Source organism: Phoxinus phoxinus (assembly GCF_949152265.1).
Source record: "Phoxinus phoxinus genome assembly, chromosome: 11".
Classification (NCBI taxonomy): domain Eukaryota; kingdom Metazoa; phylum Chordata; class Actinopteri; order Cypriniformes; family Leuciscidae; genus Phoxinus; species Phoxinus phoxinus.
In genome coordinates, this window is record NC_136886.1 from 12468054 (window position 1) to 12540142 (window position 72089).

The following is a 72089-nucleotide window of genomic DNA, read 5'->3' on the forward strand; positions in this document are numbered from 1 at the left end:
GAAATAAACTGTGTTTTTCAGGTCTAACAGTAGCCTAGTTTTCAGAGACAGAAATTCAATAAAGTAATCAAATGTAAAATAACACTGGTCTTCACTGTATAAATTAAATATAGATTAATCCTCAAAGTTACAAATGTTATTCAGACAAGAGCAGACAAGAGTCTTTTGTTGTTGTATTAACTTTAATGACACAGACAGCAGCATATTAGGCCACTATATTAGGGATCATAGTCATCTGTGGACATCTGTGGACATTTTCTTTGTCATCTGTTTATGTTCAGTTAACCAATGTTTACAAGGATACTCGCCAAGACGGGCATTTTTTTGTCATAACTTTGTGTGAAGTTGTCCGTTCAAATGCCAGAAGACGTGAAAGAGAGCTCAGTTTAGCAGTTGTTGTGTAGCTGTCTGGGTGCACACTCGGATTTTTGTGCACAGATATCTCCAAGTGTGGGTATCTGGAAGCTTGTTTCCATCGCAGAATAACACAATTTGAAATATAATTGCAACTTTTTATCACAAAATTGTGAGTTTACAACTTTATAACTCGCAATTATATATATATATATATATATATAACACACAAAACAAAACAAAAACGAAAGCACTCTAGTTGTCGCATTTTTTTTACCCTATTAGCACAAAAGCATCTGGAAAAGTTCTCTTTCAGACTAATTGTCTAAAGAAGAGAAATAGGCTACTCCACACTCAGTTGGCGTAAATATCAATATCATAGCATCATCCCAAGAGGTAACATAAGCGCATTCAGCCCGAACAACTTGTAGTCTACTATATTTAACAAGAACAAAGAGCACTGCCAGTTTAATAAAATTTGACCGTGCCAAATGAAAACACTCAAGATTAGGCTACACATTCAGTAGGCTACACAGTCTTTGTTCAGGGGGACAGTCCGGGGACATTCATAATAGAAAATAATAAAATAAATTCTTAAGCTTAACTTGGTCTGCGAGGATGACAGTTACAGTTCTACAGTCATTTCGGTAAATGTTAAATCAAAGATTCTAAAGCTAGTCGTTCAATATAGCATATAATGCACTGTGTCACTTGCCCTCAAGTGGAATTTATTTGTATTGCAATCACAAGTTGAACCTAAAATTAATCTCAGAGGTTTTAAGCCTAATGCCTACAAATGGGACTTGAGTTTTACAATGTCCCAATTTATATGTTTCATTACCCTCTGACTGCTAAAAATCTGACTGCTTTCTATATACTTACAGACACTTTATTTTCTGAGAATATAATGTAATTAAGAAATCTTTGATTTTTGGTGTTTAGTTTAGTTTATTTGTTTAGCACATGTTTAGTACAAGTACAAAACTATACAAGGAGGGAAGGAAGCCACTCTAGGCTTGTACAGAGTTCCACTCCTACTCATATTAATTCATGAGACATGCAGCAGACTAAACACTCAAAAAAACAAAAATAAAAACAAACAACAAACGAAACAAAGCAAAAGCATAAACAGAAGAAATAATAATACAAAAATCATAAAAAAACAACAATACAAAACAAAACACAATGCAATAACATAAAAGATGATCAATCCAGATAATAATGCAGAAAAAGCAGCAATATCTAGAAAGGACTACGTGTTGTTACCTTAGTGTTTTAAAAAGTGGTCCTTAAAACAATTTCTTCTCCAGTTATACTGTTCATAAAAAGTCACATCTTTACATCATGTCATTTCAGATTACAAATAAATAAGAACATTTTCGATTGCATGTGACCCAGACCGTGACTTTTATTTTTGCCGACTTTTGTTTTGAAAGCATGGCGTCACGCAGTGGACCAGGAACTACTTTCCACTCCTCCAGCAGCAATTGACACTGGTGGTGATCGCCTGCTTGCTATGCCCTTGTTAGCCACGCAGCTAACCTGAGTGCCACATTTGGAAAGATGAATTGAATTTTATATCGGAAAGAGATCTGATAGACCCCTATATATTCCGTTATTGCCAATAGCAGGATGTTACGAGCCGGAAGTGTAGTTACCTGGTAAGTAGAGTAACGTTAGCTCTTTTGCAGATACAGAATTTAACGCAGATACAGACTGGAAACCAGGTGATTGGATATATAAATAAAAATGTCTAATCCCATATGTGATATAAATACACTAATTTATTATTTTAAAGGTCGATTGACTGTAAAGATTCGCCCTTAATGACTAATGTCACTGGGTATCGTTTCCTAAATGACACTGACAGGCTAACGTTACACTAACGTTACTTCACTAAATAGACACCACCCGAACACTGACACACTTTTCACGTGTTTAGATAAATGACATAAATTATCAACAACAATTCTACATGTATATCATAACAATATACTTAAAATATAGCTAACAGTACTAATTGCTGTCTAATTATGCATATTTACTCTTACATATTTTAAAGCACTAAGTTAGCCGTTGGACAGCTGCTATAGGAACCACCAATATCTTCTGAGTTTTTATTTTGCGTTCTTGCTTGAAAATGTATTTTAGTCACTTAAAAGGTAACATTTTCAGGCATTTGTTGGTCTATTAACACAGCTGTCAAATTTGGCACTTTATATCTTATACAGTGATGTGGTTTTACATGCTGCGTGTGTCTGACAGAAAGCTGGAGACCCTGCCAATATTTAGGCTAGATTAAAATAGATTGATATTTTCCATTAAAAGTTTATTTCTTAGATTTATTAACAAAAACCCTAAAGTTAGGCAATTACAACTATAAATTGGCACACTGCTTGAACCAATAGTGTTTTGTTTACCATTTTTAACCCATTGTAACTCTAGCTTCCAAGTCATTCTCATAGTTTCAAAACATACTTTTTTTTTTTTTAGCTTTGCAAGACCTAAAATTTGTTACAGCTGTCAAATTCAGCACTTTATATCATATACTATTTTGTGGTTTTGCATGCAGCGTATGTCTAACATTTTCACTATTTAAATAGCTTTTTAACAATAATTATGTTAAACACACTCATACACCCTAAAAACCCTAATGTTACTCCATAACAACTATAAATTGACACACTTTTGATAGTAAACTTTTGCATTGCGCCAGTTCTATCAGCTGGCCCATTACTTTGATACTTGCTCCGGGCCATCGAGCCAATCGTACTCTTGAGCCCTGCATTTGAACAATATAGCCTAATCTATATTATTACATATATTGTTATTAGGGATGCACCGATATGAACATTTAGGCAGATGCCGATACCGATAATTCTTTATATTTGAAAGCCGATAACCGAGATATTGGCCGATAAATCTAAATCCAACTTTTTATAGTATTTTTGAAAGCCTGATTACAAAATCAAAAGTCTCACCATTAAAAGCCATGTCCCAAGCACACAATTATAATGTTCTCATTATAATTTTATGTAGCCTATATGACAGACTTGCGCTGCACATGTTGCACAGCTTAAGGAATTAGTCCATTATTTATCGGCTTTATATCGGCCATTTTTTTTAATTGAGCCGATAACATTAAAAATGAACATATATCGGCCGATACTGATATGGTGGCCGATATATCGTACATCCCTAATTGTTCTAATCTGGAAAATAAGAGACTCAGAAGAGTATAAATGTGTCAGAATGATCACAGTGTCTCTCTCTCCACAGCATTGCCTGCAAGAATCTGCTTCCCTCCAGAATGGGGGTAAAGTTCAGAGTTCCGTTGCAGAAACTGCACCCATTCTCTCGTGCCATCCATCACCGCTTCTCTGCTAACAACAATCCACAAAGACCACCTCACTGCTCAGCGGCGCGCCATTACACGTCTCTCTCCAGGCTCCCCATGCGTCCTCCCAAATCCCGGTCAGGAGGACACGGCTATCAACAGCACCGGACATTCTGGGTCGCCCGACTTGCTGCCAAACTGCTGAAACTGAGGTACATCTTGCTGGGCTCAGCAGTTGGAGGTGGATATACAGCGAAAAAGGTACGCTTAACTATTTGGTTGTGTTGAGCCAATTGAAATGACTGACCTCAAAGTCATTTTACTTGCACATGCAGAGTCTGAATTTAAATCTGAATTTGAATGAACACTGGGTGTGCTGTTTGTCCTATTTCAAACAAGATGCAGATATTTGGTTTTCAATGCCATGTCACTGCCACTAGCAATTCCAACCATGTTTAAAAAAAAACAAACAGATTAAGCATGTGACTTGTAGATTTATAGTATCAGCCATCCTATCAGTTATCAACAAACATACTATTGGCTGTTGCAATCAGGCTAAATGTTTATTAGTGAACTAATAGTCAATAAATTCTGTCTGTTCTGTTTTTTTTACAGACTTATGATGAATGGAAGGAAATGCTTCCTGATATGAGCCAATACACATGGGTTGTGCCAGACTTCATTTGGGAGCTGAGTGAAAATATTGATTTAGGTAAGTCATATTTTGATCTAACAATATGATTATGCTAGGGATTCACCGATAGGAAATTTGGGCTGATACAATAACCAATTATTCTTTATATTTGAAAGCCGATAACCGATATATTGGCAGATAAATCTAAATCCATATTTTGCTATATTTTTTTTGAGAGCCTGATTGCCAAAATAAAAGGCTTACCATTAAAAGCACTTAAATCAAACATAAAGTATAGTAGACTAGTTTGAACAAGTGTAAGATTCCTTAAATTTTAAAATGAATTTTACACTCTGATAGCCAAATTCATTTATCAAAAAACAAACAAAAAAACAATTGCTTCACAATTAAATAAAAATATGCCTAAATAATACAAACAAGTTATTAGACCACAAGTACAAATAATAAAAAGTCATGTAGCCTCCTCATGGACAATAATGAAATTATTTTAATTAAACCATAACGTTGATGAAATTAATATGAGAAAAATAAATGTTATATCTTTTTTTAATAATGCATCAATGTTCTTGCAAAAAAAAAAATCTAAAATTAATATTACTTTTTTAAAATAATAGCATTGCTGTTTGAGCTGTGTGTGCTAAGGCTAGTCGAGAACGATAACATTAAAATGAACATATATCGGCCCATACTGATATGGTGGCTGATGTGTCACGCATCTCTAGCATATGCTGTTGTAATTATTTTGTGTTTTTAGGGCAAGTGGACTGGATACATTTGGTTGGGTTTCTAATGATGTCATTTCTTTGCCCCCGAATAAAGACAAGCTCGCCAGGGCTTTGCCTGAACTAGAAGAGATAGCTAAACTACTACCGGATATGGACAAGATCGGAGAGAACTTCACTTTCCTGAAGAGCCTCCTCTCCAGCGGTAAGCGATGTCTTTCACACACACCTCATGATGTCACCTTAATATGACACAAACTGAATAAAGAGGAACAACAGATAATTTTTCTAAAAAAATGAACACTTTTATTCAGCAAGGATGCCATAAATTGATCAAAAGTGACAATGAAACAGTTTTCAAGATTCATAATCTCAAGAAATGTTCATATTTCATATATATATGCAATCAGCATATTAGAATAAATTCTGATGGATCATGTGACACATGAGAAATGGTTAGCTTCGCCGTCGTAGTTTACAGAAATGTTTATGAATGTCAATTTATGTGAATATGTTTGAATGTTAAGATCTTTAAAACTTTAAGGTGCAACATCTAACCATGAGGTCCATGTGGTTTGTCTCTGTGATTTTTGCCAACTAAATGGATCAGTTTATTCTTAGACACTGCTTTGCTTATAATAATTTTTCATATATATGTAATCAGTTTCTTCCTAATGGTAATATGATGTTGAGGCATTTTAAGATTTTTCACATAAGTCTGGGTCATTTATTTGCTTAACATGTTTTCCAGTGTGCTGGACACTGCTTATCCGCTAGAATCCCAATCCAATGTGTAATGGAATGAGCGCTCCATGCTTTTTCTACAGCCTTTATTTTATTTTCATTTCATTTGTTCCTCTTGTTCCTCCCTTCTCCTCTCCCTCCCTCCACGTTCTTCACAGGTTTGGGTAGTGAAGTCAATGGAGCTTCTGGTCTGCGTCTGTTATTAGGTGTGTAAATGCCTCACTTAGCGTGCCTCGATTCCTCCTGATCTGCTGCACTGATGTAAAATGGATTTAAGTTGATGGTGGGGTGTGCGCCTCTAAGGATGGACCAGCAAAACAGGGAACAATCTTTAAAATATTCCTATAATCTAGAAATCGCTTTATTGTCTGTACAGAGCTACAGCTTCTTTATGTGACAGAAGCTTAATATTATTAAGCTTAAAAGATAAAGTAAGCTTCCTGTTGCTGTTGCGTTACAGTGTTGCATTGTCTTTCAAAAGTCTGGGGTTGGCCATGTTTTTTCGAATGTTTTCGAAATAACTGTTTTCTATTTCAATATATTTAAAAATGTAATTTATTCCTGTGATGCAAAGCTCTATTTTCTGCAGCGATTACTCCAGTCTTCAGTGTCACATGAACAGAAAATTCAAAGAAACAGCATTTATTTCAAATATAATTTTTTTGTAAAAATAAAGGACTATACTGTCACTTTTCCTCAATTTAATGCATCTTTGCTGAACCAGTGTATTAAGTTCTTAAATAAAAAAAACAACAACTAACTGACCCCAAACTTTTTAACGCTAGTGTATATTTAGTCTAAACTGGATCACAAAGACTCAAGTGTTATTTAGTTTGTTTGACTTTTTATAATAGACCCTTAGCTGAGATCTTTTAACTGGATGCTACAGCGTTCAGTTAACAGGTCACTCACAGTCAGTTTCAGATGCATTTACAGTTACAGTAGAGATGCAGTTAATGACACTAACAGGTTCTGTGAATGTGGATTTCTCCGATTTTAATTGTCTTGCCACTTGGTCCCTTGACTTCACCTTCTCCTCTCTAATGATTTTGTGAGCCCTTCCCTGTGTTTGCCACTTTCTCTTTTTCCATCGATATTACTAACTTATTCTGTATGTGTGAAGGTCTTACAGCTCAAGAGTTTTGAAAAGTACATTGACTGAATATCTAATCTGAATTCTTGCTATCTTAGAGAGGGAACGATTGTTTTGAACCTCATTTTTATATAATGTTCATATTCCTGGTCATGTTTTCTATAGCATATTGCACATATTTTCTCATACAGTGTATATTCTCATTACTACACTCACCACAATCTTAAAATAATATGCTCTGTTATGTAGTCTTAAAGTGTGCCTTGATAATTTATGAACTATTTCTCACACATTTTTTCACTGTTTACTTTTCAAACCTTTGAGTCTCTTTTGGGATATGGTGACTTGATGTAATTGCTTTAAACAACAAGCAAATATATGCTTTCGCATGCTAATTTTTGTTGTCACATGACAGTTATTCTTTCTAAATGTCGAAAAAGGGGAATAATAATTAGTATCTGTATGTTGTATTTATTTTTTCTAGAAACCACAGGTGATTCAGCCCTGAGAGCACCAGATATCCCACCAACATCTGCAGCCACGTCTGACGGCAGTGATAAACAGTTCAAGAAGGTAAATGTCTCTCTTTTCACTGCATAAATGATGTTAACTTTCAAATGGCTTTTCTGAATGCTAAAGCTTGACCATAATATTAGGATGGCTCTTTTCATCATTTAGTATATCCAGCCATTATAATAATTAAAGCAGCTTAAGTTTTTTTATTTGCATTTTCCTGCCAAGCTGTGTTGCTTGGGCTTTTTTCCAGCTTTAACTGAGTTGCCAGTTGCTTTGCTATTGTTTTGACTATTTACTATAAGGGGCAACCACCATTGGTTGATGGCTATCCTGATGTTTTGTAGTCCTGGTAAATATAGACACTGTTTCAGTAGCTTGTGGCAGGCAACTTGCTAATGCTGAAGTTAAGTTTCTCTTTTATCAACTCTTTCCCCGTCATTGCGGAGTTAATCTCGTCTTTTATGAGAAAACGCTTCCCTGCCATTGACAGGATCTTACTGCTTTCCTTGTAGTCGCTGTTGTAAGGTAGGGGGCGCTGTTAAGCATCTCCTGAACTAGGCTAGTACTGTCTCTCCAGATCAAAACACAGGCAAAGAAGAAGCAGAATCGAGCGATCTCATATGTTAGCTGATGCATATGAAAAATAATGTGATGATCAACAATAAACAGCTTATAAATCAAAACGGCCTAATGTTACAGAATTAAATATGTCGACCCACGAAGTACTATATTGTGAAGCTTTGGACTCAGTCTACTCCATCTATGTTTTGATCACCGTACTGAATCTGATCCAGATGTAGTCTTTGACAAAAATGTGATTTTTCTCAGCTTTTTGCTCAAAATGTAGCTTTTTTTTAATGAAACTTACCCACATTCAAGTGTTGATAAAAAAGGAATGCATGAAATTCGCATACAATGGATTGTTTTTGTTTAAAAGCAGAGGGTCTGTTCTTATTTTTTATATATTGCATGTTCAGATTATTCTGGGGGCCATGTCATTTTTGTGAAAATGAACAAAAACGCTGGAAAGAGTTAAGCTGCCCCATTAATCAACTAATTAAAATTGTTGTTTGTGAGCAATCTGCACTTTACTCTTGATATTTTTCCTCTTTTGGACACCACATTATTTGAATGAATTGTCTCTCAGTGTACAGATGTCTCTTTTTTTTTTTTGCAAATGTTTTTGAGATATCTTTTGTCATTTTTAGCTTCATGCAAGTCAACACTTCTTAATTTTAGATGTTCTAAAATCTTCTTTTTCCAAGGTGTTTTAAAGGTCAGATCCAGTTGCATAACCTATATATGCAAATCCAAAGGGTTCACATATCATTTGTCCTGCAACTGTATTTAAACCCTTATCCCAGGAGATTGATGATTCATTTATGTCATTCTCAGCTTATTGTCTGTCTAAAAGCTTCCCTCACCTTAACTCCATGTTTGTCTGCCATGGTCATTTTGTGCTCTCTGAGAAAAACTCTCTGGTGCGTTCTCCAAGAGCAAAGATTTACTACTTGATATGCTAATGTTTAATGTCAGTGTTCTGTTTTTCATTTTCTTTGTTTCATCACTCATGAATCACTCTTTGTCTACTGTGGAAAACGATGTACTTTTTAGTTGATCTTAGATTAACACAGAAGTTTTTCATATTAGCATTCCTAAAAGAGCATATATCCCATAACATGTCTTAACAGACAAGGTTGTAGCAGTTATATTGGAAGTCTAAGCATATTTACACTATCATTTAGTTTGGGGTGAATACTTTATAAGTTTATACTCTTATTCATCAAGGATGCATTAAATTAATAAAAAGTGACTACATTTATAATGTTACATTTTCCCCCCCAATTAAATTCAGTTCTTTTCAAATTTATTTTCATCAAAGAAAAAATGCTTCATTGTTTCCACAAAAATATTTAACAGCACAACTGTTTTCAACATTGATAATAATAAGAAATATTTTTTTTAGCACCAAATCCGCATATTAGAATAATTTCTGAAGGACCATGTAACACTTAAGACTAAAGTAATGGCTGCTGAAACAGTGATTTGGATTTGGAATAATATTTAACTATATTACCGTTTTACGATATTTTTTGATCAAATACATGCAGCCTTGGTGAGCAAAAACATTAAAAAAATGTTACCTACCCCAAATTGTTGAATGGAAGTAAGTGTGCGTAAGACGAAATTATACAATAATTGAATTAGCCTAATACATATATTCGGAAGCAGCGGTGTTTGAAAGATGTGTCGTAAATATTTGCTCGCTTCAGCTTCAGGCTTTGCACTGTTCTGCTACTCAATCACTTATTCCTCAAATGCTTGCTTTGCCTTGTAGCACTAGTTTTACATGAAATTAGTTCATCTATTAAAACTTAGATGTGCCCTTACTGCAATTATAGCAGCTTGACAACATTGACTGTGAGTGCAGGTCTTGAATGTGACTCAACATTATTACTAGTGCGAATAAATGTTCTCTTTTTAATATCCTCTGATGTTCGCAGTTCAGCTTTTCCCCTCCCGTTTGCTGAGAGACCTTTATGGTCAGTTCTTATGCTCTTGAAGATTTTAGGTTCGCCATAACCGAGTTCAAAACTACTATTTGATCAAGACCAGTGAGGCGGACCATTACCCAAAGGCTCTGCCATGTCCTCCTATTGATTGTAAGCAGGTTGATTGACTGCCCCTCTCTGTCACTGTGCCGTCCCTCAGCAGGGGCTGCTCAGCGAGCTCATTCTCATTCAGCAGCAGATCCAGCAGCATGAGGAGGAGATGCGGCGGGCGGCAGCCAATAATGCTCCGCCTCCGCCGCTTGAACCCAGTCCCAGCCCGGCCCCGAACCCCAGCCCCTCGCAGTCCAAACGCAAGGTGAAGGTCCACTCCCCCACCACCCCTCTGACGCCGTGGCTCTCATGCCAGTCTTTGACTGCCCCACGCCATTCGATTTTAGTTACGTTGTGCTTTTGAAAGGATATATTGAATTTCTGACACTCAAAAATACATATTTCTCTAGTTCTTATTAGCTGACTATAATGAAGATGTTTATATTTGTAATATAGCTAGCAGAATGGTGGAGGTATTCACGACTGGTGTGAGAGAACTACAGCTTTAATATACTTAAGTTACAAGCCAAATAAGTAGCTTGCTCCACCCATCCAGGCGCCTGTTGGAAATATGTCCTAAGCGAGAATTTAGCTTAATACGCTTTTGTATTTTGATTTAATCTTAGCGTCTGTTTGGTTACCGTACATGCTCTTCCCACCTAAATGCTGATTTCACTGTGATCTTATTCCATCTCATAGTTTATATAGTGGGGTTTAAAGTCTTAGACCACTAGATCAAACTTTTTATTTTATTTAATAAATAAGTTTTCATTACAAAATTTAGGGGATACTATAGTTGGGTTAAGTTGTCACATAGCCTGTCTCTCTTTAAACATACAATTAAAAAACTGACTTTAATTAGAATAACTTAAAAAAATTATGTCCTCTAAAAATTAAATGTCAATGTTACGTGTTTTATCATTATTTAGATTTAGCTGAATAGCCTATAATAGTTGTTTATGGATTCTATTGTGACAACTTACCCCATACAGTGCAGCAAAATGCCTTTCTATTTTAGAATGTTCCAAAGAGCATTTTGTGATCTTCAATGGAAAGAAATCTGACATTTTTGTACAAATATTTTCACATGATCAGTCACAAATTTGCTAATTTTATTAGTGACCTTGAAATAGAGCAGAATCTTTATGTATATAATATTTCTCATTCAATTAATGCTATACTGTTTCTTGGTTTATAATTTTAGCTACAACTTAAAAAAAAGAAACATTTATTTCCAAGATTAAATAAACTTTATTTTTTAAATCTCAGATTTTCAGTGTGGTCCCAGACTTTTGAACCCCATGGCTTATGCCATAGACATTGATTTCTAACTATCAAAGTGACTTTAAAAACGTTATACTTAAAAAATAAAATAAAAATACAGTGAAATGTTTTAACGTTTCATTCAAGTAGCTTTCATAAGACCCCTATTCTAAACAAATTGTTATTGTGAAAGTAAAAAAAACTTGCAGTCCATCTAATACTAGCAGTATAAAGTCAGTTTTGTATATTTTCATAATTTTTGCGATAGCCCAAACTCGATCCATTCTGCCTCGCTCATGAAAAACCCATTTATTTACACAGTCCCACGTGTACAGTTTATATTCACTGCATGGAGTGGTGTGCCGTCCTGCCACATGGAGTGCAGTGCACTTTGCTTCAGCTGTTGGCCAGCAACATTAACCTCTGCCTAACACCAGAAACAGTTACATAGTCTGTCTGCTCATAGGCAAAAGACATGTTATTTAGCAGAAAACAAACAAAAAAACATTTTAAATCACACACCCTTGTATTTTACCTAGACGTGTGTTTGTGTTTGATGTTTACCTTTGTGTCCTTTCCTTTGTGTCCAATCATTCACTGCTTTTCTGTGATTTGCCCTGTAGTTTGTGGTGTGTGTGCTCAACAATTGCATTGCAGGTGCGGGCCAATAAATGATTTAAGAAGCACTTTTGATGCGTTGATTTATAATCTATGCATTCTTCACCAATCGTTTGTTTGTTTGTGTGTGTGTGTGTGTGGTGACTTGTGTAAAGAATAAATGATTGATTAAATGCTTGGAAGTGTAATTTCTTGTCTTTGCATTAACTTGCCTTTCCTCTGCTGGGATACTCGCTGGAATTGAATGCATGAGATGTGGATTGTTTGTGCAATGACTCTTACAGGGGGATATTAGGAAGATGATCAGCTGTCCTGAAAAGAAATAACATGATCATAGTCTGCTACATTGTTTCTTGTGCTTACAGTCATCTGATAAAGAAAGAGTTGATCAGCTTCAGGAAGAACTTCTTCGAACTCAGGTATTAACTGTTAAATGTCATTGATTTTAAGCCATGGTTTTGAGTTGTTAATTTTTAAGTTGTTCATAATCATTTTATACTCAATTTCTCTCATGTTTGTATAGATGAAGTACCAACGGATGCTGGAGCGTCTGGAAAAGGAGAATAAGGAGCTTAGGAAAGTCGTATTGCAGAAAGATGACAAGGGGATTCACCAAAGAAAAGTCAAGGTCAGATTTCAACAGTCTTTTTTGTATCGGTGAACACAAAGAAATCGCTGGGTTTCGTTGAAGCATTTATCCTGTTCTTGATCCTGTGCAGAAGTCTTTGATTGATATGTACTCTGAAGTCCTGGACATTCTCTCGGATTATGATTCCAACTACAATACTCAAGATCACCTGCCAAGGGTCAGTGTTATTCTTATTTATTCTTCTTTTAGAATGTCAAATATTTACTCAAAACTAGTGACTAGTAACTATTTTGAAAATCGATTAATTTGTAGATGAATCTTTAATTAATTGGGTATTCTTTCCATCCAAAAATGTATATAGAATGTATGCTGCATTTAGTGCTAAATGGTTTAAAATATAAAGATTACAATATAAAGTCAGAATTTTTTTTTGTTTTTTTGCTGGTAAAAGTTATAATTCTCTGTAAAAGTCACATTCCCTCCTCTGAACAGAACATATTACTGCAATCTGATTATTTCCCTGTAATATGGCCTCATAAAACACCTTCTCTTCTTTAGGTGGTAGTGGTTGGAGACCAGAGTTCAGGAAAGACTAGTGTGTTGGAAATGATAGCTCAAGCTAGAATCTTCCCCAGAGGCTCTGGAGAAATGATGACCAGGTCTCCTGTCAAGGTGCATTCAATTAATTCACTTCCTAACTTCTCCTGACCTCTGATTTGATGCTAAAAAAAATAGCATCTAATATTATCAATGTTGAAAACAGTTGTGCTGCTTCATATTAGTGATGCGTTTACCTGACTTGTTTTATTCTGAAGGTGACATTGAGTGAAGGCCCTCACCATGTAGCAATGTTCAAAGACAGCACTCGTGAGTTTGACCTCGGGAAAGAGGAGGATGTAAGTATCTTAAAATGATGTTGTACAAGTTTGTGAGCCTCTATATTTGTCTGTCAGGTCACTGAGATGAGGTCCTTTTCTTTTCTAGCTTGCTGCATTGAGGCACGAGATTGAACTCCGGATGAGGAAGAGTGTGAAGGAAGGTCAGACAGTCAGCCCTGAGGTGAGACCCTTGTTCCTTCAGTCCTTTGTGAAAACATTTACACTTCAATCTGCCTAAATGATTTAATATTCATCATTCATGTGTTTTCTATTTTGTCTCAGACCATTTCTTTAAGTGTAAAGGGCCCAGGAATCCAGAGAATGGTGCTTGTTGATTTGCCGGGGGTTATCAGTGTAAGTTTTGTGTACATTTCCATACAGTTTTACTCATCGCACATAATATAAGCTTATATATCTATGCAGAACATGTTACACGACTTGATTAAAATGATGTCATTGACTGTTTCATTTGTGTACAGACTGTGACAACCGGCATGGCTGCTGACACAAAGGAAACCATTTTTAGCATGAGTAAAGCCTACATGCAGAATCCAAATGCCATCATCCTATGCATTCAGGGTGAGTTTTCACTCTTTCATTAAAATATGTGTACCATCACTGTTTCTAGCCAACAACACTATTCATATTTCTCTGTCTCTTGTTTTATTTCTCTCTTTCAGATGGCTCGGTAGACGCAGAGCGTAGTATAGTCACCGATCTTGTCAGTCAGATGGACCCTCAGGGCAAAAGGACCATCTTTGTTCTTACCAAGGTTGACCTGGCAGAAAAGAATCTTGCTAGTCCGAACAGAGTAAGACCTTTAGATATTTCACTACACGAAACTCCCAATACTAAGTGCTACCTGCTGTATTAGCCACTAGAGGGCGCTCCTTTTTATCCTCTGACACTAAGAAGGAAATATTAAATACTGTTATGGGCAGGTGATGGCATTCATGGGAATGTTTTACACTTCATATACAAGATTAAAAAATGTTGTTACTTGCCTCAAATTATTCATTTTCTCTATTTGTAGATCCAGCAAATTGTTGAAGGCAGATTATTCCCAATGAAGGCATTAGGCTACTTTGCAGTAGTAACCGGCAAAGGTAAAAAACAATGTAGATCTTTCTCATTTGCATTTTGCTGGATTTAGATGTCATTCAAACCCGTGATTGTTTTGTAGGCAGTACTAATGAGAGCATAGACTCCATCAAAGACTACGAGGAGGACTTCTTTCAGAACTCAAGACTGCTGAGGTAGGACTCAAATGCATTTTTCTACGTTACCTTTTCTATAATCTAGTCACATGTTTTTGATTGGACAGTCTTTAACCAAACTGCTATAGGGATGGGATGTTGAAAGCTCATCAGGTGACCACAAAGAACCTGAGTCTTGCTGTGTCAGACTGCTTCTGGAAGATGGTGAGAGAGTCAGTGGAACAACAAGCAGATGCCTTTAAAGGTAAGATGGAAAAGAAATACAAAATGTGCAGATTGGTGCGTCCCCAGGACCAGGATTGAAAATCACTGTTCTGAAGCCACATGATAGCATTCTGTGAAGAACAGACTGAAAGAATGTTTTTTTTTTTTTTTTCCAGAAACATTTTTATTCACCCTCTCTCGGTCATTTAATTTTTGTATTCACTATCCTTTTAGGACAGTGGTTCACAACCAGGGAGCCGGGGAGCATTAGTGGGGCCTTATTGAACTTACAAGGAGGCCTAAAGATCACTTGAAATAATTTAAAACAACAACAAAAAACAAACATTAAAATAATCTGAAATTATTACAAATTATAAATAATAAATATAAAAACACGGCAAAAAAGGTAAAAAATATCAGATTTTCTAGACTTGGAAAAGTCATGTAAATTAATACAATCTTTTGAACTATTTTAACGTTTTTATAGTTAATAAACATTTTCTTGTTCAATCAGGTAGAAATTGTGAGTAATTAAAAAATCCTTATTCTTAATATATATACCCTTTTCTCCTTTCTGAGTTCTGAGAAGCAGGTTGGGTTTCTATTTGCTCCAATAGCAAAAGAAAAAATCCCTGATATCATTTCTAATGATTTTTCAAAAGGGGAAAAAATATTGAGAGCTCGATTACGGTTGTCGGAAGAGAAAGGTGTCAAATGTGCCGTCACTCCCTGTGTTACAAACACCCTCACAACAGGTTTTATGAAATGTAATTCCAAGCTAATGTAACAAAGTGTAGTATTACATATGCACACAATTTAAAAAAAATCAAACCATAATATAGAATTGCTAGATTTACGATGTTAATAATTAGAAACGCTTCATCAAAGTCTATGAAAAAAGGTCCATCCTTACTCGGTATATCAAAAATAACAAAAAAGTCATGGTTCCTCTGATTATTCTTATGGACAATGGGGAGCCTTGAATTCAGAAAGGTTTATGCCATCTGAAAACCATGAAATAAAAAAGGCACATGGACTGTGCTTTTAAGTCTTTAGTTTGATTATTGCTGTTTTTATCCCTTAATAAGATGTTGATTTTCAAGGGCATTTTGAGAAGAGTACACATCAGCTCTCAGGAGACCCAGTAAATAAACCTTAATAGAATCCAAACCAACAGCTCGACAGCCACTTAACTCTGAAACGCACCTCAGCAGAGCTGTTTCCCCAGTCCTGTGCGTGCTGATTCCCGTCACACTTCTCCTCAGCTCAGACGTTCTGCACAGGGCACGCTGTAGACCTCCACGCTGCCAATTAACAGGCCACCCCTGCTAACGCTCTACCTCTAGATTTATTACCTGACCCGGGACGCTCCTCAAACCTTTGTGTGGGCTATCGATCTCCACAGCTGCACCAGGGCCGGCCCGATAACCAGAGCAATTAGCGTCATCTCCATTGTGTGAGCGAGACGTCCGGCCCGTGTGTGTGCTGGGGACGCGGGGTCCCAGGGGAACGTGGGGTTGCTGATACAGTGCACGCCTGGCTCCAGGTGCATTGATCACGAGCACAGCGCAGGCTATCTGGTGTCCCTGTTCGGGGAACGAGACCGAGATGGGAAGTGTCTGAAGAATAGGGCTGTTGTCACTGAAAAGTTTGTCAAAGTTCACTCTATTATTTTAGGTGGCTAAGTGAACTTTGAACACATTGTTTTATAGAAAATCTATGTTTTTAGTATGACATCAATAGCCAACTTACTAATTTTTAAACCTACTGTACATCTGACCTACTTGCTACAGTCATATAAACTGAAATGGAAATGTTATGAATTTTGTGACACTTTTTACTGCATGTTAGAGGTACTGAGGTTTCACTGTTGTGACCTTATGTAAGACACTGTCCATACAATTATACCATGGATAGTCCAGCCAAAAATGTAAATGTCAAAATGTTCCAAACCTGTTTGAATATCTTCTATGTAACAGAAGAACACATTTTGAAGAATTTCAATACAGTTTTGGTTTACATCGACTTCTATTGTAAGGACAAAAAATACAATGAAAGTCAATGGGAATCTTCTTTTGTGTTACGCAGAAGAAAGTCATACAGGTTTGGAAAGAGTGAATAAATGATGACAGATCTGTCATTTTTGGGTGGACTATCCCTAATTTTAAAAACATAAAAAATGGCTTAATACTTATAACACTTCAGATTTGTTTCCTTTACAAATCTATAGATATTAATGAAAATTATCTAAATTGAGCTTTTCTTTCCTTGTTGACCAGCATCTCGATTTAACTTGGAGACTGAGTGGAAGAACAACTATCCTCGCTTACGAGAGCTTGACAGGGTAAGAATCAGCTCCTGGCTGATCTAGACTAGATCTTTAAGTCTTGGACGCCTTGTTAAGTGTATTTTAATTTAAGTATGGCATATAATCAATAAAACATTATTGAATATTAGTAATATAAATATGTTGTAGTAGAAAGAAGTGGAAATAAGTACTTACAATACTGTAATGTACTGTAAAAGCTCCTTAATACGCATATGTGATATGACCATAGCTCAAGTTTATGTTTTATACTGTGTATGTCATGCTCTTTATTCATAGAATGAACTTTATGAGAAGGCTAAAAATGAGATCTTGGATGAGGTGATCAGCTTGAGTCAAGTTACACCTAAACACTGGTGAGCACTTCTCTTTTCATTAACTATAAAATGAATTGTAGGACTTTGAAATCGCTTAAAAAATGTCAACAAATTAATAATGCATGCTGTGTGGATGGCTTCTTACTAATTTTGTTCTGCCTACTCCGTAATTGACTGTTCGCAAAGGCCCGACCCCCTTAGTTACTGTCGCTATGTCCGACAAGCTACGCCGCTTTCACGTCACACCATGTTCTCACGCAGTGAAAAATACATTGCAGAGCAGAGAGGACACTGACAACACGCTGACAGACAGGACAGACCAGGTTACTTTTCAGTTACTTTTGATATTAAACATATTAAACAAAGTCTCATCTTTCAAATTTGGTCATTTTTTAAAAGAAATGTAAACGATAAATACCGTTTTGTGGCTCTTTAATGTGTCGTGACAGATCGCTGTAGAGCATCAGTTAAAGCTGCTCGTGAACCGATCATTTCTTCCTTCTAGTTAATTCATAGCATCAAATAAACATGAATGAACATAAGGAATGTTGTTTTAACCGCGGAAAGACGTCAGTACACTCCGTTTTTCAAGTTCAAATTCTACCATGTCAATCTACTAAATCTCCTGACTGCTTTATCAGACAAATGGCGGATGGCCGTTTGGATTTACAAAAACACGAAGTTGGTACTTCCAACTTAAATTTCTTCTGTAGTAGTGTGTTCGTCCGTCCGTTCGTTCATTCATTCATTCACTCATTAGTTGTGTTCGACTTTAAGCAGCGCTGTGCAGACTGATCAGTATTTGACATCATAGGAGAGTGAGAGCGCTTTGAAAGCATACAGAGCCCTCTGCTCTCGCTATGAGATCGATCTGCGCAGCACTGCTTCAAGTTGAACACTCATTTGTTTCTTTCATTAATTTCATAAAATTGTATTCATTATTATTTTATGATATTTTATTCTATTAAATTCATTATTTGCTAAACATACCTTTTGATATCACACATCAAAGGTCAAAAACCATGGATAATATTAAACATGTTGTATTGTGTTAGTAGCATATATTCTGTCCATCAGCAAAACCACAACAAATGAGGAATACTCATTCTTTGACTCATTGTTGGCTGACTGACTTTAAACTCAGCTTCTCCATCTAATGGCTTCAGGGCTGACTATACCATCAGAATGCAGAGCTGCAAGCTGTACCTGGAGTTATGATCCCAAAACCCAGAGGAGCAAGCTAAATGAAATAGATCAGATGTTTGTAGGCGGCCCAGTGTGCTCCATCAGGCTCTCAAATCAATGGCATGATGAATAGCTGGAGGGTGGCTTCTCTGGGCAGCGCTAGTTTGGTGTTATTGAAGATGTGTGTATATTGATGTGCCGCGATAGAACAAAGCAAACAGGAAGCTATGAAATATGGTGCCTTTTATGATAAATGAGCTTGACCGTCACCCTCAGAATATTCTCATCTTTTGTCTTAATGTCAAGTCCTATATTTTCCATATGACTGTTTAGAAGAAGTACATTTTTGATGTTATTTGTATTTGATAGTTGAAGGGACTGAAAACAGCAAAATTAGCATCGTTAATTCTGCTCTTGGTCTCGAATTCATAGCAGTTTGGTCATGTACAAACATTTTGTCTTTGTAGGGAGTCCATCTTACAGAAAAAGCTTTGGGAAAGGGTCTCAACACACGTTATTGAGAACATCTACCTGCCTGCCGCCCAGACCATGAACTCGGGCACTTTCAACACCACTGTAGACATTAAACTCAAGCAGTGGACTGATAAACAACTTCCTCATAAAGCACTAGAGGTAATCATCGCTGGTGAAACACTGGTATTTCATTTGTGCTGAATGCTGATATTTAGTAGTTACATTTCCAAAATCAGGTAAAAAAAGACTTTTGCGAAATGTTGAAATTCTGTTTGGTTACAAAGATGTTTTGTTTTTTTTACATACCCTTTGCTCTCTTCTAAATTGTATATGATATTATATTACCATTCAAAAGTTTGGGATCTGTAAGAGCTTTTTACATTTTTAAATTTTTTTTTTTTATATATATATATTTTTTGTTATTAAAGAAAAAATTACGCCATATGACTGATAAAAAATGACTGCATTTATTTGATCAAAATGACAGTAAAACAGTAATATTATCAAATATTAGATTAAAATAACTGTTTTCTATTTTGTTATATGTTAAAATGTTATTTATTTATTTGGTGGCAAATCAGAGTTTTCAGTAGCTATTCTAGTCTTCAGAAATCAATAGTATTTTTGAAATACAATTTTTCTTTTTGCAGCACTCGAAAAATCTTTACTGTCACTTTTGAGCAATTTAATGCTGGATAAAAGTATTAATTTAAAAAACAGCAACAAGTTTTTACTGACCCCAAACTATACTGTGCTGTATAACACCATGTGAAAATAAAATTTCACTCGTCCAGTTTTTAAATCTCTTCACTTTTCTTTCATACTCAGGTTGCTTGGGAAACGTTGCAGGAGGAGTTTGCCCGTTTCATGGCAGAATACAAAGGGAAAGATCAGGATGACATCTTTGATAAGCTTAAGGAAGCTGTCAAAGATGAGAGCATCAAACGACACAAGTGGAATGAAAGAGCCATGGACAGCTTGGTAAATATATCATGCACAATACCAGAAACACCATAAATTCAATATAGAATTTATAACCGGAAATAATGTTATTTTGCTAGTGCAGCACACAAGGGTTTCTTAAGTCCTGTTGGTAAATGTTAAACATGTATGTGCGCTACAGAGAGTGATTCAACACAACGCTTTGGAGGATCGTTCTATCACAGACAAGCCCCAGTGGGACAATGCTATTCAGTTCATGGAGGAAACGCTACAGTCTCGTCTTAAAGACAGTAAGCATATCTAATAAACCCCCTCATAAACACATATCTTGTCTCTCTGTGTATGGAGTGTGTGACTCATCTTCCTGTGTTGCAGCTGAGTCAGTAATAGCAGATATGGTGGGGCCAGACTGGAAGCAGAGGTGGATGAGCTGGAAAAATCGATCACCAGAGCAGGTTGGACAGACAAAACGACATATTTGTCCACAGTCTTTATTTATTTATTTATATATATATAGTTTTTATGATCATGGAGCCATAATTAAGTGTCACTGTATTTGTAGGTACTAGTGAAAAGAGTCAACATAATTTTCTTTCCTAATTGTAGCACATTCGCAATGAAACCAAAAACGAGCTAGAGCGTCTGTTGAAGCTGCATGAAGATCACACAGCTTACCTGGCCAATGATGAGGTCACTACAGTACGCAAAAACCTGGAGGGCCGAGGAGTGGAGGTGGACCCTGTACTGGTCAGTGAGACCCTGAGTGAAAATATGTAGCATTACAATCTGCACATCTGATTTTATGCCTTTTTTTTATACTAATGTGTATATAACTGATTTCTCTCTGTAGATCAAGGACACATGGCACCAGCTCTATCGACGCCACTTCCTGCAAAAGGCATTATCACATTGTAACCTCTGCCGACGAGGTTTCTACTATTACCAGAGACACTTTGTAGACTCTGAGGTAGAGAAGATGCCTTTTTTAGTCATATTTAAAAGTTTTTTTTGAGAATTAAATGTTTAATGAGATTAAATGTATGCTCTTTTTTTTTAGAGAGAAATTAAATTGATAGAACAAGATTAAGCATTTTAAAGTGCAAAAGTAAAATAAATAAGTAAATAAATGTAATGCATTTAATTAATCTCAATTGTATAACCACCATTGGTGTCTGTGTTCAGTACTCCAAAATTATGAAAGTTATTAACCAGGAATTTATTTAAAAAGGAAAACCTGAAGATATTCATTATCCATGACAAAACAAAAGTAATTTGCACTCTTTGGATAACTGAGCTGAATTATCATCAAAGCATTTTTCTCTCTCTTTCGACCAAAGACTGAAATGTTTCGGTGTTTCCTTACTTTATATACAGTACACAGTTTCTGTAAAATAGCTGTTTTTGTCTTCGTTTGTGTTAAACGGTTATATTTAGCTAATACTTTCTCGTATTTCTCTGTGTTCCAGCTTGAGTGCAATGATGTAGTTCTGTTCTGGAGGATCCAGAGGATGTTGGCCATCACAGGCAATACTCTACGACAACAGCTCACTAACACCGAAGGTAAGCTTTCCTGCAATGTCTTCAGTTTTGGTTGTCTCTCATTACTAATTAAACGGGCTTCAGTGAGAGGGTCCGAGGGAACAGTGACAGACTACTCGTAGCATTTCCATTCCATGTTCAAACAACACAAGCATTTGTGTGTGTGTTTGTGTGCAGTGCGGCGCTTGGAGAAGAACGTTAAAGAAGTATTAGAGGACTTTGGAGAGGACAACGAGAAGAAAGTCCAGCTGATCACAGGCAGGAGGGTTCAGTTGGCGGAAGACCTCAGTAAGTTTATTCTCGTACTTTGCCTTCATTCAGTGTGTGAAACATCAGCAAGACAGGTCGACCACCAGAGGGCAGTGTTGTTTTGCACTTAAGAGCCCATTCATATGCTCTATGTGGGTAATAATCCATTTATCAAATTTTACTCCAGCATTAAATTTCCATTTTTCGTAGTCCATTTATAAAATTGATGAATATAAATTTTTTTCATGAATACTTTTGATGTTTATAAATCCTCTTTTTTTTCTTTCTTCCAATGCAACAACAGTTCAGTTGATTGACCCCCCCCCCCCCATTTTATTTTTTAAAAACTAACCTAATTTTTTTTTTATTGTAATACTCAGTCAGAATAGTTACCTATTATACCCCCCACCCCCATCTGTTTCTAAGCATTTCCTCCCACATTTGAATTCTAAAAGTTTTTTTTTTTAAGGGCCAAAACCATTTGTATTTCAGTGTCAGGTGTCTATGGTTGGAATTCCACTGTTTTCAATCCTTTTTGCGTTGTACCTTCTACCTCATTTTAAATTATATTAGTTCAGAAAAGGGTACGGATATCTTTCCACACACTCTTCTCTCACACTCCCTCATTTATTTTCCTGTTCCTTCCTCTGTTGAGGCTTGAACCCTTAATTGCCCTTCACAGTGTGAGAGACAGTGTGAGAGAGCTCCTGGCTGCACACTGCCTGCTGTCTGTCATGTCTTCAGCCCTGGTTACTGTTAAACACTCTGTTGATTAAAGCAGCAATTTGTGGAGGCACGACTGACATGCTCAGACTTGATCTCGCGCAGACACACGACTAGCACACACGTAAATCCCAGTGCTGTCATTACTGTGATAACAGAGAGTGAGGTAATGGCCCTGCCGCACAGGTTACTGTGTGCTTAGACACAATGGTCAGACTGCCCATACAGTGTCTTGAGTCATAAAGAGCCACTCTGCCTTCTCTATGAAGTATGTCTTTGTGTATCTAAGAGGCCTCTCTAAATGTTTAGTGGGCACTGTCTCTTTTGACCAGGTTGACTTGCTTAAGTGTCTTTGCAGTGGCCAGGAAAAAGCATGATGGCAGTGATTTTTATCCCATAACTCAACAAATATCTTCCAAGAATATTTTTAGCAGTCATTAAAGCTCTTTTAATGTTTTATATATTCTGCCTGTTTTAAGAGACTAAGTCTTAAGGACACAGTCTTTTAGGACAGAGATGGACCATATTAACCAGCAAGAGCGCTCAATCTGCTTTTGTATCTGCCCGAATATAAAGACCAGGATGGTTTTTTTTGGTCCCGTAAGCATGTGCTCTAGTCCTAGATGTCTGACCCTCCACTGTTTAAGCCCGATGCTTGGCGTTGGGTAACCCTTAGAGTGGATTCTTGTGCTGTAAAGCATGACGTTGCCTGGTGGATAACCAGCACTTAGGGAAAACACAAGCATGACCTCCCAAGAAGTGGCTGTTATGCTAATAAAAGCAAGTCTGGGCATGCATGCATGCATCAGTGCCCTAGCTGTTGCCACTGCACAAAACACATGGTCACTCTATTAAGGTGCAGTCAGTCTTTATGAAAGAGAGAGATGGCTGTAGTGACAGGTCTTGGATTGTTAATAATGGTTGCCATGATATGAAAAACAATGGCTGCGTTTAGTAAAAAGTAACAATTAGGGCTGCCATATGAGATAAATTCAATGTTTAATGGCGTAAATGGCGTTAGCATATTTACATAACTTTTTCACTTTGAAAATGCTTCAATTTTTTTTGAGACTTCAAAGCCGATAGCCTCGTGGTCGGCACACACATGTAGCGTAATTGCACTTCGGGCGACAATTGCGCTTTAAAAAATGCATTACATCACATTTTAAAGGAACAGATTTTGATATTATTGATTTTCAACAATTATGCTAAAAAAGATGATCAAATGTTTAATCTATTGACAGAACTAGTAACAATATAATTGAATATTGCTGATTAATAGACACATTCAGCATTCATCTGACTTAAATTCAAAACATACAATTTTGTTTATTAATAAAGCAGAAACTGTTTCTTATTATAAATAATTTCAGACCCAGCTGTTTTCATCCTGTCGTCATTGTGGTGCGTTTTGTTTTAAGTTTTAAGTGTAAAAAGGCTTTTCTATTTGGCACAAGTTTACAGGAATCATAATGGCTTGATCATGTGCAGTGTCATATTATATTCAGTTTTTCCATTTTCTTTCACCGTATATATTGTCATTTTTTGTGTACATGGGTTAAATCAAAAGCATGTTTGTATAGTTTTCAGGCCAGAGGTTTGCCAATGTGTGTTAAGTATAAACATACTACATTGTCTGTTCTGTGTATACACAATTTATGCAGTATGTTGTTTTTGTAAGTGCATTAGTTTTGCCACCCTTTTTGATCCAGTTTTGTGGTTTCTGCCACATCCTGAAGGGATATGCAAAGAACATGAGTTTGGACAGAATCCTGGCTATTTCCAATGCCTTTTCAAATAGGAGGGAGGAATTTGTGGGCCTGTCTGGCCTTGCCGCCTTTCCTGCGTGAGGTGGCATCATGTTCCCAGGGTTCCTGGAGCTTTTGATGTATTTTGATGTGCTGTCTCGGTTTCCTCTCGTAGAGAACAAACAATCGTATTTTGACCGCACTCACCTCCTAAATTCTTAAATCATTTAAACAACAGCGAGCTTTTCAATCTGGCCTGGTTTCAGCACCATTATGCTACTCTCAGAGGATCTCAAATTAATATGATAACAACTGATCGAATTTTTTTTAAAAGTGATTTTTCTTTTTCTTTTGCCAGTTATCATCTTGCAAGCTGAATCAAACAAAAAAAATAAAATAAAGGTTTTTCATTGCCATGTATGTTTCCATGAAGAACTCTTAACATGTACCCTTAACCTTTCCATTGCACAAAAGGTTCTTTATCAGTGGAAAAAGGTTCTTTAGATTGTTAGAATCTTTTAAGAACTGTTCACTGAAAGGTTTTTGGGTAATCCCAAAATGCATCTTCTATGGCTATGCTGTGAAAAAAAACATTTTGGAACCAGGGGCCAAACCTTGGGCAAAAAAATCCAAACATTTAATAACCCATAGCATACTCTCTCAGTTGGTTCTTGCTAAAGTTCCATCCACTTTGAAGTATCACTTTCTGACCAGCAGTTTTGACAAGCATCTCTTAGGTGTTTGACTTCTGGAGTGCTTCTTGAGATTTTGTACAAATCAGTGAAGCCCATTACTCATTACGAAGCACTCTGAGCGTTGTGCTTCAGTTCACTTTGATGACGCTCTGCTAGATCCAATCTTAGACTGTATTGAGTTCACAAAATTGGACCTTTATGCCATTGATATATTTCTGGATGGTGATTTTTAGAAGGTGGAAAAGTGGGGGATTTATTTTGGGTATACTGTATGTCTCCAAGCCACATCTATCCCACGTCGCCCACCTTACAAGACCTGACAGGAAAAGATTCCAGAATCCAGTAGCAGGCGGGAGGGGGTTAGGAAGCAGGGGGATTTCAAGCTCCATGCTCTTTAAATCACCTATGAGCTGTTGTTACACGCTCCCTGTCTTGCTCCCTGTTTGCCTTCTTTTTTTCCCCCCTTTTTTTTTTTTAGACGGATTGGAAAAACTGACATCCCCCTTCATAAAGCGAGAGATGTATTGATGGGCTCATGGAACCTGGGGCTGGGCCAGGGGTTGAGTCCGGCTCACACGAGGCCATGAGGGGCTATTACTCCCACAGGTGCAGGGAGCTGAGCTGCTGACCCTGGCCTCACCTGTCTGCCTGTTTGAAGATGAGGAGCTGGGGGAGGACAGGGGCACTTCCCTTAACAAAGAGAAAAAATTTAGCCCCTGGGGCAAAGTCTGGTGTTAAGAGCGATTTGCCCTTACTTGCAGGCAGGCAGGCAGAGAGCTGCTCTGGTTTCACACTTGGGGATTGAGCATGTGTGAGTGAGAGAGTGGGAATGCGTGGGATTAGATGTGCAAGATGGCTGCATTCAGGCTTGTTACTGTGGTGGCTGCCGCCTTTGGGTGATGTGTCGTGTGCGCGCGCAGTGCCAAGGCAGCTGTATGGCACTGTGCCTTTCGCTGGAGCTCTGCCCACATCGCTAATATGCAACTGCAGGCACGTCAGGCGACGGCTTTATGAGTCTTTGATTTACCTAATAGACTCAATTCAATTACAGGAATCCAGGCGTGCGGGGCTCCCTCTCTTGTCAGCCCGTATGGCAGCCGTATACTTGGCTCTTAGTTGCCGTTTAATTTTTTTTGAATGGTGGAAAATTGATGTGTAAACAGGGAGAGTAATTATTTTTTAAGTACTTTCTAGGCTTTTTAAGGACCTTCAAAATTTGTCTTTGAGACATGGCAACTGAAGTGTGGATGTTTTTTTTCCCACTATCAGAACATTACTCTCACTTTTTATGGGGTGATAGGACATTATTGTAAAGAGGAGGGAGGAGGGGAAAGCAGGACAAAAATAGTCTGGGCTCAAACTTGCAACCCTGCAGCAGTACTACAAGTCTACTGGCATGTGAAAGTAAACGCGGTTGTAAAAGTTTTTTTTTTTTTAATTCTTTGAATCCATTACTTTTTTTGTTTTGTTTTTGGTATCCATTACTTAATTAGTACATCATTTAATTATTATTGTCAGTCCATCCCTAATTGGAGGTTACATTTTCTCCACAGTTTCACCTCCTGCAAGGATTATACAGAAGTTAAACCAGATCAGTGTTATGCAGGTCCTTAAGAAACGTTGTTACGTTCAGTCTCCCCCTCATCAACTTTGCATCATTTTGTCTCTCTCATGAAAGGATGACATGGAAACCTGTTTAAGTGCTCAATGAAAACCGCTTCTCTGTTTCCTCCTAGCGTTGTGATGTACTGTTGCTGCCCCTGAGCTCTGTATACACAGGGTTTAACTGTGTTTGCATGAGGCGTTAGGTCACCACAGAAGCTGGTGTACCACCTCTTTACAGTGCCTTTCACTCTCACTCTCTTTGCCCTCTATCTAATCATTCCCTTGACTGTATGTTCTTGCCTTTTATTGGATTATCTAGAGCTGGAAATATGAAACATATTGCCCATATGGTGCAACTCAGGTGTAAACTGTTGATCCTGTGAGTGTTATCATCTGTTCGTGATTTTGCCCTGGTAGCTAGATTATAGAGCTTTTTATCTGTGAGTGTTGAGAATGTTAAGAACCAAGTGTTATTTTAGTGATATCGATATACACAGATCTTGTTAATATTTTGAATTTAAGTTTATTTTTATATTTTCTGTTTTCATTTAAAGTTTTTGTAAAAAAAAAACGTTTTGTTTATTAGTTTTTTCCATCTTTTTTTAAATGTCAGAAAATGTCCATATAGTTTTTATTACTTTTAGTTGATTTAGTTCGAGTTATTTTAGCACTTCAGCTTAGACTAAACAAAAATGAGAAATGTTGCCTTTGCAACTAGCTAAAGTTTTTTTTTATATATCTATATATTTTATATTTTATTTTATTTCAAGTAATGTTTTTTCTAATGGCTTAAGTTTTAGTTAACAATGTGAAAATAAGAAATTGTTTGGTCCCCATTAACCTGTTTTTTGTTTCTTATAAGCACATTTTTTACTTTTTAAAATATTTTTAAATATGGGGTTATGAATTGAGAAATCGAATTTACCTTGATCTTTTGACATATAAAAGGTCATTGTATTATAAAAAATCTCCTGTACATTTCTGAAATCTAAACTCCCTTGTTAGTCCAAAAAGAGCTTTTATTGAAACCAAGTTCAGAAAATTACTCGTTTCAGATTTTGTTACATTATTACGTCAGAGTGCACCGAAAGACCGCCTCTGCAGAAGAACGCCTACTTCTACATCATTGCCTCTTTAGCCCCGCCCACTGATTCGCGTATGTCATGTAGTAATAAATATGAAACTGATGCAAAGACAGGATTAATCTAGCAACATAATGATATAGATGCCTCTGAGGATTACAAGACGTTTTGAAGTGCCAAGTTGTTCTGCCAAAAATTCATTCGCAATCCATGCCCCCCCCCCCCAACGAGTTGCTTTTCCCCCTACTTCCCTCCCATCCCCACTGAACGTGAGCGAATTAGCCCCTCTTAAAACTATTATAACTTAAACTTTATTTGCCATATCCGAGGCTTATAAAGCATATACGCATAAATGTTTCACATTGTTGGCAAATGTTTTAACAAGATATTTTTGAACATCAGAAGTTTTCAAAACAATTCCACACTTGTAATGGCGGGGACGTTGAAAAATATTTTAATATGCCAAACTGGGTAACACTTTACTTGCATAAGACTGACATGGCACCTTCATAATCATGACATGACACATGTCATTAATATGAAGGAGGATTTATGCATGTTTATGACAACTGTCATTAAGTGTCATTCGCTCAATTATGACATTTTCTAATGCAAATATGACATTGTTTGAGATGTCTTTGTTATTACAACTTGACATAAACCAATACATCATAACCTGTCAGTTTCTTGGTAATGACAACTTGACATTACAAAGACAACACAAGTTGTCATAAACATGTCATAACATATTAATTATCAAACTTAAGAAACCATTTAGATTTACGGGTTAACATTACGTGGTTGGTTTTGCCATTGGCTGTCATGAGGCCATTATAACTGTGTCATAAATATTTTTCTTGACCTCAACTACAGAGGTACAAATTGAGTTTGTCATTAAAATGTTATAATGGCCTCATGACAACCAATGCCAAAACCAACCACCTGACAGTTTAATGTAATGTTAACCCATAAAGCCAAGTGGTCTATTAAGTTTGATAATTAATCTGCTATGTCATGTTTATGACAGGATGTGTTGTTTTAGTAATGTCAAGTTGTTATGACAAAGACACTGACAGGTTATGATGTATTGGTTTATGTCAAGTTGTCATAAAGACATCTCAAACAATGTCATATTTGCATTAGAAAATATCATAATTGAGCGAATGACTCTTAATGACAGTTGTCATAAACATGCATAAAACCTCCTTCATATTATGAAGGTGTCATGTCAGTCTTATGCACACCCCTTCAAGTAAAGTGTTACCCAATCATAGCAGTGGGCGTTTACTTCCAAGTCTTGAATGTGGAACACCTATCAAAGCAGAGTTCTTGGAGACAGAGGGTCAAAAACATATATAAAATACTAAGCTTATTTCTTCTAAATTAGGATGTTTTTATTTAAAAAAATGGATTGCATTATAAGTGGACCTCAGAGAATATATATATATATATATATATATATATATATATATATATATATATATATATATATATATATATATATAAATAAAAAAAACACCGGTCATGACGCCTTAATTTTTTTAATATTCAATTTATATGAATTACATTTTACAATTCTTTACATATTGTAATAAACAAATAAATTTCAGGTTTTTTTTAAAGAAAAATAATCGTCATAAGTTTAATAAGTTACTCCATATAGGACACTTGATGTTCTTTTCCAAGCCGGATTGGGCATGTGGTGGTCTCTTCAACTGGAAACCATTGAGTCATCCTTGCTGTTGAACCCTGTATTGACCTTATAACTTGTTTTTATTGATTTATGCAAATGATTGTTCGCTTCACTAAAGACATGTCCAGAAACTGATTCAACCAATGAACTTGTATTGAAAACAGAACCGCACGCTTTGGGATGTCATGCATCAATTTCTCAAGAACTATATGCACTTGCCTTTCATGTGTGGCCAGCTTCTATGTTTTTCCTCCTCTCACTCCCGCCTCTTCTTTCTCACACGCTCCCACCATATTCCCCGCACCCCGTCGCTCTGATGTGAAAAGCATATTTTTGGCCTGCCCCTCTAGTGACAGAAAGACGATTATGCCTTTCTTTCAGGCTGAGAGGAAACCGCTCCCATCTCTAAAACAGCAGGAGCGAGCCCCTCTTCCCCCCGAAGCTGGCTTGTAGCCCCAGTCTTCCCATGCAAGCCGATAATGGGCCGCCCACTCCCACCAACATATCCCCGTCACCCAACCCAAGTGCTCTCAGAGGTCCTGCTCTCCACATATAAATCTCTCAACACTCGTCGTCCCAGTGAAGGAAGTATTTTCCCACTTCTCTCTTTTACCGTCACCCTACCTCTGAACCTGGGGAAGCGGAAGTTAAATGAGTGGGAAATGGGCCGACGATCTTGCATTTCCATTTCTCCATTCGTCCCATCACAAAAAGGACCTCTGGGGCTGGCAGGATCGAGTCCCGTTGTCAGTCGGTCTCCTGCAAGGCTGTTCTCAAAGCCTCTGCACACCACAATATACATCTATCTGTCAGATAGTATGTTATGAGGTAATAGGAAAACCATACATTTCCTTCCTCGCTGAGGAAAAACAGAGCACTTGTTGCAATGCCTCACCTTCTGGACGAGTCACGATGACACTGCATGACATAGTGCAGCTCCTTTATCATGTCTTTTCTCAATGAATAGTTAAAAGAACGGATTTACTGAAGCTATAATTTTAGTCCCCGGCATCACTTTAATATATTCTGCAAACCGCGGCAACCGAGTGTGTTTTTCTCTTTTAAATCCAGAGTCCTAATATTTAACCCTTAAACTAGAGCACAACATCCATCAGAAAATATGTTGTCCAACCTAATGATCCATTAAATCAGGACCTGATGAAAGGCCTCTGGATTTCTGCACACACATTAGCCAGTTAATATGACTAATATTCAGACAGATCGGGTTCCAGTTAAAGAGATGGTTACCCGAAATTTAAAACAATTTACTCTCCCTCAGTGTTGTTCCAAACCTGTAGGACTTTCTTTCTTTGGAACACAACATTTTATATTTTGATTGTTTTTGGCTTTAAAATTAAAGTCAATGGGGTCCAAAAAACACACAACAACAAAAAACACAGACATTTTGTAGAATGTCTTTTTTTTGTTCCAAAGAAGAAAAGTGAACTATACCTTTTAGATGCCCATCAGTGGTGCAAATAATTAGGGGTGGGATGGAAACGCACTGTGACCACCTGCAGTTGTGAGTGAAGGGTCAAAGTTGGAACTTTATGCTGACTGACATGCAGTTATGAGATTGTTCTTTCCAGCGAGGGTAACTTTTGGTCTCAAATACTCGTAGAGGGACCATCTATTGTCCAGTTGACTGTTTTCTGGCTGTTCCACGTCTTGACTTGCCCCTGTCTTACCTGTGCCAAAGCCCTGTAATTAAATGCTTATTGGAGGCCAGGCTAGAGGGAGGCTGTGAAGGGTAGGTGAGGAGTTCAGCATACACCTGGGTTGACACAAGGCTGTCTGCACAGCCCTTATAAGCAAGAGTCTCACGCAGCCTAAGGGGAAAGTGAAGTCAAAACTCCCATTAGATGCACCATCAGATGTTGTTCAAAGTTACTGCCTGTTGGGTGTGTTGAAATGAATGCTACAAAAGTTCTTTGTGGTCTGTAGTGGTTCATTTCCTATAGTCATGCAACGACATCCGCAATACATTTGACTTCAATATAGGGATTGGGAATAATTATTTTTTTAATGTTATGGACAATCATTTATTTTTTGGTTTAGAATGACTAGGTGTGTAAATGATGACGAAATGTTCATTTTTGGGAGTACTATCCCTTAATATATCCACAATATCAACCAATTTGGATGAAATTATATTTCCACTGTAGTCACAGTATCACATTGTGATAATTAGCATAGCTCTATAGTATATAGCCTAAAATGTAATTCTAATAAGTGGATCTAAAGGTACTGTAGAAAGACCGTAAAGATGTAATTCTTCTCTCCAAATATGAAAAAGCCATGTAACATTTGTTTGTCAAGAATGTAATTTTTAGCCAGTCATGTCAAGGAAAGTTCTGGGAAATCAGCCTACTAGTGACTTATTAGTTGCCTCTGCATTTTATGCTGTGATGGGGAAAGTGTTTTAACTTCAAGAAATTACGCACTTCATTTAACTGGCTGTTAGATTTCACACACTCAAATAAGCCAGTTATCTGAGGTAAGCTGGAAGCTACCCTCATGTTGAACCCTGAGGTTCTCCACAGCAGAGCTCCGGCAGCAGTTCCTCTCCTCCTTGTGACCATATGTTTTATAACTTGGAGAGCTGATTTGTGGGACTGCTGTTTCACTGCTGTTTTGTGACACCCCAAAATTAACATTCTGTCATCATTTACTCACCTACATACAACCAAATACACAAGTTGTTTTTAACCCTATTGACTTTCATTGCATGTATTAAAAAAAATGGTTCTTCAAAATATATTATTTTGTGTTCTGCAAAGAAAGCCATTCAGGTTTGGCACAACATTTTAGGGTGATCTATCAATTTAAGGACCTCTCTGGTTTTCTGTTTGCTGCTTGAGAAGCTTTTTTTCGTCACAGGTTCACACGTGATGTGACATTGATTTTCCGTAGACCGTCTTCAGCAGTTTTGTTTCCGGGAAGGCATGGTGGGAAACGTGAGCTGCTGAAAAGGCTGTTGCCACATTTTCATTTCTTTGCCATTTTCCCCATTAATGGTCGTGCTACTTGATGGCAAATAGCGAAGGCCACCATTTATATCAAAAGGGATTGAGTTTCTCTTCAGCTCCATCTCCTTGGCGGTATCCCGTGCCCTGACTCTCGCTTTTTTCCACGTCCTTCTGTTCTCCACGGCCACACTGTTTCACAGTCTAATTACAGGTCAATTAAGGGCTTTCTCCAGCCTTCTGCCGCTCCGGCCCAGGAGGCTTAGAGGCCCGCAAGAGTGGGAGTGAAAGAGATATCATTTCATGTGGAGATCAGGCGAGAGCCCCTTTCAAAGAAGGGATTGAGGAGGAATCCTGAAAGGGAGAAAGCCACCACACACCTCCTAAAAAAGGAGGCTGCTGGGACAGGGGCCAAAGGATTATGGGAATATTCATGACCAGATAAAGAGAGAAGACCTATGAATGGATGTGTCCAAAAGCTCATCTCTTAGGTAAACAGGGGTCTAAATGGAGTTTGGACCTGTTCTCGGACTCACAGAAGCAGGGGAAGGAGCAGCTCTCTCTCCGGCTTCACATTTCCGAGGCACTGAAAAGACCGGTCTTGTTTTGGCCTTTTCTTAGCCGTCATTCTGCGTTCCTCCGTGTGGAACAAACAGATGGTGACCAGAAATAAATATCTGTTTCTCACAGTCTTTTCAGACACTTTAAGCCCATATACACACAAGTTCACATCATTCTTAGCTGTTCATTCTTCTTTAAAACTTTATTGGCTGTAAACGTACACGTTTTCGATTTGACAGTTTCCATAGACTTGCGGTTTCACCCCCACACATCCTCTTGATTCATTCCATGCCCAATCTTTTAGAGTCTCTATTTGTGTGCTACAAAGTAGTCTTGGTGTATTATAAATGAAACAAGCCACAAATTCAAAACTTTTAGTATTCAACATCGTATAAATACTAGGGATGCACAAAATATCGGGCCGAAAAAATCTGGGTTTTATGTTTTTGTTGTAACTTTTTTTATCTCTATTAGCAGATTTTGTGTATCTATCTGCCAATATCTGGATATTTAATTGTTTCCACTTATTTCAAGATTTAGATTACTTTTCCTTTAAGCCCCGTAAGAGTAATCTTTGCTGTAATCGCTTGAGTAGCGCTGTCCCTTTAAGAGCACGTTGCTGGGAGAGGCTGTGCATGATCGCAGAGCTGTGCATATTTGTAAATAATGTTTTTTTTAAATAATGATCTGTACTTTTTTATAATGTAATGCCAAAGTTAATTTGTAGTATGTAAACAATTTTTTTAATTTTTTTAATAATATTTTTACTTTTGTAATTCAACCATATTTTCCATTTTTGGAATCTATTTTCCAGTGTCATGCAATTAGATCAGGTATCATCAAAACTGTTCAGATTGAATATTATTTTATGACAAAAATCTGTTCCTGCTGTTGTCCTGCATTCTTCAGAAAAGAACACGGGTGGCTTGAGTTTCATCTCCACACCTGCTGTGTCACCAGGCCCTTTACAAAACGTAATGCCTGTTATATTTTCTAACCTTAACCATTACTCTATGTCCCTAGGCACAAAAAAGATACTCAAAAGTCTAAGTCATGAGATTGCGTATACGTGTTCAGAAGGTGCTGGAGGGTCATGTTTCCATGCTTCAGGATATTTGTGAAAGTTTGTGTGTTTGTACGTGTGAGCGCACGTGTGCGGTTTTGTGCGGATCATAGTATTGCATTTCAGACCTTAGAGATGTCAGATGTCCACAAAGGATGTCTTATTTCTTTCATCCTACACCTCTGAGGAGAATGGGGAATCCCCACACCACAAATACTCCTAAAACGGCTGCACGAGCCTCGGATGACAGTATTTTGTTACGGCCACAAACTTGTAGCCCAGTGTCCACTTTAAAGACCAGTTAACCTGATGTCATATGAGACCATAGATTGTTTGTTCCCACACTATTAGGCCACAAATGGTCTTGCATAAATATCTAACATGCATAACGGCTCTGCTCTAAAACCTAGTGAGCTGCCTCGCTGCCAACTGGTCATTAAACCTCGTAAATGACTGATTTGGAAGTCACTTATGAGGTTTTCAACGCTTGAGTTCAATGTATGTGACGCAAGATTTAACGAGCATTAAATGTTACACTTTATTTGGTAACACTTAATTTTAAGGTGACATAGTTATACTACTACTATACATTTACACACCTAGTACATGTACTTACTATAGCAATAACAGTAAATTATGCATAATTACAAGTAACTAACCCTAACCCTAAACCAAACCCTAACTGTAACTCTACAGCAAGTACATGTTGTTAATTCATATTACTCAGTGTATATGTTTGAGTAAGTATACAATGTAACTACGTCACCTTAACATAGTGTAACCCTTTATTTTAAGGTGTCCTCGTTACAGTGTAATTATACATTTAAGTATTGAACAATATTAAATAGCAATATAGGGTTAGGATTAGAGATGAAACGGTATGAAGATTTCATATCACTATTATAGTGACCAGAATTATCACAATTTATCAATATCAGGTTTTTGTTAAAACGAGATGAAAATGTTCAAAAAGAACTAATACACACACTGAAAATATTTGATTTTAAACAAAGTTTATTATTTGAAAATAAACAACAAATAAAATTATTAACTCTATGCACTTATTTTTAGCATAAACATTAAAACTGCAGTATGTACCGTTTTTGTGTTCAGAATTTATCAAATGCATATAATGAGTGAGTATATCACAGAATCCATTTTTTTGTTTTTGTCTTATCTTGAATCACTATGGTACACCTATAATAAGTGTTTATATTCTGACTATTTTAGACAGTCGGGTCGAACCGCTGCGGAGTAGCCCAGGACATGCGTGAATCACAGTTAGACATAAACAGAGAAAAGTAGCTCCAGCTACCAATTTTTTTTGTTTGTTTTTTTACTTTTCATGAATGAAAGTCTTTTATGTTTATATTTATTGCATCATCAACCATCTTGGAATGAATTAATTTGTTTATGAAAGAGACGGCATACAATTAATTTGAATGGATCACACTAAACCTTAAGAAATGTAAAGGTCACATTTTGCAAAAAAAAAAAGAGAGAAAATTCATATTTTGTGTATAGAACATGGAGCCCAATTTTTTTTTGCATTGTGCTATTCCCCCCCATTATATTTGTTTTCTTTTAACTTTTGGGCTAAATTGTGAGACCTTAACACCTCTTTGTGAGATTTACCCATGCAGGAACCAAAATTCTAAATGAGAATGAAATTGAATTTCATATTTTATAGGACATTATCTTGCATCATCTTCATTACCTTTGCCCCTTTCTTTCGCATAGTTAAAAGTTGTCACCTATTCCCACTCCTCCTCCATGACTCCCTGAATGGGACAGGCTTTGAAGTAGCATGTGGAGGTGAGGAGGTGCAATAGAACACCACCTCTTCATCATCTGCTCCTCAACCGCACGCACCTTTGAGTGCTGAACTGTCAGTGGCCACCATCTGCTGTTTGGGCGACAGTGAATATACCCACAGTGGCACTTGACACGACTTGATACTTTATCTGCAAGAAAACCTGCGAAACATTCTTATGCATACGAGTCCACTTGAAAGTGCGACTCTGTGATGATGTGGCCAGTTTAGGGTTTTTCCCAGAAGAAGCTTGAACTTGAGAAGATGATTTTCATTCAGTTCAGCGCAGGGGAGATGGAATGGTAATTCCATGCCATTGAAATGGCATCATTATTACTATGTGGTTTGCTCACATTTGCATTTCTTTCTACAGAAAAAGTACGTGAAATTCAGGAGAAACTTGAAGCCTTCATTGAAGCTCTTCACAAAGAGAAATAGAGAAGTAGGTGGTTTTTAATTTCTACTGCATGGATAAAGAAAACAGTAGAGCTAAAGTGATAGAAATAGTTTATGATGGCATTTATGATTTAATAATTGAATTATAATTTATACATGTAAATATTATGAACAATATAATGTAGTCATTTTTTATTGTTTATTTTAATAATATGAGGGCTGCCAAAGTAACGAGAAATTCACTAAAAAACGAGAATTGAACTATGCCTTCTGAATTGTTTCAAACCTGTATGGATTTATTTCTTCTGCTGAACACAAAAGAAGATATTTTAAAGAAAATGGGTAACCAAACAGTTTTGGACCCCATTGACTTCCATAGTTGGGGGGAAAATACTTTGGAAGTCAATGGGGCCCATCAACTGTTTAGTTTCTGACATTCTTCGAAATATCATCTTTTGTGTTCAGCAGAAGAAAGAAATTCATACAGGTTTGGAACAACTTGAGGATGAGTAAGTGATGACAGAATTTACATTTTTGGGTGAACTATTATTTTTCATTCCCTTTTCATCTCTTCAATACTTACTCATCTTATTGTATTAATGTAAGTAATATTGCTTGAGATGCAATTGTGCATGTTAGTAATTCATTCAACATGTTAAATAAAACAATGGATAATTAAAAAGCACATGGTGTTATATAGTGTTCACTGTAGTATTAAAGTGTATCATTATTATTATTTTAAATGTATTGTATGCTTTTTGCTGGATTTCATGATCTGAGAACTAAATCTTAATATTTTGTCTTGTTTCAGGATCATCTTGTTTCTGGACAGTCATGCCCTTACAGAAGAAAATGCACTGATTAAATACAACAACTTTTTTATTTTTGCCCTCAATCAATAACATTCTTCCCAGCTTCTTGTCTTCTCACACACACACACACGCTTGCACGCACACATACACACACACGCACAGTTCCCCCTTGGCAACAGTGAAAGTAAGTGAAGTGAGCTGGAGTCCCTTTACATTTGCTGCATATTTATTCACTGTTGGAGAAAAAGCACTTACTTGACTTAGAGAATGATACACGTCAGAGTGTCATGCTTTTTTCTTTCTTCCTCCAGTGCTTAATAGCCACCAATGTGTTCACCAGACATGTTCTGAGAGAAACCAGTCAGACAGACATGCACATACATCATCTCCCATCCCTCCTACCCAATAAATGACTTTGTCCGGGTCTCTCTTTCCCCTGACTTTCTTTATTATTTAATGGGATGTTTATTGATAATCCAAATGGTAAAATGCATCCGTTATTGATTGGCCTTGCTATGAATAGAGAAAATATTCAAAAATGTCTCATCACTAACTGCCGCCTTTGTTCATCCTTTGTGAGCTGTGATTTTACAACATTTTGACAAAATCTCTTATGACATATTCACAGTTAGGGAGGTCACAGTTAAAATGATATGTATTAACATCTTACCAATCGACCACCATCTAAATCCTTTGTTATTATTTTGTAGAATCTGATATTAATAGTACAGTAGATCTCATCTGCACCTTGTTATTACCATTTGTTTGTACTAGTCACACTTAGCTTACCGGTAGTTTAAAGTTTATTCAAGAAACGCTTTGAGCTTGGTCTTGAAGAGACAAAACATGGAGACATTACAAAACCAGATTGCATCATTTGCTCACACAGATTGATGAAAATGCAATGGCATATCCGGACCGTTACTTTGGCCCTACACACCATTTCTTCTCACTTTGTTTTTCTGTCTTTTTCTATAATGTACTTTGAGAGATTCTAATGGTTCTGATTTTCATCAGTCATCTTCAGCTTTAGTGCACTTTTATTCTTTGCTTGCACATTTTATATCTCGCTCCCTGGAATTTGTGTGGTCTGATGGGGTTTTATATAAAATCCACTTTAATGTCCTGATAATTTTGAGTGTAAGGGACACCACACCATTGTTCCTGGTTGCTCAAAAATGTAAATGGGTAAATATATATGTACTTGTAAAGTATCCTTAGAGTTTTGATTCAAGTTCATTGAAATCATGGATCTGTTGTCACAATGGAAAAATATATGAGTGCGGTGCTTGTAACAGAAAGTCTGTCGGTTGATTTGAGAATGTTTCCACGTTTGTGTTGTAGATTGTAATGTTTGCATGTTGTACCCCAACAGATGTGGTTTATTTATTAAATTGGTGTTTAAAGAAAAGTAATAATAAAAGTGACTTCAAAAGTATGTTAAACAGATCTCCATTTAAGATGATATAGGATGGGCAACATGTGCAGAACTTTCCAGCTTTCTGAGAATTTTGCTGGATGTTAAACTTTTTGTCAGGCATCACAGTGTATGTTTTTTTATTTTTTTAAACTGGTTAAATTATAAGACATTTATTGCACTTTGGAAAATATTTATTGAAAGATCCACAGTTTGACCGTATCCTTGACTTTCTCTCTGTCCAGTAGTTTTTATGCTTAAATACATAGGATTACAGAATAAACTCCAAATTTCTCGCTGTAATAAGAAAAAGACTGGATCAAAAGTCCTTAGCTGTTCTCTTCTGGTGAGCCGCTCTACCTGCAATTTCAACATTCCTGCAGCAGCTCAAAAATGTGCACATGGTGCAAGCTATGGCAATGTTGTGGGTTCGATACCCAGTGAATGCATCAGATTTACTAACAGCTTGCGCCAGCGCAAACCCTCTTTTAGTGTTTAAAAACTACTGACAGGATTTACTAAAGACACGCAGGGCAAAATTAGCGTTAAAGGCGTGGAGTTGTTTTTGCGGCTGACCTTATTTCATATGCATTTGTAGGAGTTTCCCTTTCAGATGCTAAATTTATGGGAGAAGACTGTTTAAATGAATCATGCAACACGATTTACTAATGTTTGCGCTAGTCAATTTACTGGTATTTGCGCCATTATTTAACGCCCCAAAAAAGCATGTCTTAACCCATTTTGCGACATATCTGCAATTGTTGCTGGAGACACCGCAGAGAAAAGAGCGCGTGGTAGAAGGGAGAAAATATTTTCCACTAATGTTAATATCTTTGGAATGCCAGAGGAAGACGCTATCGTTATCGTTAAACATCGTTTGCCAAGCCATATTATTTTTAGTTTGCTGCAGGAAAACCCCCCGACTTGGAACCCTCAACTACAAGGAGTCACATAATACCTGGTGCATCAACTTCTTGCAACCCTTTATTTTTTGCTCTTTTCAACATACTGTGGCTTCTTTAGCTGGGATTTCACCTGCGTTATCCGTGGTCTCATCACTAATTTGCACTGCTCTTGGTAGATTGCGTTGGTCAATATGTAAATGATTTGATTGCATCTGTTTTTTCACTTGCGCGTCAGCAGTAGATCACGTGCAAAACTTGCCCCTCCCATCGGCGCATTTATGGAATTGCTCCTTCGCGCTAATTTTGCCCCATTTAGTAAATCTGGCCCCAAATGTATACCATGAATGCAATTATCAGTTGTACATGTAGCCTACACAATAAGTGCGATCTTCCCAATTTTCATTGGACCATTGCTTCAAGGGCATCTTTTGTTTTAAATTTTGAACAAACTTTGGTAGGGTGTTTGGTTGCCGTTTAATGTCTGATGTAATATTACCAGTTGAGAGTCACTGTCCCTAGATTAGTTTACAAAAAAACAGAACGGCAGTGTTATTTGAATTTTCTGTTCACTGATATTTAAATAAAGACCAATTTTAGATGCCGTATGCATTCAAGTTCTTGTACGTCAATGTGCATTTCCTGCAACTAATGAATCTGGAAGATGATGAATGTTAGGTATGAGTGGCCCTTGCTCTGAGGTATGACTCTGTTCTCTGTGGCCTGTGCTCATCAGTGCAGGGTTGTCAGAGCTGGACCTCTGGGCTATGTGTGGAAGCGTGGGGCCCTTGAGCTCTCGGCTCCAGCCCACACTGATGAATAACACAGTGGGCAAGAGGTCTTTAACTCCTGGGCATCCTCTCCCATTTCACAAGGCCTTGATTGTTACTGGCATCGTTACCTCGCCGGAGGGGTGCGGAGGGAATTGCGGGGTGTCTGTTTTTTAGAGAGCGCTCTATTTCTTTTCCAGCACCTGAGGGGTCGCATACATATGCTCCGGCCTCTCTCACGTCTCGGAGAATGGTTATATTCCCCGTTTGTTAAAAAGGATAGTCTGAGAAGGAGTGTTTGGAGGGGAAAAAAAGAGAAAGACTTTAACCTAATGACTCTGTAGCGTTTCAATAGTGGCGGAGGAGAAGTCAACCTCCAGCGAAATGCCTTTGTGCTATCAGATAACTGGCTTCTGAAGACGGGGGAGGACACACTATATGGCCATTAGCATCTCCAAAGGCCGTCACGTTGACTAATAGCCAGGGCCACAACGCCACAGTGGCTCAGTTTGTGTTTTTCTCCATTATGTGAGTGACACAAAGGAGCTGAAGACTGGTAAAGACCTGTCAAATGTGCCACCACTGCCGATGCTCACAAAGCTTTATTTTTCCCTCAAAAGACACTGACTTGTTCTGTCTATGCCCCTTCTGTCATCGCCCCCCTGTCTACCTCACCGCCCGCCCTTTTTGGGGAGGGTGGCCACGCAGAGTCACTTTGTGAATAAAGCTTGGGAAAAGGAAATAAATTCAGCAGTTCAGCTCTTGGGCTGTTTTGGCCATGTAACCATTTGTTCACAGGCTTGTCTTTTGGGACGGGCCAGCCCCTCTGGGCTTTGTGCTGTCCCAGTCCTATACAGATCGCAGTTGATAAAGGGCTGCAAGACAGGGTGGGATTTTAATTTTTTTACTGCACTAACATGGCTGCAATCCAATGACAATTAGAGTGAAGCAGTTTGTGGTGTGCATATTGTTGTACTCTTAACACCTTTTGGGTTTAGGAATCATTTGATAAGATTTTCTTATTTAAAAAAAAAAAAAAAAAGTATCTAAAAATGTCACAATCTTTACTGTTCTTATGGTTTTGAAACACTACCGGTATGTTCTTTGGAAAAAGAACAGCAGCTTTACTCGGACTCCAGACAAACAAACAAAAAGTCCCTAAAATGAAAAATTTTCGTGCCAAATGACAAGTAGTTGTCAAATTACAGAATCGCTTGATAAAGATGGTTGTACAGAGGCGCTTCAGTTCATTGAATGCATAGCTTCTTAGCAAATTAGATCCAATTTTAAGCTGAATTTGCTGTTAAAAGCTAAACCATAACCAATAATATTTGTTTGTCAAATATTTCAACGTTTTTTAGAAGACCATTTAGTAATTTATTACGATAACAAAACTATTTTGTGAATCTTAATGTTTAATTACACAGTGAGTCAGTAGTAAACACACTGATGCAAGTCTCACATATACATCACAGTTCCTTCCTGGTTCATTTCAAATCATTTCAAGACATAACTGTCTCCCGTTTAAGTAACAGATTAAAACAACTCAATGAGTGCGTGAGTCTGATTCAAACAGCTATCCATTTAAAGCTGTTTCATGAATAATGTTTATTGAGGTGCAAACAAGCATTTTGTTTGTCAATGAGACATCATGACTTCCACTGCATTCATGGTTGCTGTACAGAAAACACTGGTGCTCACTCAAATCACACATGGAAACAGATTTATTTTTAATTGCAGCAATTTAAAAATGTTTGTCTTGAATTTACAGCCATGCAAAGTTAAAATAGCGATTATCGCCCCCTCCACCTTTTGAGAACACTACTTTTATTATTGTAAACGTGCTGAACAGTTTTAGTGTTTATCCTAAATTCATGGGTTTGTATATCTCACAATAAGATACTCTTGATCGCTGAGTCGACACCCCTTCATCACCGAGTGTCATCATGCCTGAGAAAAGCAACAGGCTTCATTCACCCTTTACTGTCCCCTGGGCTCTTTGCTTTATATTGAGGAGAGAAACCACTGCACAATTGGCTATTGTGTGCATTATGTTTGAGGCATCTTCCCATTGCTGCTGTGGGGTCCATTCCCCCAGCTGAATTAGGCCCATGGGGATTTTGGCCAAAGCACAAAGGTCACTTATTTTCTTCCCCATCCCCCTGGCCTACGACTCAGGATGAGCCATAAATTACTATAACTATTTAGCATAGATATTACCCACTGGTTGTGACGCACATATCTAATGCTTATGGTTGAAGCTGAATAGATCCACGGTTCTGTTTCTCAAGCACTGGATGTCGTTTTTTTTCCCTTTCTTTCTTTGCTTCACTATTCATCTGAATAGTAAAAGTGGGAAAAATCAATAAGATGACCTCACTGTCTCATGGCCTGGAATGTCATAAATGAATTAGCTCCTTTGTTAGGGGAACGAGGCCATTTAATGGATTCCCGATGGCAAATCTATATTTCGGCTCCCTAATCCCTCCGTGGCTCTTTTCCACTCACAAGACAAAACAAGCCAGGCTCTTTCTTTTACTCATAAAGGGACACGAATGCTTACTGTTAGAGGTTTAATTTAACACGCCGAGCGCTGGGAGTAAACATGCGGCATCCTGTGAATGGTTCGGAGACGGCGGGAGGCGGTGAAGGCAGCGAATGAGGTCCGCATCATGACAGGCTCCCACTTTCAAGTGGAGATAAGGGCTGCTGCCATGGCAAACTGATCAACAACAGAGCGCCGCCTCTGCTGGGCCGAGCGACTCAGCCTGGGTGAATTTGCATGGACTTAGAGGGATTATTGGGGTATTCATGGCAACCTCGGGGCCAGCAGGTGAGGTCCTAGCTCAGCTCCCTCATCCTTTAGGTAAACACTGATGTTTGGTATGGAGAAGGGACCGAAGGGGGGATCGGTTGCCAGGATGAAAGTGTATCCACAGGCAGGCTGATCCCTCCTAGCAGAGTGGCTCTTGTAGGGCCTTACCACTACAGCGTTGGGGACTCTAAGGACCGCATTCACTGTGTAAGTGGTATAGTGTGTCTGCACCAAACGAAGTCTGGTGACATTACTTCATTGGCAAGAATGGTATCTTAGCAGATGCTAAAGCCCTTGGCAAACAAGTGTAGAGCCTTTGCATTGAAGCAGAGATTCTTTACAAGACTGAATGCTGGTTGCATTTCCTCTGCAGCTTAGCAGCACTAACAACTAGATAAGACCAAATTGAATTTAGTTGAAAAATGTCATTTATACACCACTACATAATGTTACATGTAACATAACCATGTTAGAGTTCAATGAACACACTTCAGATTATCCCTAATCTTAACCTATACTGTATATATGTTTCTATGGTTTGTTTTTTAAAGTCTCGAATGCACATCAAGCCTGCATTTAATTTTATTGTGAAATATTATTACAATTTGAAATTTTCTATTTGAATAAAATGACTTCTGTGACGGCAAAGCTGATTTTTTTAGCTTTCACAATCCTTTAAAAATCACTAAAATGCTGATTTGGTACTCATAAAACATTTCTTATTATCAATGATGGAAATAGTTCTGCTGCTTAATGATTTTTTTCAGGATTTTTTTTAATGAATAGAAATTTAAAAATAGCTGGATTTATCAATGTAATGCTTCCTTGCTGAATATATGGATTACATTCTTTAAAAAAAAATCATACTGACCCCAAACTTTTGAATGGTAGTGTAGATACTACAATATATTATCTGCACTATTTCTCGCACTATCCCATTAAGATCCTTAATCAAATAAAAAAAAGTTTTACTTTACAGTTTTTATTTTTTCAGTGGTAGCTAAGAAAACGTGTGTATACAGAAAAGTGTTTGATATTATAGGATGTCATACAGCATTTGTATATGTTAAATTCCGTCTTTACGTATATATATATATATGTGTCTCATTTAGATAGAACATGCATTGTAGCATATCATTCCATTAGGGAATTACAAAAGAAGTGTCATATGACGCGTGTGGCGGGTGAGCCTATACAAGATTACCCCTTTATCCCCGTGAGACACAAAATGTCTCGTGCATGCAGGAATGGAGCCCAGTACCTGTTACGAGCTCCAGAGCACCCGATCGATAAACATCACTGGTGCTACTATGGATATTGTGGACACCATGTTTACTCACCTGCTTGTTAGGGAGGGAACACCCCCTGATTTGATCTGGAAGTATACTTCTTCTCCAGTAATGAGGATGCTCGTTCTGTAGTCAACACACCCACAGGCCTGCTTAAATATTGGGTTAGGACCTTGGGGATGGTTGATACACACCCTACAGCCTTTGACAGTTGCTGCCTAATGGCCATTGTGTTCATTGTCCAGGATGACTGCTGTGCCCCTCACCAGACCAGGACCTGCCCTTTGCAGCCAGGGGACAAGAATGCCTGTGTGTAAATATGTGTGTGGGTGGGTGTGTGCCAAGACTGTTGGTTTGTGTGTACGGGGGGTGGCGATTGCAAGTTTGTGTACCCATCGCTGTGATCCTGTGCTCAGGAATGTTTGCTCTGACAATAGACAGCAACTGTAGTCTGTCTAGTCCAAGCCCTCTCCAGCCTCAACTCAAACAGCACTTGCAAAGCAAGAGGCTCTTCTTTATCTGAGAGACGTTGCCCTTCTTTAGGATGGGGAAGGTAAATAATTACAATGCTTTAATAGGTGGATAATGTGCTCCCAGGGTGCCGGGACTCACCCTGAGCAAACAGGGCGATCCACTGGCTCTCTTGCACAGCACGTTCCAGAACACCACACTCTACCAGGACGTGCCATCTGCAAAATGTAAGAGGCAAATCCTAGTTATCTTTAACAGTGGCAATGTTCAAAATGAAAAGGCATATGTTTTAAATACTGCATAGTATGCATAAATATACTGTGTGTAGTGAATCAGTAAGCTTTATTCATACCATTTTAAACAGCATGCTGCCTCTGTCTATCTATATCTTAGACAAGGGTCAAGCTAGCCTAGAAGTCATATAACCATATTTCCAAACAATGCTGTAAATATTTTTAGAGCATTCAGGATGAGCAAGGTTTTCTTAGTCATGAGTCAAGCTGACATAGGCACACACTCCTTTGCCTAAAGATAGAAATTCATTGTGACCAAGCCCTAGCTCCCATGCACCGCTTCCCAAGCCCTGGGACGGGATGGTTAATGAGCTGAGAAAGAGCCTGCTCTTATTTTGCAATCAGCACATTGTAGAAAAGCTCAGATATATGACAGCATTTATTAACCTCTCATACCATTGCCTCTACACAGCTGCGTCTGCTGCCCCTCACACACTCTTTCTCTTCAGCCGGACACATTCTTGTCATTCACTGGAGACAAACAAGTGATGTGACCCCCACCTCTTCCTCACACTCACTACATCTCTCCGTATCCTCTTGCCAGCTGCAGGTCCTCTCTTGTTAATGAAATTACCCAGCACTCTGTGATGCTTCTCAGTTGAGGTAATGGCAGAGTTATGTCAACAAATTGGTCAGCACAAATACAAAAAGTTTGTGTGGAGATGAGGGAGTGAACTTTGAAGAGAGGGTCAGACGTTTTAGAGAATAGAGCATTTTGTTAATGTTAAGTGTGATTACAGTTAGTTTGTCTAAAGCTTGGGAGAGTTCACTGGCAATAGAGAGCCCATGATACCACAGCTGTGCGCTATTCAAAATATATGCTGTATAAAATTCCAATTAAATTCCTGAAGGATTCATCTGCCTGCATCATTCCACTGGAAGTATATACAAATACTCCCATAGGCTTTTCCCTGAAGTCTTCACCCTATGACAGTTATCTCTCCTCCAGTCATTATCATTAATGCTCCAAGTTCATCACAGACTGACTCCCCGACGGGCACAGAAAATCTTCCCTTCTCCCAAAGGACCAATTAAGACCCTACCTGCCCGAGGCCTCCGCACTCCCTCCACACCTCCAGACCTGACCTTTCACCCCTGACACACGACCCCTGTGTTGAATGAGAACACACATGAGCGTCAGAGCGAGACCCCCCCCCCCCCCCCCCTTACAGCCTCTGGCTTTACATTCCTGACAGGAAATGACCAAGCAGACCACCAGCTTACAGGGGTAAGAGATTGGACCCAGTCACCGGGTCAGTATGGAAACTTTGCACAATTATGGTACACTTTGGTGTCCCATTATCCCATTACTTTAAACACACACACACACACACACACACACACACACACACACACACACACACACACACACACACACACACACACACACAGATTTTTTTAAACCCATTTAATTATTTTTATATTTTATTATATTGTATTATTGATATTAAACTTTGTCAATAAATATAAAACAACCTACATTCAGTCCTAAAATAGTATGGCCCTATAGACAGCTAGAGAGATTTTCCCACTCGATATCACCCTCGACAAAAACCCAATAGGATTTTTAGCCTAAATAAAATTGAACTATACCACGGTCGCATGACTTCAACGTAACCATCCCTTAGAATAAAAAGTGACAATATCTTGAACTTGTGTTAATCACGGACCTTATTTCAGGCATCGAACCAAAAACCCACTGACTTTGGACGATGGACGATGGAAACGGAAGTGCTAAATTATATAAAATTCTAATTTTAATTTAATGTTTTTAATTAAACTGGGCAAACTTGGTCAGCTGCTGTCTGTAGGGGGAGGGGCTCCATTAAGGACGATGCAGAGTTACCATGAGTCCAAGGGTCAAACAAGGAAGTTTTGGCATGCATGCAAACATCTTTTGCATTTTGTGCATTCTCAGAACTTCAGAATTGTTGTTCATTAAGCTTATATTTTAGTGCAATCTAACCGTCACATCATTATTCATATTTATATAAATTATCTCCGAAAAGAACAGTTTGCACAATTTTATTGATTTAAATTTAATAGCAGCAAAGTTTCTCAATTTCACATGCACACAAATAAACGGTGCAAATGAACATGTTCTGCAGTCATTGCATATTTCACAATCTTTAGCTAATCTCACGATTCACGGAGAATAAAAGGCTCAAGCCACAGCATGACTAAAGCACGATCACTGAATTTATCTTAAACCTGGGACACAATTGAAAGATCACGCTGAATACAGACTCAGGATGATTCCTTATATAAAACATCCCCACAAATCCATCTTTAAAAAGAGCAGAAGATGAGACTGTGTTTATTGTCTTACAATTTGTCCATCTCCATGCCAACACTCTCTTTACTGGCCCCGCATTCACCGTGGTGGGTGCACAGGTCCGTAGCCTTATGCCCTCTTTTATCCTCCCCGTATGCTAATTTGCTGGATTAGGACCTGTGCAGCATTGTGCTCGCATGTGTCCAAACATGACAGGGGTCCGAAAGGGTCACAGTGGACGCTGACCTTGGCCCCTGAGGCCTCGGTGGCCAGTGGAGGGTCCCGGGAGGGTACTGGAGCAGAGCGTTGCTGGGTCCACTTCTCTAATCTGCTCAACAGCTAGACTGAGACCTCCTGCGCTTTGTCCAGTGGTCCGACAAAGGCCACTATCTGAATAGACCAGGACTCAAAGGTCAGACTGGCCACAGATGACGGCAGCTTTGAAATGCAATCCACAATGCGCTTCCAGCCTTCATCCTCTGCTTTCTTTCACAGGGACGAGAAAAGGCAGTCTGTGTTAACTGTATAGCTTTACTTTGTTTATACACAAATGTGTAGATTAGATCCTGATAGGGTTTGTTCTCTGTTTTCATTTACTAGTTTAATCCAGCAAGATAGGATTAAATATTAATCAACCCTAAATTATACTTTTCTTATTACAGATTTAGACGTTTAATTGCACTTTATCTAGGTTCTAATATCAAAGTTCTTGTTCTAGGGTGAGTGTGTGTATGGATGATTATGTTCATGTGTTAAGGTGAAGCATTTAGTTAACTGGGATGCCAGTCAGGTGAAGCAGATCCATGTCCATTAGAAGGACTTTAGCTGTTGACACGGTGCTCAATTAAGGCCAATAAATGTCTGGGTCGAGTGTGTTAACCAGTGCTGATAATGCTGTTAGTCCTTCATAGAAAACGCAAACCAGTTCTATTTGAGCCGTCTGCTTTTTACTGTTTGTAATTTCATCAAGTGTTCTGCATGAATTTACACACAATAATCATATTTTGGGAAAGCTGCATTAGTCAAGAGGCTAGAAAGGAATATTCGGGATGTACCTAGTTTTTTTTTTAACCTATATTAATACATGTGAAGATTGTTCTTTAAATTCAGTGCATTCTTGTCAGTTCCAAATAAATGGTGCCAAAGAATGCAACCAAAATATTTTTATTTAAACATTTGGCAGATGCTTTTATCCAAAGTGACTTATATTGCATTAAAGTAATGCATTTCTTTGTAATTGAACCCATTACTTGCTGTTGCTAGCACAATACTCGACTGAACTCCTGGAATAACACTGAATATATATGATTAGCTGTTTAAGGGAGCTATATGTATTTCTAAAATGATATACATTTTTGCTTACGCTACACTAAATAAAAGCAAATCCATAACAGAGTAGAAAAGAAGGATGAAAAGTCATTAGAAAAAGTCAAAGACATAAAAAGGATAGTTCCCGAAAAAAAAAGAAAAAAAAAATCAGTAATTATTATTATTATCAGTAAAAAGTAATTATTTACTCACCCGGATGTTGTTCCAAATCCATAAGACTTTCATTAATCTTCGGAACACAAATTAAAATATTTTAATGTAACCTAAGAGATATGTCCCTCCATTGAAAGTCCATTACAGCAAAACTTTGAAGTAAGACGTTCATAAAGAGGTCATAAGAGATCAATGAACATTTGAATCCAAGTCTTATGAAGAGACACGGTCACTTTATATGATTAAGCGATTTAATTTGGACATTTCTTCACATATAAACATTTATAAACGCACATATAGAGCACTTTAAATATGTTATAGAGAAATTCAAATGTGAACGAAAGTCCCATGGGTTTGGAATTGCATAAGAGAGTAACAGATGACAAAAGTTTCTTTTTTTGGGTGAACTATCCCTTTAAATTCATGGATTTGATGCATTGGTTTTGAATTTCTTGATTTACACAGACTCAGAATTTTGCCTTTTATTCACATATAAACATTGATAAACACACATACATAGAGCACATCAAATATGTTATAGAGAAACTCAAAAGTGAACGAAAGTCTTAAGAGTGAGTAATTGATGATAAAAGTTAAATTTTTTAGGTGACCTATCCCTTTAGCACTTCCCAATGCTACTTGAGAGAGGGTGGTTTAGGTGTGTGCTAAAGCTCTGTACGCAATACAATGCAACAGTTACAATGCAAAAAAGCTAAACCGTTAAAAACTCCTGTGCGACTGTCACACTGCTGAAAAATCTATTTTAGTTAGCATCTTCCCAATGCCGAAACAAAACAATAGATGCTTAACTGTACAGAAAAGAACCCTGAAAACCATTCATAATTCTGGTCTAGCAAAAGCGAAATCTTGCCAATAGGGCTTTTTCAGGTCACAAACTAAACCGAGCAATTAAATCAAATTGGAGTCTTTGGTGAGTGCTGGGCCCCTGTGGACTTGACCAAATGCTTGATGCAGAAGTGACCTACTTGTGCAGCCTGATGAATGGCCACTGGGAGTGAAACCAGTGGCCAGTCATTAATCTGGGACAGATCAGGATCCAAGTATGTCTCTATTCTGTGTTAATTGGCCAGTTGTTTTATTGCAAATTGCGAGGGGTGGGAGAGACCGAGCTAGTGGAAGTCACATAGATCTATGAGTCTCACAGTGAGGAAAAAGCCATCGACTCTCAAGAGATGAAGTGTAGGGTACAAAAACGCTTAGGAAATACCTTTACTCCAATCCATAAGATATAGAGCCAAAGATCACATTTACAGTGTGTCCTTAATAGCATTATTTGTCTTTCACTAAATTACTTCAGCATTTTATTTGTTTTCAATCTCTGTCATCTTCCTGTTCTTTGTAGCCGATGTCAGATCATCAGTGAGGTGTGATTCCAGGCTGCCGAGCAGCTGATAGATGGATGGATGCAGAATGGCAGTTTGGCTTGCTCCTGATAAGGCCTATCTCCAGCAGGGCTTCCTCAAACGTTTGGAAACAGTCAAACACTGTCAGCCCAGAAGGATGGGGACTGGATTGATGAGAGGCTAAAGGCAATAGGCTGCTTTCCTCACTCTTATCATGTGGCCGTATTGGCTGGAGCTATAATGGAGAGGCACAGTTTTCTCATGTCATTCAACTTATCAGCTCTGTGCAAAGGAGATGAGAAAAGCCAGCTCAGATAAACAGGAAGGATGTCACACATCTGAGAAAGACACGAGTTTGACTGATGGTGCTGATGGATGTATTGGGTAACAGAATCCCCCCCCCCCCCCCCCCATTACACCAGGGACATTATAAATCGGCTCATATAAAAATAAATGGGAAAAATTGTAACACTCAATATGACGACCGCCTTACAGTTAAAAAAAGCAATTACATTTTTAATGCCACTCACATTTGAGGCATCGCCTGTCTTTGTTTACTCTTGAATGTGCATATACATTAGCCAGACAGTAAATACAGATGTTTTGAATAAACTGAGCTAACGAAGCACAAATTATGTTGTTTTCAGATTTTATTGCTATGTACAATTAACATTTTGAGAGATTTCGGTCTTAGAGCTGTACTTTGGTAATTGCTGCTTATGAATGCAGACTAGATAGTCACCTGACTTAGTTTAAAAAGGACTTAGTGTGAATCTCTTTAGAGCTCACTAACATTTTTATTTTGGTGTTTAACCTAAACAAGTACTTAAAAAAAGTATTGGTGGTTTAACTTAAAAAAGCAAGTAACCTGGTTGTTTTAAAAATTTTGAGTTCATTAAAATAAAATGTTTGAGTTAATACAACTCAAAGTATCATGTTATCTGCAACAACATTAATTATCTTAGTTGATTTGACAATAGAAAGAAAGTGCAATAACATATCATGAAAATATTTTTTTACAGTGTGTTTACAGTCTGATTTTAACAGCCAACCAATCATTAACTCCATCAGAGCTTAGCATAATTAACATTCATGTAGCCCCAGCACATAATAGTATTTTACATTTTTGCATTTTGTAATTTGCATTACATTTTGGCAGACACTTTTATATTTATTAATTTAGCAGATGCATTTCTCCAAAGTGACTTTTTTAATGTCTTATTGAAACTTCTGTTTTCTATTCTAATATATTAAAAACGTAATTTATTCATGCAAGGCCAACTTTTCATTAGCCATTACATTGTGGCATAATAAACATTATCCCAGGGTTTACCTCAAAACCTGACAGATGGTTAGTAATTATAAGGAACAGTATGATGTATTGACGATACAGATTATTTGGGTTGGCAATTTCAAGTGTGAAAAGCCCAGTAGAGTCCATACAACTGCAACTGTCAGCGCATTCAACTTGGAGTAAGTCAGTATTGAAATGAGCCGGAATTCCACAGGTCTCTGTGCCAGATGACCTGTGCTTCCTTGGGTGGTCACAGCTCAGACGTCTGTGTGTTGATCTCTCTTTTCTGTCCTCCCTGGCCAGACCAGTGCTGACCCACTGAGCACCAGGCCAGGGTTGACCTGGTGTCAACAACCTACTGAGAGCTTTCAGTCCCTGGGTCCATCGCTAGCACTGGCCCCCCCTGTGGGATGGGGGATCTGGGTCCCCAGGTGGGTATTGTGCCCGTTGCTGACCACTGACAAAAAGCTCTTTGGGGGCCAGTGGTCAAGATGAGAAGCTGGAGAGGTGAAAGAAGAGAGAACGCACTCCCTGCTGTTCTGGTCTAATTTGGCAGGATGCCGACCGACTGCCCTCTGGAGCAAGTGCAGGCACGGAAAAGCAACTCTGCACAATGCTGTTTGTGTAAAGCTTTTCTGCAGTCAATTCAAGTCTCTCTATAACCACCATCTGCCCAAGATAAGCACTCGCATTCTATAGACATTTGCTTTCAACTCCTATCAAAACACTCTTTGTTCCTACTATGTAGCCGAACAATATTGTGAATACACATATATATTCTCTCTCTACATATACTTACATCAAGTTATCAAATAAAGTATACCATTCTAAAGTTTGGGGTCTGTAAGATTTTGTAATATTTATGAACAAAATTCTCTTATTTTCACCAAGGCTGCATGCTTATTTGACCAAATATACAGTAAAAACAGATATATTGTGTGAAATATTTGTGAAATATTAATATATTTAAAAATGTAATTCATGTCTTTGATGGAAAAGCTGAATTTACAGCAATCATTACTCCAGTCTTCAGTGTCGCATGATCCTTCAGAAATCATTCTATTATGCTGTTTTGATGCTCAAGAAACATTTATTTTTATTATCAATATTGAAAACAGTTGTGCTACTTTATAATTTTGTGGAAACCATGATAGATTTTTTTCAGGATTTTTTGATAAATAATAATATTTGAAAAATAAAAAAGTTTGTAACATTATAAATGTATTTACTGTCACTTTTGTTCAATTTAATGGATCTTTGCTAAATAAAAGTGTTAAATCTTTTTGATTTTTTTTTTTTTACTGAAGCCCAAATTATAGTTTGGATGTAACTTTGGCATCTAATTTGAAATATGAAATGAGCATGAAAGTTATCTCAAATCATATAGTTTGTCCAGGAGTGGTGTGTTAGTACTTTTCTAAGTGTTTTTTTTTTTTGCCTGGCTGATGATAAAACAAGAAACAGAAAAAAAAATCAAGGGTCCAGAATATAATAGAGGCTTGAGCGAGGGCTATTTTGACTTGGGTCAATATGTAACCACTTAGTAACAGTCTAGGCTAGCAACACAACCCTAAAATTGTGGCAGAATGTATTTGCACATTTGGCAGACACTTTTATTCAAAGCAACTAACATTGCATTCAATTTATCAAATGCGTTTAACATCTATAGGTTTGTATACAAGTTCATGCATTCTCTGTGAATTAAACCCATGACCTTGGTGTTAGTACAAGTTGTTAGTACTATGCCGTTAAGAGTTATACTAAGAGCTATGCAGTGCTTTACTCTTCTTGGTCAGACAAAGGTCATATGCTTTTTAAACTCGTGTCTGTCTGCCAGTGAACTGCTCTCTGATAAACTCTATTCCTGCTGTGTGAGGACAAAGGGAGATGAGCAATGTGCATGCTTTGAGATGTAACCCCGGCCCGTGTCCAGAGGGCAAGAGCGAGAGAGTAAAGACACGAATCCCCTAACATGATACAGATGGTGAAGGAGGAGAGCCAGCGCTGTGAGGGATCTCACCGTTGAGTGTGATCGGTACAACCTGTTGGCCCTGCTGAGACAGCTGTGAAGATCTGGGATTCCACGCTGTCATTCAGGTTCATAGAGCCATCCCCTCTCATAAGCTCTCCATATGTACAGGCCTTTCATCCAGGACAGCACATTTATAATATAGTGACATTTCTGTTTTTCTGCGCTTCAGGGGTGAGCTTCTTCATCTGAACTGGGGTGCGTTTCCCAAAAGCATTGTTAGCCAACTATGTTCGCAAGTTCCGTCGTTATCATCATAGTTCAACGAGTCGGTGTTTCCCGAAAACATAGTTCTATCGAACATTCGCAAACTGCATCGCAAAGTTGCGCGGTTGGAACGACAGCTCTCGACCTGTGAAGCATAGTTTCTTGTTTACATGACGTGGACTTAATAAATCCTTATCTTGAGCCAAATAAGCAAGTTGACATTCAGTACAATCTATACATTTCATTTAGAATACCTACAAATTTACGTCTTTTAGTTTGTCAAGAGATTTAAAGCGTCATTTTTGAAGAGTGCTTTTGTGTGTACGTGCTCTAGTAGCTACGAAAGAACGAGTCTATGATTGAATCTGAAAATAAAGAAAAATAACTGAGAAAAATTAGAAATAGTCCTCAGATGCCATGTCCGTAATTTATAGGAAAACATCTAGCATTAATTCGATCTCAAACAGATTTATTCAAAGTAGTTATTACTCAACTGTGTGCGTGACATCATTAACCAACGTGGTTGACTGTTTTGGGAAACAGTCGTGACTAGTTGATTTGGTAGTTGCCTAAAGCAGCGAGTTATGTCGTTGTATGGGAAACGCACCCCTGATCGATATCCTTTTTTTACATTTAAAAGTGTGTGTTAAAATATTTTCTTGTGATATTTAGCAAAAGTTGTTAGTAAGCCGGGTCTAGGTTCATTCAGGCTTAGTGTTGCTATAATCTTTTTTTTTTTTTTTGAGCAGCTAATTAATTCTGTGGATTGACAGAATGGATATGGACAGTTCTTTTGTAATGACATGACATCATCTGTTTCCCAGTGGTGTGCTTTATAGGGTAGTGAGTCATTTTAGAATAAACTGCTTTGCTTTATAGCGATGTCTCATGTTGGGTGCAGCCAGGCTGCTGCTTCTGGAGCCCCAGATTTAATGAATGGCTGGGAGGAGGAATGAAAGTGAGGCAAACAAGTTGCCTGCATGCCTGGCTCCGGCCCCTGGCTCCTGCAGACAAGATGTGGGATTGTAGTAGGCGGCCAAAACTCAGCATGCCGTGTGCCGGGCACCTCAAGAAATTGTAGGAGCAGGAACTGTGATGTATGGGAAAGTAGTGTGTTTAAGAGAGAAATTATGCATGGTGTCCAGCACACTCCTCCATTATAATTTGCAACAGCTGCAAGTATACTGCTGGGCTGCTGAACCACTGGAACATGAACTCAAAGAGTGAAACGCTGAGATCCCGCATTGAGTAGCTACACATTCTCTTAAAGGAACACTCCGACTTTTTGGGACTTTAGCCTATTCACCTTATCCCCCAGAGTTAGATAAGTCCATACATACTTTTTTTCATCTCCGTGCGTGCTATAAGTCTGTTTGACGCACCCACCGCTAGCCTAGCTTAGCACAAAGACTGGATGTGAATGGTTGCAGCTAGCATACTAATCCAAATAAGTGACAAAATAAAACAAACATTTTCCTATTTACATGTTGTGATTTGTATAGTCACAGAGTGTACAAAAAACAAAGTCACATGAGACACAGACATATTTTAACCGTATAAATACTGGGAACTATATTCTCTGAAGGCGAAGCACTGCTACTTGGGCGGAGTGATAACCGCAGCACCTGAGAAGCGCCGTTTTTTCTTCTGTCAACAAAACCAACGTGACTATACGTGAGTGACTCTAGCTCCGCTCAAGTGTTACTGGGACGACAGAGCGCGTTCGAGGCAACAATACTAACATTACAGGGGATACATGGAGCCCGTAAACAACTGCAATAGTAGTTACCACCCTATTCATATAATAGTGTCACTAACGTTACATTAGATCTAAGTTAGCTAATGGCACTGTTACAGTAACGTTAGGCTAAACATTTAAAAATATAACGGAACACTTACCGCAGCCGCTCACTTTGTCCTGTATGTGATATCGATGGGATGGCCGTATCCTTCAGCACACGTTCCTTGTGGCAAATTCCCTTTTTTGAAAATAGTCCTCCTCAGTGAAATGTATCGAGCAAACATAATGTCCCTTGATAATCTCATTAGGTGTGTTTTGATCAGTATCCAGAGCAAGTAGCCATTTCTTCATCCGGTCAGCGTTTTTAGTTGGAATTCTATGAAACATCATGGTATTACCTGGTCTCCCTGTTTATTGTCACAGCTCTTTACAATACAGCGAAAATCCACGATTGTAAACTACGCTTTTACTATTTATAAATTGCTGACTCTGTAACCCAAACTCTGAACGAACTCTCTGCTCCTCACCACGGCGCGTCTCAGGTGCTGCGGTTATCACTCCGCCCAAGTAGCAGTGCTTCGCCTTCAGAGAATATAGTTCCCATTATTTATACGGTTAAAATATGTCTGTGTCTCATGTGACTTTGTTTTTTGTACACTCTGTGACTATACAAATCACAACATGTAAATAGGAAAATGTTTGCGTTATTTTGTCACTTATTTGGATTAGTATGCTAGCTGCAACCATTCACATCCAGTCTTTGTGCTAAGCTAGGCTAGCGGTGGGTGCGTCAAACAGACTTATAGCACGCACGGAGATGAAAAAAAGTATGTATGGACTTATCTAACTCTGGGGGATAAGGGGAATAGGCTAAAGTCCCAAAAAGTCGGAGTGTTCCTTTAAAGTGATAGTTCACTCAAAAATGTTGTTCATTAAAAATTTTGTTCATGTTGTTTACATGGACCACACTATACACATACATCAGGATTATTATTGTTAGCACACAAAAAAAGTGAATCTCTTCAGGTATAGTTGCTAAGACAACATTTATCTTTTATTTATTTAGTTTAAGTTACTAAAACAACTAAAACTAAACAAAGTTAACCTTTGTAAAGAAATAAAAAGTTTTATGGGAAGAAGGAGGGGGGAACCGGCGAACATTTAAAATATTTTAATAAATAAATAAACAAATCCAACAGCAGCCCCTCACGGAAGACTTAAGTCCAACTTAAACAGTCCAGGCCTGGTCCTCTCTTTATCTTCCCTGTCGTCGCTCACCCTTTTATGCTACCGCTCCTCTGTGAGAGACGAGACCGGTGCGTTGCGCAAGTGTCGCTCATTATAATCACGCCACCACCCTCGCGCCGCTCTCTCACCGCCCGCGGCCTCGTCCTGCTCGCCACAATTATAAAACTTTAAATTGAAAAAAACTTGAACAGAATTTCAATAATACTAAAATAGTCAAACACACACACACACACACACACACACGTGCGTATTTCAACTGTTTATAAAAGTCATTGGGGTCTAATGTTGTTTTGGAGCCCACTAACTTTCATTGTATGGACAAAAATGCACAAACAAACAAACAAACAAAAACAAATACTGAGATAACTGTGCATTAAACATCAAATATTTTAACTGACTGGCTATGATTGTATCTTGTTGAGTAGCCTTTTTGCGTTCATTGTTGACAAATGATAGACAATTGATAGACAATGATTTGCATGCAAACTTGTCACACACCTGGATAGGACACCCTGTAACTCATTTCTACTCTGCACATGCTATTTAACGATACAATCTTCCTTTTGTATTGTAATCACATGGTCCTCATAATGAAGACTAACTATTTTATGCCAGAGCATAACACGGATCGAGACAGAGAGAAAGAGGTAGAGAAAGCCTATACGTGAGGGGGTCATTTAACTCTTCTTCCTTGAGCAAATTGCTGCCTTCCTCTGCCTGACAGCTCTTTTCCCTTTACTTGTTAAAAGGCCTGCCATTGTTAGCCGTTGCTCCTCTGACAAGTCGCTGCTGGTCATGATGTCAGGGGGAGACTAATAAGGGCTAATTCACAAGCTGTCCTAAGAGCTCTGCCGGACTGTTAGCTAGGTTCCCAGGATACTTCCAGCCCACTTGAGATGGAGAGAGAGTGAGAGGAAAGAGTTTGCCCAAAAGAGAACAAAAAGGCACGGGGGGAAGCAGCAGCGGGCAAGACGGCGAAGTCAGTCAGGGACTGCATTCAGAGCCCACGCAGGTAGTCCGACTAAAGGGCCCAATTTGTTATAAATGACACAGACTCTTTGAGCAAGGACAGGATGTCGTCTGCTGGAGGCTCCTTCTCTTTCTCTCTCTTCTGTCACCAGAGGCGAGGTCCCGTCTGCCTTTTGTTGACACAGTGATGGTTAGGAGGGGGAGCTTTGGATATGTCGAAAGCAATTTTCTGTGTGTCCAGGAAAGCCAGAAAACATTTACAACCAAATCCAGTTAGCGGGCATCCAGCAATAAAGCACATGCCAATGGGAACAAAAGACTTCTATTTTAACATATAAATTACCCCTGATTAATTCCTTAATCTTGACATCTAGACGTATCCTGTCTTCAGCTCATCACATGTCATTCCAAGCTTGCTCTCTCAGGCTGAATAAATCAGTAAAGACACTTTATTTGATATTTATTTTATTTTGTTTTGTTTTATCTTGTTTTTATTTATTTTATTTTATTTTATTTTATTTTATTTTATTTAGTTTAGTTTAGTTTAGTGTAATTTAAATGTTTTTTTTATTTTTTATTATTTGAACAAGTCACTTTTCTTGAGTGGGACCATTGGACTGGGCAGTCACGCAGAGATATGTTGAATAAGCATTTTAACACACTTTATTATTGTTCTTTATTTGCATCACTTTAAAATACTGTTTATATCTAATAGTTACTGTATATAAATAAAGTAAATACCCCCCCCCCCCCCCCAAAAAAAAAAAAAAAAAAATTTAAATTTTTTTTCTGTCATTCCGAATCTTTAAGATGCTATTTTTTCTATTAAAAAAAAAAAAAATGTTAATCTTTTTCTCACACAAATCTATCATATGGGTGCAGAGGACTTTGCATATTATATTCAGTTCATGCACTATGATCTACTGCTTGAGCTAAAAAAAAAATTCAAACAATATTATATGACAGAATCATTATTAATGATCAAAAGCACTGTGACAAAACTGTATCATATGACTGTAAATATGTATCGCAGAATAGTATTATTTGACAATGTTATTGCTCCTGAGAAGTCCCTGCATTCAGTTGAATTGCTAGTCTTGCCTTGTTCCAGAGAAACCTTTTATTATAAAACAAATACAATGGCATCATGTCCCATTCCCCATCTGTGCCTGTGCAACTCCTACTGAGACACTAGATGAACAGTTATGCTTTATGATGTGACTACTGAGTTATACTTTAGACCTTCCCCTCTTCAGGCCATGAAACATAAAGCATTTCACCCCAGTCCAACCCTTCCCCATTAAAGAAACACACTGTTCCAAGTTCATATTTCAAAGCGCAGGTGGTGAAAGAAGCAACTTTAGTAGATATTCAGTCATGTCCGTTATAAAGGCCAGAAGAATGAATTTATGTCATCTAAAATGTGTAAGGAAGAAAAGCAAGAGCAGGAATGAGAATCACCATGACAACAAGGATGAAAACACGCACTTCCCTAAGCATAAGCGGCATGTAAGGGTGCATTCAAGTATGGAGAAGTTCACAAAACCTTTAATGTCATACACTGGCTGCTTTCTTTTGTGTCAACGACCACGAACTGTGACTTCTACAAAAACTCAAAGAGCAAATGGATTAGAATACCATTAAAAAGATGACTGAATCAAACCCAGTGGATTGTGGAGATTATCAAGGCAAAGGAGATCAAAACGGAAGCCATGTGGTGATTCGAGGAGTCTGAAAGTGGACTTTAATCTATACAGCTTTTCTAATTTGAGGCTTTCCCAGAGGGAAATATCTTCTTTTTTTTTTAACCGATCACGATTCACATGCTCGGGTTCTCATCCACAACATGTGATGTTGTATAAATTAATTAAATTAAAAGTTTTGAATGTTTAGTGTTATAATACAAATTATTATAATACTGAAGTTGATCCCACTTAAATGTAATATTTACACTGTGTCATCAAACATTTTCAGATCTAAACAAAACATGCTTTAAAGTTTCCAAATGGAATCCATTTTGGGGCTTAGAAATAATCAGTGGACAAACATCAGCTGATCATTTCTAAGCCGTTCATCCAAACATCTAATTAGTATTAAGCACAGGATGTCCACACAAGAATTTCTAAAATAACAGGGGGTGGAAAAAAGGGTTTTGTGAAGAATGCTCCTTCTAATATCCCCAGAGCAAAACTTTGAGGAGTGTTTTTGTCTATCACATCTTGGATGGTCACTGTGGAGATCCCCGCTATTTCTCATCACATGCCTCTCTCCCCGCCCCCTCCCGCCCACCATTCATGCTTTCCCTTCTTCCCCGCATAAAACAAAAGCGGGCAGCTGAAAGCGCTCTGAGGTAGGTAAATGTATTCAGTGACATCGGCCGGATGATTCTATTCTGCGTCGGCCCTGTAACATTTGTTTCCAGCCTTGTCTGAGGGCTGGGACACCGTGTTGGGCCTTTTGTCCCACGTGCTCTCCACACAGGGCCGCAGTTAATGGTGGCCTTGTCCAAGGCCACTGGAGCAGAAACTTTAGCCAGCCAGAGCAGGGAGGTTGAGCTATGAGGGGGGTTTTACGTAAGACTGAAAAAAAAAAAAAAAAAGTCTGCCGGGCCACCTCAGAGGTTGCCATGGGAAGACAGCAAGACGGCTCTCGGAAAACCCTCTCAAAGGAAGTGGTGCAGGGAAAGAAAGACCACTGGGCAGCCCTCCCTTCTCTCTCTCTCTTTCTCTCTCTCTTTTTCTCCTCAATCCTCTGTTTTGCCTGTCGTCACATCTGGTCTATCTGGCATATGAGGCTTTTAGCGAGAGATCGAGATGAATTCTTTCTTTGGAATTCGAATGGAGATGGAGGCTATCTCTAACTGATTCACACTGTCTTTTCCTGTGAAACTCTTCTGCATTCTTTGGGACAGGGGGCCCATAGGGTGCAGGGAGTTGGCAGGCTCAGAACCAGGTGCGGTTGGAGAGGAAGAACGTGAAGGGAAGGATGACTGTGTCGGGCCTGCTCGGCACCATTCTCCACAGTTGAGTGGGATCTTCAGAGGAGAGGCTCTCTTCTTTGTTGGGCTCTCATCTGGGCTCGGGTGGCTTGACCACGCTGATCTCTCTCATGACCAGGGCTGAGTTCTTTTACTTGCTTTGAATAATCTTCTGCTCAAAACCTGCAGGCTGGAAAGTGCATTCAAACTTAAATAATTTAATTTCTTCCATTTTGTGTGAATTTCACATAATGCTTGATATTTATTCAATTAAATATGTTAATATGAAAAAAATCTGAGATTTTGAGGAAGTGCCCAACTTCACAAACAACAAGAAGAATAGTCATGGTAGCAGTATCAGTGAGCAGAAGTTTGACAGTATACCACCAAACTAGCCCCACTTTGAGAGGAATAGGAATTATGAATGAGATAATACATAATAATATATATATTTTTTTTTTGGTTACACTTTATTTTAAGGTGTATTTGTTACACTGTAATTATCTAGGCCTATGCATGTACTGAGTAATATTAAGTAACTATACTATAGGGTTAGGGTTTGGTTTGGTTTAGGAGCATGTACTTATGCATAATTTATAGTTATTACTATAGTACCTACATGCGACATATGTAACAATGATTTTGTAAAATAAAGTGTTACCAATGTTTTTATTATATATTTTAGAAGAACAAATAACCAATAAATGTGTGTGTGTGTGTGTGTGTGTGTGTGTGTGTGTGTGTGTGTGTGTGTGTGTGTGTGTGTGTGTGTGTGTGTGTGTGTGTGTGTGTTTGTTTGTACTTAAACATTTCTTTTTTGCGGTTTTATGCTGTTTGGAAAAACAACAACATTCTACTTTAATTTCTTTATCATCCAAGAGGAACGTTTGATAACATTTTATTTTGATGGGTTATTTTGAACATTCTGTTGGCTATTAGTACCTTTGCAACTACATGTCAGCTAACTCTCATTAGAGTATTAGTAGACTGTCGGCTTAATATCTGCTAACTCTTGTTGCTCTCTTAACAGACATTCTACTGACTTTAAGTAACTTTGCAAGTACATGTCAACTTATTCTAACCCTAACCCTACCAGTCTACTAATACTCTACTAACACTGATAGTTAGTAGACATGTAGGTGCAACGTTATTGAAGTCAACCGAATGTTTTGGACCATAAAAAAAAGTCAAACCGAAAGTTTGAATGTTTCAGACCTGCATTCTCTGAATGGCCTGAAGTAGTTTTAAAACTTTTTTTTCTTTTTTCTTCTTCTTTTTTTTAAAACATGTTTGCATTGATATGATGCTATTCACACACAAAGGCAGCTGTTGTTAAAAGCAAAAACAAGCCAAAAACCACCTATTCTTACACCCGTTCACAATACCTGCATTTGTCAAGGTTATAATTCTTGACGCGTATTAACTTACTGTGTGAGCTAAATAAGCTCAATTTAAGCATGTGGGTTTTTATCTTTTGTTATGGATCATACATGTTTCTGCAGTTGGACTCTAGGCCAACATGTGACACTGAATCCATAATGAAGTTATAATGAAAGAGGCAGGCCATTGGAAAACCTATTTAACTCAAAGGGGTTTTGCTTACAATTATTCACTCGTGAAAATCTGCCAAAGAAATGCTCTTCATCTATCATGCTGTGTTTCCCGGGATCAAATTCTCACAAGACTTTAGTGAAGCTGGAATGGCAGTCTAGTGTGCCGTCAATGAAGAATAGAGGAGCCCCAGTTAACATCACGGCTTTCCCTTTTATTTTTTGGGATCCAAGACTGTGAGGGGGTTGCCGTGGAATCAAAAACGAACCCCTCTCTCTTTTTCTGTCTTTCTGTGTATTTGTCTCTCTCAAGCAAACGCACACACACATACACACACACACACACAAAATGCCATGAGAAGCTTCGGTATGGGGCACCTTTATTGGATAGGTATTGAGGGATTAGAGATTCTCAGTGGCCTACAGAATAGCACACACAGCATGGCCACTATGATTATGACACTTAGATACTCCAGAAAAACAGAGAGAAAGAAGGGAGAGGGGATGTGGGGTCCACCGCATGTTCTTCAAGAATGAAATGAGTCTGTAACCTAAAGCAAAGCGGTAGCCATTAGGGGGAATTTTGGAGCGCATGCTGAGGGCAGCATTTTGGCCAACTATTTCAAAAACACAGCTTTAGATTCAGAGTGGCAATAATGATTAATAAAGAAGGAGACAATGCTGAATGGAAATAGATGTTGAATCACAGCTTGAGTTAATCTCCTGGACTACAGCGACGCGTTTGGGAAATGGCTTAAAGAGCAAAAGAGTCTGGGAGAACACTTCAGCTCCATAGTATACCTCTCTTTCCATATTATAGTTTTCTTTTTCTTTTTTTATGTATTTGGTACCCTACCAGTCATGTTAGAAAAACAACGAGAAATGTGTTCCATTTTACTCATATTATTTAGAATGTGTATTTATTATTTATTAGTTTGTTACATCAATTCTATTTTATAAGTTTAAATAAACAAAAAACATGGGACAAACCTGGATAATCACCCCTAATTCAACTTCAGCTTTATTTACCGAGAATTATAATAATTGAGAATCAGTGTCCTATTAGTTTGGTTTGAATCAGTTTAAGAGTCGCAAGGAGTTGAACATATCCTGTAGTATGTTTTAGAGTCAGAGCAGAGTAAAACATATCATAAATCTATTTCATTACCAACTCCGCGTCTGTCTGCAGGCTGGCACTGTGTCAAAATGTACACAGTAACTGGAAGTGACTTACAATGTAATATTTCATCCGAGACAGGGAGAAGGTCAGAGATAAACAGGTTTTTTATGTATTCATGTTACAAAGGAAGCCATTGTGACATGAATACATGTGCTAGAATATGTACATATTGATGTGTAGTTCTATACATGTGTGAAGATTAAAAGTGAGGGGCATTTTCTCTTCTCAGTTGTTATGTTTCTCACTAATGTGTTCACTTTCTGCAGATTTGTATAAATAACAGTGTTTGTTTTTGTTTATTGTTTCGTTCACATTTTGGTAAGGTATGTAAGATGATCTGTGAAAGTCCCACTTGATTTCACTAGTGAGAGTCACTTTGGACGGTGAAGTGCTTGTTGTTGTTTTTGAGTCTTTGAGAGGCAGCTAATTTAAATACTTTTTGATACTTTACAAATCTATTTATGGTAGTAGTAATAATTAATAATTATTATTATTAGCCTATTATTATTTTTATTTGATCTCAACCTTTATTGCTCTTGGAATTCTAACACACTGTTTAATAGCTGCATCCAGTGAAAGGTTATGCCTCTTCAGGCCATAAAGTGTGGTTTTGAAATTGTAGCTGGAACCAGGTTATGAGGCATATAACATTAGCAGCCGTATAAGGTCTCAACCCCCAGGGCTACGTATTTTGTCTGGTTACCTGCCTCTATGTAAAGAGCCAAATAATTCATATGATGTTTCTGCCCTTTTTTACATTGTCACAGTCTTTTTACATGCACTGAACACTGAAAAGAAGGACCTTTAGGGCATTTCAAATCAAATCTGAACTACTGACGGACGGTTAAGTTCCATGTTGATATAAATGCTGCCTCAGAAAGTAAACGAGAAAACATGCTAAAATCAGATCAGATCTGTGCAGTAAGGGCAAAACACCTTAGGGAACTAGTGCATTATTATTGGATGCAATTTGTATTACTATTAATGTTCTGTAGTATGATTTTTTCCCCCCATATTCCTCATTTGATTTAATGTCAGTACTCAAACTGAACTCCACAAGTTCGTGTAAATCCTGAGTATCATGATAATCAGCATAATTTGAGAATAATCCAAAGAGCATCTTGTGCATAAATGTAAGCAAGAACATCTGACCGTTTATACAAAATCCTAAAAGTCATGGTATAATTATGCCAAAAACTTCTGAAATATAAGTTGCTCTGTTTCTCACACCAAATGCATGACACAGTGCAGCTGTTTTACACATTTTGAGCACAAGAGGGTGGTATTGGCTCTTTAAGTTCTCCAGTTCCATTGAAAAGTGAGTGTCACCAACTGCTATGTGGGATTTAGTGAGATGAAGGGGGGAGGGGTCATTTTAATTGACCACTGGTTTTGTTGATCTCAGCCTGCAACACTATCTTTAAAAATAATGCTTCAAGCTTTTACATTTCCATTGAAGGATTTGCAGTACTTACTAATCAACATGTACCTCTCTGTATTAGCATTGATAACTGAAGCAAAGACTGCAGTTTTCATTGTGTCAATGTACGCTAAAACAAGCGCCAGCGTGCTATAATTGTTTATGCTTTCAGTCAGCACCTTTTATGCAACCACTCGCTATGAATGACTCTGAAGTTATCCAGACGTCAACCATCTCCACAAGTGTCTTTGAACTCTTTCAATAACTCCAATTCCTGCACTTAGCACTGCCATAGTGTCCCTCCACAATAGTCATACAGTATTTGCCATGTGGATTACTATGCTGGAAGTCTGTGGGTCAGCCGAGCAAACCTGTTAATGTCAAAGGCACACCCAGCCGAGATCTAATGAGACGAGAGCTACAGGTCCCGGTGCTTCTGTTGACTCAGATGTGCTGGGTAAACAGGACTCCGGGAGATCCGCAAGAATGGGCGACAGACCCAGTGGATTAGGCTAATGCTAACCCGTGAGGAGGCGGAGACTCAAGTTTGCCTTTGACAGAGCATGATGGATTAGAGAGTTTGGGAGTGGGTGGAGAAGGGATGGTAGATGCAGGGGTTCCCTTAGAAAAGGACAGGAGCAGGGAGCTTGGCCGGGCCAGGATCAGAGTCTTGTCGACAGGGGATAATCCCGTTTGTCACGTCACTCCAGGGCACAGGTCTGGGCCACACTGTAGGGGTCAGGGCAGTGATGTAGTGATGTGCTCCAGGGCACACGTTCCACCTGATACTTAAATGGTGGGACAGGATGTTCAGTCCTGTGTTTTTTCTGTCTTTTCCTGTCTTTAAGCTTCACAAAGTGCAATAACACAGATTTTGCAAACCAAAAAAGTTCACACTTACAAATAATCAAATCAGAGCAAAATAGTATGCGTATTTTGCGCGCTGTCCGAGGGGAGGGCTCCGAGCTCGGAATTTGGCCCGAACCCAGAGCACGCCCCCCATATTTCTGATTAGGAAGTAACCAGGTGAGTGTAAAGATGGGGTGGTGGAGGGATGCTAAAACTTGTCAAGGAACAGGTGGGCCGACTGTGTATAGGCCTCTACTCTTGATGATTGGGTAGACATGTTGATTACGGATTGCTGACTGCCGGTTGGAATGACGTGATGATTGGATATATCATTTGAATCTGTTCCCGAACTTTGTTATTAAAACATAATTTAAAACTGGATAGTTGACCCTCACCATGCCCAACCAGAATGTTTATAATAATGTTATGGTACCTTTGCAACCTTTTCGAAGTTTGTCAGCCCCAGTCCACATTCACCTTCTTTACAATATATTCATCAATTTGTATTCCATGAAAAAAAATACAGGTGCAGCAAAATTAAAGTTCATTCAGAATGTTCAATTTTGGGAAATATTCCTCAACCTCATGCCATCTTGCACACTATAACAGTTACTACTTGGAACATTAGCAAATTGATGCAAAAAATTCACAGACTATTGCCAAAACATCTTTTCATACAAAACCAAAAAGTCTTTCCTAGCACAGACGTTACGATCAATTACAGGCAAATTCAAATCAAGCGGCAGTCGCTCCGGTCTACGAGAGGAATCTTGAGGTTTGAGGTGGAAAATGCATCAGAGAGGAGGAGGTGACAGTGTTAGGCCCTTTGCCCAGCCTGCTCTACTCAATGCTCTCGCGTGTGACATGTGGCACGGAGGTTTCGGAATTGGCGGTGGTGCTGGCCGTCATTTCACCTCCTCCCATTTTTCCACAAGACTCGTGTGTCACGCGTGGGCGCCCCCGTCACATCTCTCACTCCGTCTGGCCTGACACTGGCTACCGAGCCTAATTTTTGGGAAGCGCCTACATAACACCACTGTCTGCCGCGCCAAGACAAACTGCCTTCGTGGCCAGACGGTGCCTCTGGCAAAATTTTTTATATATTTTTTAAAAACCCTGCTTTTGCTAATGGAAAACTCTCCGAATCTTTCAGATTTGCATATCAGCACAATCATTACATTTCATGTAATTATACAGGAGTGGGATTTGGGAATAGACCAATGCTTAGGAAAAATGTAGTGGCGTGAAGCCTCTTAGCGAGCTCTGCACACTGGTCACATATACCACACACCACGGTGCACGTCGCCTTGCTAGCAGCTCAGTAATTGCTTGCTTGTGGGGCAGCTGTAATTTTGGACCTGCATTCAAAAGCTCTGTAGTGTTGACAGGCCATTTGCAGCAAGATTTAAAGCCCTCTTATTTTTCTTCACCTACTGTAATCATATTGTACATGCTCATGAAACTCATCTCATGAGGACTCTTGCGTTTAAGGCAGTCTCTTAATGTTGAAGTGTGGTTAGTTGATGCTTAGTGAATGGAAATTCACTGGACAATTAGTGAGACACACTGCACTTCATATATATATTTGTCCTGTGTGTGTAGCATTATTTTTTATTTATTTTTAACATGGGGTTCTGGTAACTCACAGAGATGAGGATATGAGTCGTGTGTTATCCAAAGGTGTCAGATCTAGTTGCTGTTTCTACCAAATCTGTTTGGTGGCTTGGGTGCAAGTTACATTTATACATTTGGCATTTACACATTGCCCAAAGCAACTTAAAGTGCATTCAAGTTTCACATTTTGCACAGAGTAAGTTACATTAAGTACATTATCTTTTCCTAAATTTAGTTAATCAAAAGGGCGTCATGGTGACTCATTGGGTAGCACTGTTTCCTCACAGAAATAAGGCACTCAGTTTGAATCCTATCTGACTCAGGAGGCTTTTCTGTGTTTTCTGTGTTTCCCCCACAATCCAAAAGCGCCACATACATGTGAGTGGCAGTATGAATGTGTAAGTGTGTGTTGTTCCTGTGATAGACTGGCCATTCTTCCAGTTTTTTTCCCTGCCTATACAGCCAGAGACGCTGGAATATGCTCCAGCATGGGACTCTACATAGGATACGTGGTTTGTAAAATATATTGACAAAGTTATGACCAAAATGTTGTCTCTTTTCCAGGTGGCGGCTTCCAATCTATCCATTACCAGTTCAAATCATATGTAGATATTATTCATGTTGCTTTCATGATTCCTAATCTAAGTAACAATCACTTTGAGTTAGCAAGCTAATAGAAGACAGTACATAACTCAGACAGATGGGTCCTTTAAGCTGCATAATAAACATCAGTTTAGTTGATGTATGGACAAAATCATGAGATTGTGTTGTCAATTATGTTAGTGTTTCAACATCTTTCTTTTTAACAAGCAGAGTCTTTGGCTGAAAGGGTATTTGACGCTTATTTGCAATAGCAGATTCAACATCTGTCTTGGAGTTTTTGTTATGCTCAGGGTATTGTACTACCTTTGGGGATTCTACCCCGAAAACAATGATGGGAATTTCACATTGAACATTTGTGTGTCCCACTCAATATGCAGGTGTGTGTAGGCGTTAGACCCCCAGGATTCGCCCACTCAGCAGAGTGGGTTGGGTCCTAGAGAAGAGTGGAGGGGACCCTGAAAGTGTGGGGACAATGACCCCATCCGGTCTTTCTCCGTGGGTGTGGGTGGGAGGCAGTTATGCGTCATTCAGCCCCCACTGAGTTCTCCCAAGCCGCCCCCGCATTCTGGAGATGCCTACCTGCCCAGGATCCCTCCTCTCCCCATCTGTCCAATTTGGGGAAGCAGATGCAAGGGGAAAGAGATATAATGATAAAGCAAGCAAATGGAACAAACAAAAGATTTTTTAAAAACAGCATTTAAGAATAGAAAAATAACTGATAAGACAACTTTAAACTTTAACAAGAAATACTTTATCATTGTGAATCATCTTAACTTGCATTCCGGGTGTTAACTCAAAATACCGCAGCAAAATTTGGCTATGTTGGTTATCAGAAACGACCCAGTACTGCACACTGCCCAAGATAACATACACTCCTCTGTAAAGCTGTTAAACTGCTCTACACGCAGAGTGGGAGAGATGGGAGGAGGTAACGGTTCATTTCAACACCCTAGACTGTGTCAGTTGATTCAGAGCTTAAACGTGGGAAAGGCCCCAGTCTGACAATACGCAGCCGTGCTCCAGCAAGCTTTGCGGTACCCATCCCATAATCTCAAGGGTTTGAAAGGAGGGAGATGGCTGTGGTTTGGGGGGGAGCACTCTACAGCTGCTATACTGCCATTTATTTTGTTAACGCTAACCCAAATAATTCCTGTCAGGATCTGCTCCAGAGTGTCTTGACTCAGCCCTTTTTAAATTTGCACCGGGAAGTATGAATTGCAAAAGTGTGAGTAACTATTTAAACAGCTGCTTTTTTTAGTAGAAATGAGTGCAAAATCAAGAAGGGATTGCTCATTGTTACTTTTATCTGTTGTCAGTTTGCCCCATTGCAGACCAAGAAACATCCTGGTCTTCTTGTTTTAACATGCTGGTGTTGATCAATGGTTTCTTGTGTAGATGAGACAATGAAGCAATTTATGAAGCAATGATGTTCTCAGATTTTCCCAAACACTTTTACCCAAATGTAATGTATCATGCGTCATGCATTGAAGATATATACTTTAATTATCTTCTGGGTTCCAATGGGATTAAATCCATGACTTTGGTATTACTATAGCCTTATGTGCTACTGTTCGAGCTACATGATGGATTGCTGTGCTGTATTGCTTTTGCAATTTAGCAACTTGAATGAATGAGTATTATTATTTAAAGACTATAATCAAGCATGCTAATGATGGACCAAATTAGCTGTCTACAATTTTCAGGTGTTTAAGAAAAGATATAACCAGCCCAGCCACTGGTTGTTTAAGCACAATCTCTTGATCTCGTATTATGGAGTAATTGCATGCATAGACACTCATTTCAATCTTGAGGCCTTTGAAGAGATTATATTGACAGCATTACCGTCGTTCTTCTACCTCCAACTTGCAATTACTCACTATTCTTGGTCAACTCCCATCCTTGGAGCTACACTCATCTGTTGAGGGTTATAAAGCGGGCAGGTGAGACTTCTTTTGTGTTTTTTTAACTTTTCATCAGTTCAATCAGTCTTGAGAATGTTCCACACTGTCGTTCAATAAGGCTCTCTTGTTTCTTTTACCTCTGATCTTACATCGATTATACTTGTGTATGGTAGGGCCGTGCCCGAAGCCGAATACTTAATTCGGAAAGGCACTGAAAATGGCTTCAAAGCAAATTCTACCAAATGTTAGGAAAAATATTAAGGAGACACATTCACTCCCTGTGTTTTCTGCAGATAACAGGTGAGCCAGGGGATATCATGATAGCTGCATAAACCTTTAAAATCTCTACGCAATAATGAGTGAGTGAAGTGGATGAATGTAAACTCTATGAATGAAATGAGCACAGCGTGATCGCAAATTAAACAGCCGTTGCCGTCTCTGTGCGTCTCTCAGAAGTAAAAACTCTCAAGAGTGATATCAACTAAGATACTAAATCACAAACATTTTATTTAAATCTATTTAAATGTTTTTATATGAAATGATGCACGATATGTCTCTCTGCGAAATATTTTTATGTCCTTTTATAAAACATTTAGTATTATTGTTTTAATTGGAATATATTTTAAAATTTTATAATCATAATAAAATAATTGTATGATTTTTTAGACCATATTTGTTAAGTTAAAATTAGGGAAAAAATAAAATAAAACAAGCTTCTCTATTGACTTCGTGTTTTATCCGAATACAAATAATTTTGAGATTGCTACAGATATCGGCTCTGCTGCAATCCCCTAGTGGATGGTCATATGAACATCTGAAGCGCTCTTTTATTGTTTAAATGTTCTAATGAGAGAAAAGAGATAAACATTTTTTTTATTAATTTTTTATATTTTGTATTATTTTTATTAATAATAAAAATAAAAATAAAAAAAAATATATATATAGCATATTATATTAGCATTTTGTAAACACAATGGCAAATCATTGTATATCTCAAAGTCTTATAAAATCATTAAACAATGGAAACAATAATAGGCCTATTATGTACTTTCATTATTTTGAATTTCATTAATACATTAACACTAAATCATACAGATACAAGTTATTGTACATTTATATAATTACAGAACAGCTAACTTGTTTTGTGTTAATGATAGCAACACTTGGGCTGCACTACTTGTGTAAAACATCATCTGCAGCATGATTTTCGGTAACACTTTATAATAACTGCACGCTATTAATCATTAGTTAAGCATCAGTAAACAGTTAATTCAACATTTATAAAGCATTAATATACATTAATAAGCAGTTTATAAATACAGTTATAAGTGCTTTATTCTTGATTTATAAGCATATCTATTTGTAATTTCTAAATGAAGTATAGCATTATTTACAAACCAGTTATTTAAGAGTTGTCAGTGATTCATAAGATCACTTAGAAAGTGTAAGTAAATGTAGTAAATGCAGGTAGTTATAAAGCATTTAGTAGTGGTCAGTTAACTAATTTTGTGAGCTCATCTAAAGTGAGGACTAATCATGCACTGTAAAGCATTTACAAAGGAGATTTAAAGTCTCATTTGTCTTCTAAACTGAAAAACGAAACAAACACAACACAGTGATACAGAACAGAAATATTAACAATCTACTTTGTAAATGCTTTACAGTGCATGAATAGTCCTCACTTTAGATGAGCTCACAACAATAGTTAACTGACCACTACTAAATGCTTTATAACTATCTGAATTAACCATGAATTACAGTAGAAATACATGTTAATAAAGCATTTACTAACACACTAAGTAACTATTACTATAGGTCTGAATAATAAGATGTATGAATGTACATTTAAATAGTTTATTAATCATTTACTTACACTTTCTAAGTAATATTATGAACCACTGACAACTCTCAAATAACTGGTTTGTAAATAATGCAATACTTCATTTAGAAACGATAAATTGATCATTAATAACATATGAAAATACAATTATTAAACACATTATAGATATGCTTTTAAATCAAGAATAAAGCATTTTTAACTGTATTTATAAACTGCTTATTAATGTCTATTAATGCTTTATAAATGATGAATTAACTGTTTACTAATGCTTAACTAATGATTAATAGTGTGCAGTTATTATAAAGTGTTACCTGATTTTCTAATATGATTAGTGACATGGATATATTCCATAATCTTAAAGTATTTCCTTATTTAACATATTTTCCTTACTTAGTTTTAAAATGTTAATACATTTCATCTGACCAGACACATGAGCAGAATTTATCCATCCTCTGTCCCTCTCGCCACACAGATCAGCAGCACCCAGCAGAAGCGTCACTCCCTCCTCCTGCTGATCTCATCAGAAGAGCACACTCATGGATAGACTTTCCTGGGTAGGAGCACAAAAGGGTACACATGTCACTAACCTCTTGCCACAAAGCAGGTG

At 38.0% G+C, this 72089-nt stretch overlaps 1 protein-coding gene across 9 annotated transcripts; it reads left to right on the top strand.

Moving 5' to 3' along the window:
- Positions 1 to 1770: 1770 nt before the first annotated feature.
- opa1 (OPA1 mitochondrial dynamin like GTPase) lies at positions 1771 to 39907 on the top strand. 9 transcript variants are annotated; one of them, XR_013799466.1, is made up of 32 exons: positions 1826 to 2015; positions 3634 to 3952; positions 4307 to 4403; positions 5166 to 5273; positions 5971 to 6018; positions 7390 to 7478; positions 10134 to 10289; positions 12271 to 12324; positions 12429 to 12533; positions 12625 to 12711; positions 13053 to 13166; positions 13310 to 13390; positions 13479 to 13553; positions 13655 to 13726; positions 13852 to 13951; positions 14053 to 14183; positions 14406 to 14478; positions 14556 to 14628; positions 14718 to 14833; positions 17073 to 17137; positions 17399 to 17475; positions 19089 to 19254; positions 19924 to 20076; positions 20219 to 20327; positions 20413 to 20492; positions 20644 to 20784; positions 20888 to 21004; positions 21504 to 21597; positions 21754 to 21864; positions 36148 to 36216; positions 36982 to 37166; positions 37294 to 38385. XR_013799466.1 is itself a non-coding variant. In XM_079627494.1 (31 exons), the coding sequence occupies exons 1-30, from the start codon at positions 1987 to 1989 to the stop codon at positions 36210 to 36212; spliced, it is 3105 nt and encodes a 1034-aa protein (XP_079483620.1). In that variant the 5' UTR covers positions 1804 to 1986; the 3' UTR covers positions 36213 to 36216; positions 36982 to 39907. The 9 variants fall into 9 exon arrangements, 6 of the variants coding, with proteins under 6 accessions (XP_079483624.1, XP_079483625.1, XP_079483620.1 ...); XM_079627494.1 differs by having other exon boundaries at positions 1804 to 2015; positions 36982 to 39907; XR_013799465.1 differs by lacking the exon at positions 10134 to 10289 and having other exon boundaries at positions 1807 to 2015.
- The last annotated feature ends 32182 nt before the right edge of the window (positions 39908 to 72089 follow it).

Bases quoted from the DNA above. Each gene is read 5' to 3' on its own strand.
- opa1 (XM_079627494.1), top strand. From the start codon at position 1,987: ATGTTACGAGCCGGAAGTGTAGTTACCTG. The intron at 14,479-14,555 runs GTAAAAAACAAT...ATTGTTTTGTAG, and splicing joins TGCAGTAGTAACCGGCAAAG to GCAGTACTAATGAGAGCATA. The intron at 17,138-17,398 runs GTAAGAATCAGC...CTTTATTCATAG, and splicing joins GCTTACGAGAGCTTGACAGG to AATGAACTTTATGAGAAGGC.